Source organism: Quercus suber, unplaced genomic scaffold, assembly GCF_002906115.3.
Source record: "Quercus suber isolate HL8 unplaced genomic scaffold, Cork oak 2.0 scaffold_311, whole genome shotgun sequence".
Lineage (NCBI taxonomy): Eukaryota > Viridiplantae > Streptophyta > Magnoliopsida > Fagales > Fagaceae > Quercus > Quercus suber.
The window spans coordinates 128,106-200,194 of record NW_027069767.1 but is presented as its reverse complement, the minus strand read 5'-3'; the positions used below and the strand labels follow the sequence as shown (position 1 = coordinate 200,194).

The window sequence follows — 72,089 nt, the reverse complement described above, 5'->3', positions numbered from 1 at the left end:
AGAACTTCGTCTTTGATCACAAATTGCTTGAACAGAGTTTTTTCAATGCTTGTGCAACTTGTGTACCATTTGACGGCTCTTAAAATAATCATTTTATATGTCTAGGGTTAGGAGAAAAGAAAGCCCAAAGACATATTCACGGATCCCAAGAAATCAGATCAGAAAATCTGATTTTATAAATCTCGACAGATAGCAAGGTGTCGAGGAGCTATCGAGAAGGTGTTGAGCTTTAATGAATTTCCACATCAGCTAGTTTTTCTTGGACAGACTTGATGACTTCAACACTTGATCTTGAAACCTTCTTTCTTGAAGTATTAAAAACACCTAGAACTACCCAATTACAAGTAGAGTGCGTTTTGTCAAAGGATTAGCCAATTTACATAAACAAATGACATATGTTCTTAACAAGTGAAAACACATATGTCCTAACAATTGTTTTGTCGTGTTTTCTTCAAAAATACTAGTGAACATGTTAATGATGCCTTGCCTAATAATTGAGCTAAATTGGGATATTGATGATGAATCACCACATGTCATTTATCCATGATTACTATCAAGCTAGAGTGGTTAACTTCTTATTCATGATCTATTAGTCAATGTTATACCAGATGAGGTTAAAGAATCTTTTCACTATTAGTTTTCTAGATTTATCTCATAGCCTTGGAGCCAGAAGTCAATACATATGAAAGCTCTTCATCTGATTTAAGGGATATTGTGTCTTGTTGGTGATTGTGTCACCTACTAAAATCATCTATGGAAAAACTATTCATGAAGCTCACAACAAACGTGTTGAATTTTGAGCCCCAAAAAACGTGTTAATATATGAATATATGTATTATATGTCGAAATAATATTAATGGGTTATTCATGGGACTTACTAATTATTAATATAGTTTTGATTTATACATATATCATTTTAATTAAGCCATGATTTGCACGAGCATAATACGTGCTTATACAAAGTGTTAATATATGCATATATGTATTATATGTCGTAATAATATTAATGAGTTTTATCACGTGGCTTACAAATTATTAATATAGTTTTGATTTTTATATATATCTTTTTAATTAAGTCATGCATCACACACGCATAATACTAGTTTGTTCAATTTTTAAATTGTTTGAGAGGTAACATTGTTTTGTCGTGTTTTATTTAAAAATACTAGTGAACGTGTTAATGATGCCTTGCCTAATAATTAAGCTGAATTGGGCTATTGATGATAAACCACCACACATCATTTATCCATGATTACTATCAAGCTAGAGTGGTGAACTTCTTATTCATGATCTATTAGTCAATGTTATACCCGATGAGGTTAAAGAATCTTTTCACTATTAGTTTTCTAGATTTATCTCACAGCCTTGGAGCCAGAAGTCAATACATATGAAAGCTCTTCATCTGATTTAAGGGATATTGTGTCTTGTTGGTGATTGTGTCACGTACTAAAATCATCTATGGAAAAACTATTCATGAAGCTCACAATAAACGTGTTGAATTTTGAGCCCCAAAAAAAGTGTTAATATATGAATATATGTATTATATGTCGAAATAATATTAATGGGTTAATCATGGGACTTACTAATTATTAATATAGTTTTGATTTATACATATATCTTTTTAATTAAGCCATGATTTGCATGAGCATAATACGTGCTTATACAAAGTGTTAATATATGCATATATGTATTATATGTCGTAATAATATTAATGAGTTTTATCACGTGGCTTACTAATTATTAATATAGTTTTGATTTTTACATATATCTTTTTAATTAAGTCATGCATCGCACACGCATAATACTGGTTTGTTTAATTTTTAAATTGTTTGAGAGGTAACATTGTTTTGTCGTGTTTTATTCAAAAATACTAGTGAACGTGTTAATGATGCCTTGCCTAATAATTAAGCTGAATTGGGCTATTGATGATAAACCACCACACATCATTTATCCATGATTACTATCAAGCTAGAGTGGTGAACTTCTTATTCATGATCTATTAGTCAATGTTATACCCGATGAGGTTAAAGAATCTTTTCACTATAAGTTTTCTAGATTTATCTCATAGCCTTGGAGCCAGAAGTCAATACATATGAAAGCTCTTCATCTGATTTAAGGGATATTGTGTCTTGTTGGTGATTGTGTCACGTACTAAAATCATCTATGGAAAAACTATTCATGAAGCTCACAATAAACGTGTTGAATTTTGAGCCCCAAAAAAAGTGTTAATATATGAATATATGTATTATATGTCGAAATAATATTAATGGGTTTAATCATGGGACTTACTAATTATTAATATAGTTTTGATTTATACATATATCTTTTTAATTAAGCCATGATTTGCACGAGCATAATACGTGTTTATGCAAAGTGTTAATATATGCATATATGTATTATATGTTGTAATAATATTAATGAGTTTTATCACGTGACTTACTAATTATTAACATAGTTTTGATTTTTACATATATCTTTTTAATTAAGCCATGCATCACACATGCATAATACTAGTTTGTTCAATTTTTAAATTGTTTGAGAGGTAACATTGTTTTGTCGTGTTTTATTCAAAAATACTAGTGAACGTGTTAATGATGCCTTGCCTAATAATTAAGCTGAATTGGGCTATTGATGATAAACCACCACACATCATTTATCCATGATTACTATCAAGCTAGAGTGGTGAACTTCTTATTCATGATCTATTAGTCAATGTTATACCCGATGAGGTTAAAGAATCTTTTCACAATGGGGGTGTTTGGTTCCCTTGATGTTACATCACATTATAATGCTAGATTCTTGTGATCTTACATTATGGAATATCAATTTAAAATACAACATTACTATATTTAGTTGGTTAATTACATTGCCACTATAATGTTAGAATGCTATTACAATATTATAATGAATTTCCAGAATTGCTCATTTAAAATAATTAAATAAAAAATTATTTTTAATAAAAATTCATAAAATAATTGAACAAATTTGATTCCTTCACCTTCTCATTAACCAAACAACTCAAATTTTCAAAATATATATATATCTCACAAATTTTCTTTTCAATTCTACTTTCTTGGACTTTCTCACCAATTTAACAATCAAACTCCACCATATCACAACCAAATAGAAGATCAAGATTTTCTAGAAGAAAAACTCCATAGAAACAAATCAAAAATTTACCCAAAAAAAAAAAAAAAAAACTTCTACAGTTTCTCTTGCTTGGAATTTCTCACCAACCAAACAACACATTAAGATTTTCAAGAAGAAAAACTCCATACGAAATCAAGTAGAGAATATATCCTTCAATGGAACGAGGCTCTCTCTCCTCAAACCCTAGCTTCCTTAGAGCCCACATCATTAAACCTAGGGCAATCGGTGCATTTGGTTCAGGGACTCTAACTATTGATTTTGGCTTCAAACCCCAAGGAAAATAGGAGACGACAACGTTGTCTTTGTTGTTCGTTGCTCCAAAGAAGTCTTCGTCGTTGTTGTCTTCATCGACGCTGCCTCCTCTAGTAAAGTCTTCGTCTTCATTAGCTAGGGCTTAATGCAAAGAGAGAGAGAGAGACGGGTAGAAATTGATTTGAAGAGAGAGAGAGAGAGAGAGAGAGAGAGAGAGAGAGAGAGAGGAAGCTAGAGTTTGAAAATATATATGGGCAATTTTGTAAATAAAATTTATTAGAATGTACAATTTTGTCATTTCATTAAATTATTGTCTCCCACCCATAAGTAATGTAAGATCATCCCCATTTAAGAGGGTGGTGTGATTAAGGTGATATGATATATTTTGTAATCTTACATTACCTTAATATGAGAAAAAATTAAGTGAACCAAACATCTTAATGTCACATTATCATAATATGCATCACATCAAGGACACATGATGGCAAATCAAATGCCCCCAATTTGTTTTTTAGATCTATCTCATAGCCTTGGAACCAGAAGTTAATACATATGAAAGCTCCCGTAATTTTTTTTTTCATCTGATTTAAGTGACATTGTGTCTTTTTGGTGGTTGTGTCACATACTAAAATCATCAATGGAAAAACTACGAGTTCACAAAGCTCATAATAATAGACGTGTTGATTTTTGAACCAAAAAAAAGAGAAGATGTTGAATCTTCCAAATCATATCCTGCAAAAAGTTTAATCAATAGGGATTTCTTTGACAAGTAAAGAGGTTAAATGATCTTTAATGGCCCCAGTCGAAGTTCCAATACCATCTCCATGTTGGAAGATGCACTTAGCAGTTCGGGCCATGTTTAGTGACATAGTTACTATTGATCTTGGCAACGAATTTTTGGCACTCTCTTTGTTCAGTTTTTTTCATGAAGAACTAATTAATTCCTTTATGCAATGTTTTGCTTGAACTTCGGATATGCCTTCCCGTACTATGTAGCACAGGGTAGATTTTGCCACATCACCTCTCTTGCTCTCAGCCTTTAGATAAAAGAAAAGAAACAGAGAATTAATTCTTAATGTGGTAAAAACTAAATAATATTTGATGACTAGATTGAATTGCAAATATTTGTATCAAGCAAGCATACCTCGTAAGTTCCTAAATCATCACTAAGTCGAGTTATGAGAGATGACCAATGTATTAGCTCTGATCCATTCTTGAAACAATCAAGTGAAGTTTTTGTTAAGGTGCACCCACGCTGAATATAGGGATGAAACATGGCTGCAGGACCACCCACTGAAATACAAGCATTTTCTAGGTAATTTATCCACTATAAAACCACCGTGCTTCTACTAGGTATGATCTACAGAGATTTGCCCACTGTGATTGAAAATAATGCATGCCAATCAATCTCCGTACCATGGAAATATCTACTAATTTTCTCAAATTTTTTTTTGATGCCTAGAACTTCATGGTTCAACAGACACTTCCTCATATTTGCAGCAAAAATGTCAAGGGTTTAAATCTCCATTTTTCAACTATAAAATTATCATAATTCTTTATTTTTATTTTTTATTTTTTATATTAATGCTTCAATGACAATTGGACACATTAAAAAGTTGTGAAAAATATTATGAAAATTTTTGTATCCTCTCTCCAGTTAAAGTTTCAAAGTATTCTAGAATTAGCTTACCTCTTCGATAACATAGGGGAAGGTATTCAAGCCATGATCTTTGCTCACATCACCAACAATTTCATTAACAAACTTATGCATGGCATCATAGCAAATCTGCATGTTCTCGGGTAGGTCCACCATTATGGTCATTTCCCATCTGCAAAAAGAAATAAGAAAAGTAGAAGACAATGATTAAGAAAAAGAAAATGAAGGAAAAATTTTTATCATCAAAGTGATGGTTTCCACAAGATAAAATATATCATCCTTGATAAATATGTTTTTATTTTACCTATTCACAGCTTCAGTGAAGCATTCAAGCTCATCGAGTGATCCATATATATCATACATATCATCAATAGCTGTTAATATGCATATAAATTTGGTGAGGCTTGTCCTGCACTGGGAGAATTGCGGCTCAGAAACGATCCCCATTGCCCAAAAATAATTTTCCATCAACCAGTCCCTTGAAAAAGTTAGCTTTTCTGTCAAACCCAAGTCTCTCCACCAACTAATGCATCAATTTTCAAACGTTATAATTTGATTGCAGGTTTTCCATTGAAGATTATGGATGAAAGTAATCGCTACCTTTGTTACTCCTTAATTTCTCGCTGGTGTACGGATTGCACTAAATTGTAATCCAACTTAGCCAGCTCGAGTAAAGTCAAGTTCCTTTTATTGTCCTTTTGATAGACATCAATGAAGTTCCGAGCTTCAACTCTGGGCACCCTCCAATGTAGGGGTATTTCCAGTGACTGTTTTACTTGCTTTGCTGAATTACTGTCCAATTTTCCCATTAATGAATTCAGGTTTTTCATGCTAAAATCCCTGGCTTCTTCCAATATATTTTCTCCATGCATTCCAAGGTGTGAGGCTTCATACAAACTCAAAAGTCCCTCCACATCCTTGCTTAAGCTGGCAACGAATCTCCCATCTCTGCTTTTGAATTTCTTAAACACATCTGTGGACCACGAATTGTCAAACAAAAAGAAAAGAAAATATATACACATGGACAAAGTTTCTCTTCAAATCAAACTCCCACTAAAAGATTAACATGATTATATATTTTGAAAATTTAACGGTTGAATTACATGTTTTTTATATTCTTAATATGCATGTCAAATTTCGTTCAAATTGAATATTAATTACTATTCAATCCATAAATGTATTTTTTTTTTTATAAATAATTTAAGACTACAAAAATTTGAAATTTAAATATTTGAATGATGACATAACTATTGATTTTTAATCTTCTTAAAATTTTGTAAGTATGATGGATATAATAAGATAATGCAATCTAACGATAGATTTGTCAAAATTCACATCTAATAAAAAGACATAAAGGAAATTTGAATAATTTTCTTCAGACTAATTTGGAGAGAAAACTTAATTTGTCTTATAACGGTGAGGTAACTATTTACGCTATCACCTGAGCTAATTGGGAAACCATGCTCTCTCAAAATTCGAAATTGCAATGCTGTTGTGTAAAGATCGCTAGTGACATTAGGATTTTGAATACCAATAACATCTTTTATCTCTTTTTCAAAGTGGTATGCCACTCCTAATCGCTGCATTGAATCTATAAGCTTCAGTAAAACACTAGAGTCTTTTGGGGATGTCAGCAAAGTTTTAACGTCTTCCTTCAACCCCTCAAGTCGAGTGGCATGGATCTCATACTGCAACACAACCAAATATTCATATAGTAAAGATAAATAATTAATGTGTCAATATAATATAGATGGGGATAATAAGTGGACTTATACCGAGTAGGGAGTGGTAAAGGACTCAATGAGTTTGTGGTCCCAAATATTTGGGTGATAATTAGCTGATCTTCTTGAATTCAATTGTGTGTCATTGAACTTTGAGACGATCATGAAGAAGGGTAAAACTGATAGGCCTTGCTTGTATAGTTTTGTATGCTTCCTTGTTACTGCAAGTGCACTTCTTTCATAATTTAATGTAGTGAGGCATGAGGGAGTGGAGTAAGAAATTGCTAGTTCCATCAGGAGAGTGTGGCTTACTTGAACAAATTGATTTAGGTTGGATTGAGTTTGAAGCTTAGAAAAGTCAGGAAGAGCATCCCCTTATATAGACCAGAAGTGAAGCAGCGGGCCTAGTTTTTACTAATAATCATTGTACTATATGATATCATTAATTAAAATATGGCTCTAATACCATTAACTACCCAGGAGAGAGCACAACAGTAATATAGAAGCATAAAAAATGATAAAATAGACGATAAAGAAGAAAATAGCAAAATAGATATATTCAAAAATAAGTTAAAACAGAGTATGGAATATGAAAACAGAAACTAGTAAAATCTTACTTGAATAAAACTTCTGTCTTTGATAAAACTTGAAAACAAACTGTCTTTGATACAAGCTTGAAAATAAAACACTTTCTGAAGAGTTACAAGATTACAAAGTAAAATCTGTAAAGGGTTACAAGATTATCTGTCTGGAAGGGAAGGGTTGGAAGATTACAAGAGAAAGTATTACAAAAGTCTTTCTAAGGGAAAGAGAGAGCTATCTTGGACCTAAGCTTTTAACTTGGAAATTGGGACCTTCAAATTGGAACCTTAATTCTGGACCTTAAAATTGGAACCTTACTTCTGTCTTTGGAGTCTATCTTTTCATAGATGAAATAAATCATAGTAAGTCTTCAAAAGTACCTGAGTTAGGTAAAGTGAATCTAAGTTAATCTATCGGTGGAATCTTGAATAGTAACTTAAAATCTGTTCTGTCTTTTTTTGAACTCCTTTTGCGCATGCTAATGAATAGTAGCATTTGTCTATCTGTCAGGAGGCATGCTAGTGAATAATGATTTGTCTGGTGTGTCTAGTGAATAGTGATCTGTCTTCATTTTTTATCTGGGAAAACCATTCTATCTGTCTTGTCAATCTGTATCCATGTAGTTATCGTAATCTAGCGGATCGGAGTTGTCCTCATACTGCTCATGCTCATGGAGCACTCCGTAATCATTACATAAAGCACAATATGAAATAAGAAGGAAAACAAGAACATGATCCTTGCTTGTCATCAATCTGGGATCTTTAACAATCCTTCTTTTCCCAATAAGCCTCATTGCTGAGGGTCTTGGACCATACACTGCTATTCTATCTATGTAGCCATATAAGTGGAAACCTCTGTCTAATTCTTTCTGTACTTCATAAATCTTATTACACATAAAATTAGACCATTCTTGAGCCAGAGCACCTGGATCATCGAGTGATAAATAAGTGTCTCTTGTACCAGTTGTATTCAGGGATACAACCCCAATCATGGATAAGAACCAGAATATGTGCTGGCTAAGCTTCCATATAATAGCTAGTGTCCCAAACAGGAAGAGTACTCCAGATTTCCATCTTCATATAATTAAGTCCTCCAATTTGTGCGGCTGCTTCCTGGATAACTTTGGGGAATAAACTAATCTGAATTGCAGAGGTTATAATTAATTTGCTAATAAACCCTGCTTCTAGCATTTCAGATAACAATAAAGGATCACAGATTACTGGATCCTCTGTCTCTGTGTTGATAAGTAATCCCAGGTAGGGATTATATCTGTCTCCTATTCTTTCATAAACTCTGTCTGAATTTCCAAAGCTCTCATACCATGTAGCTTTATGAGATAACCATGTATCACCTGGCATGTCTTTTGTTCTGATAAATGCTGTAGAAACTAAAACCTTAGAAAGATACATCCATTTGTCATAAGAACTAGTTAAAGCTGTATGGGTTAATATTTTCTGTTGGATTTCAGGGAATAAACTTCTGATGGCAAGCCTCGTTTTTTGCTGAATCTTAGGGTGGAGCTTTGAAAAGCTTGTTGCCATAAGATAGCTTTTTAGAGACTGTGATTTTGTCTTTGTGGAGCTTGAATCTCCATCCTCTTTGCTAGGGAGTTGACAACCGAGTGCTTCAATAAATGCACTGGTGCTAACAATATGTAATTCCAAAGCCTAAAGGGTCTTTAAGAATAAGGGTTTCTGTTTGAGGGTAAAAGTTGCCTATAAATTATCAAGAAGTAGTTTAATATGAAGAGGGAGGTCTGTAAATTCTCTGTCCTGAAACATGAGATTAGTGCGGAGCACTTTTTGCAGAGTTACACTATTTTCATCACATGAATACATTGCTTCTGCTTGCAACGTATCCTGAAGGGATATTGTCTCTAATGAGACGCCTTCCTGCCCATCTGTAATCCTTACCGAAGGCTTTCGGAAATGTTTGGGCACTGCTAGTGCTTTGCCCTTTCCTTTCATGTCTGCCTGGGAGGTTCTTTTACTCATATTAGTCTACAAATGGGGTTGGGGAAAAAGATTATGTCTTGAAATATTATTTTGAGAATAAACATTTTCATGTAAGGCTTCTTTCAAACTCATTTTTAAAATCCTTTCACTAATGTCTTTCTGTGAAATCTCTTTAAAATGCTTTATAAAATCATTTTTAAAATTTAAAGTATATATAATAAAACAAACTTTTCTTTATACACTTTTGTGCTCTCGCTGAGTAGTGGTACGACATATCAATGAATATGATAGATAGTAGAAAAGATGGCTTAATAGATAATTTAAAAGCAACTAACAGAGCTATATCTATAATATATAAAGACAAAGAAAAGGACAAACTAAAGAAAGAAACTAGTCTTAAAGGAATTATGCATGAAGAAAATGAAAGACAAAAGATTGGCAACATGAAAGATAGCTTGGTTCAGGAAAGAACAACACGTATAGAAGATAAAGGAATGAATCCTATAAGATACTATAGACATAATGGATGAAGACAAAGGAATGGTAAGGAAAGGCATAGTAAAAGAAATGTTAGATAAAATTGAAAAACAAAATGATGAAAAGATGGCAGTTAGACATAGGAAACTAGATATAAAGGATAAGATAGAAAAAGTCAATAATGGTTGGAAAACTAATAATAATAGTCCAAAAGAAGTGGTGGAAAAGCAAAAAGAAGAAGCTAGCTCAGTACAAATTATATGTAAGTAGCTAGAAATAGAAAGAGACATAGAAAGACAAAATAGCCTAATAGATGATATTAGACTAAAAGAAAGAGAAATAGTCAACAAAGGTAGGAAAAATAAAAATAATAGTTTAAAAGAGGCAATTGATGAAAGACTAAAATTAATTGAGAAATCTATGGCAGATAACAGCTTGGCAGAATTAATTAAAAAGATATAAATTTTAAATACACCCTTAGATATAGACAGGAAAAAAGAAATAGTAGTTTTAAATACTACTGAGGTATTAGATAATGAGAATACTGACAGACATGTTAGACATATTATTTGTCATAAAGGTAAAGAATATGGACACACTAAAAAATAATGTGCTAGAAAGAATAAAATTACTAAACAAATTAGTAAATTAGAATTTGAAGACGACATACCAAATGAATTAATGGAAATATTTAATGTTAGCCAAAAAGAGATAGATCAAGTTAAGAAAAAGAAAGAACTAAAATCAACCAACCCAATTAAAGTCAATAAAAGAAAAAGAAAACAAAAAGACATAGTAATGAAACTAATAGAAAATCTACCTAACCACTTAAACGACAAAAGAGATTATTTACTAAAGTTGAAAGATTCGATAGATATACCTATTACTTGTATTAAGTGTAAAAAAGAAGGACATCATGTTACGGAATGTGGAAAGAAAGAAAAATCTAAAGATAAGAAAGAAAAGATAAAAATAAAACAAGATGCCGTAAATACAAAACCTGTAACTTTACAAGACTTAATGACAGAAGCAAAAATACTATAACAAGAAATTAAAGAATTAAAGAAGATAACTCTACAGACATAGATGAACAAAATATTGCAGAAATAACAAATTTAAAAGAAAGTTCTAAACCCATGATAGACCTACCTTTAGAAAAAAGATGATGACAATAGACAGAATTTCTTTAGTTTAATTGACAGATTAATTTTTCAGAAAAGGGATACAGAAATTATTTTAACTAATAAAGAGTTTTCTTTGATAGAAATCACATTAACAGGCTCAGGTACTCGCAACATGAGTTGTATACAAGAAAGATTAATTCAGGCCACTAGATTAATTAATCATAAATTACCTAATGTATATAAAGATATATGTGTTGAAACTATTAAAAAAGGAATTAAAGCTAATGTAACTAACGTACCTTTTAATTTTATCTTACCCTTTATCCCAAAAGAAATTGATTTCCCCTATAAGGTCACTATCTTATATAATACTAATAAAAAAAGAATCTATGAAACTAAAAGAAGTTTGTCATTTTTGGAGACAGAAATATCACTTGTTCACCAGCTGACAGATAAGGACATAAAAAAGGCTAAATAGGACATAGAGACAGAGATTCGTTCTTATTTCCCCGTTGCTCTTTTGTATAAATATATAATCCAAACAATAGTTCAAACACTTTTGAAAAAGGATTCAATATAGAAGATAGAACTATGCTTACAAGTCAATATGATTGGACTGAACGAACTGAAAGTTTGACAGATGTATCAAACAAAATTATGATAGATGACATTCTTGCACCCTTTGTAGTAATCTTAAATACTCATATGGCAGATGCTTTAATAAAAGAAGCCTTGACAGATTCTTTTAATTGTGATAATTTCTTGAATAAAGACAAATTTAATTTCTTAATAGAATCTCTGACAGATTTTCCCCAGACTATTATAGCAGTTGATAAAAGACTTTATGGAGAAGCATTATTTCACATATTTTCACAGAATGAGATATATAGTAACACATATAAAATGAATAGAATCATGATAGACTTTGTAAAGTTTGAAAGAAGCCTTACATGAAAATGTTTATTCTCAAAATAATATTTCAAAACATAATCTTTTTCCCCAACCCCATTTGCAGACTAATATGAGTAAAAGAACCCCCAAGGCAGACATGAAAGGAAAGGGCAAAGCACTAGCAGTGCCCAAACATTTCCGAAAGCCTTTAGTAAAAATTACAGATGGGCAAGAAGGCATCTCGTTAGAGACAATATCCCTTCAGGATACGTTGCAAGCAGAAGCAATGTATTCATGTGGTGAAAATAGTGTAACTCTGCAAAAAGTGCTCCGCACTGATCTCATGTTTCAGGATGGAGAATTTACAAACCTCCCTCTTCATATTAAACTACTTCTTGATAATTTACAAGCAGCTTTTACCCTTTACAGATTTTACTTTGTAATCTTGTAACTCTTCAGACAGTGTTTATTTTCAAGCTTGTAAAAAAGATAGTTTGTTTTCAAGTTTTATCAAAGATAGAAGTTTTATTCGAGTAAGATTTTACTAGTTTTTTTTTTTTTTTTTCATATTCCATACTCTGTTTTAACTTATTTTTGAATATATCTATTTTGCTATTTTCTTCTTTATCATCTATTTTATCATTGTTTATGCTTCTATATTACTGCTGTGCTCTCCTTGAAACTCATATCAAATTTGAAAGAAATAACCAAGCATATTAGTTACCATGTAAATCTTTAAAAATAGATATTTCACAAGGGATAAACAAAAAGAGAATCAAAAGAGATTAAGATGAAATCAATAACCTGAATCAAAAATCAGTTTTACTTTGACTAATTGATTAGAAATATATTTCTCTTTCATTTTCATCACAAACACAATTTTAGGAAAATCAGACCCGTCTTCAATTTTCATGCTATTTTGACTACTAAGCCTCAACAATTGTTCCTTCTAAAGTATACCAAGGATTAATATAATAAATGCTCCTTAGTTTGATACTCTATCTTTATGCTTAGCTTAAATTTATAAATTTTTTTTCTTCTAAATAAATGTTATGATATATGGTTTTAGGCCCTAGTAGCCACAAGCATAAATCACATAGAGAAACCAAAATGATGACCTAGGAAAACCAATGAAATAAACTGTTTCATAGTAAAAACCTTGGGGGATTTATCTGTCAATCCTTAAGAGAGCAAATCCATTAGAATAGAATAGAAGTTTATATAAAAGATTTAACCCTAAATCTAATGCTATCTCATGTAGTACTAATGTAACCATACATAGCTTCGAGGTCCACAAACTTTTCTATTCTAATTTGTTACACAAGAACTCCCAATTAGTGACTCCGAGATCCACTCTCAAATATTTGTCCTAGTAACTATATTTGTAAACTGGATACAGTGTTGATTGCTTAAAATTACACCATTATCTTAGTTTTGGTAGGAATATCACATCAATTTTATGTTTAATTATGCGTAAATATGTGAGTTTGAAAGATTTCTCTAAAAGATACCCATTACGTGTATTTTCTCTTGTAGGAGATTAAAAGTTTAAAACTATTCAACTGATCATGCAAACATGCAACCAAGAGAATCCAAGGGTCAAAATCAATTGGGGCATGGTTTTTGAAGTATTAAATATGTCAAAAACTTGTGAGAATAAAAAAGGGAAGAAAGACATTCGTTCAAGCCAAAATTGGAAAAATTATGTTATAGAAACATCCTACACTGTTTCAGTATTTTTCCCATAAATTCTTGCACAGAAAATATCGTTTTGAAGGTCGAAAGTGGGTTGGAAACTAATAGTGGATAAAATTCCAAAAATCAAGGGATTCACATCCTAATTTTAAGGGAGTTTCTCTTTTTCTTTAGGAAGAGGCTGAGGTTATAGAGGATGAAAAGCCCTAGAACGTTTTTCATTTTTTGTTTTATTTATTTTAGATGTTTAGCATTGTTTTTATGGATTTATTTTACATAACTATGTGTACGAAATCATGTGTTTTTAGGATTATCTATGTGCTTTCTATGGATTGATACTTGAATTTTGAGATTGATTTACTATTTGGAATCATTGCATGTTGAAAAGGTTTTAAGATTTAATATGATTATATATATATATATATATATATTTATATAATGCTTGAATTCCATGATAGGTTACGATTTGAGAATATATTGAATACTTAATCTCCCTTGTAACATGTCAATTGAATTATTTGCTCAATCACTCGTACTCAAATTATTTTAAACTTTCTTTGTGTACTTTATTGTTTTATCTTCTGATTAGGTGAGTTGGTTCTCAACCCTAATTGAGTTAAAAATAATCCAAGTTCACATGAAAAAATATTAGGTGGGTCCTTGAATTCTTGGTGTTTTTCTCCATTAATTTCTCTTAAATTTATTTTGCTGTTTCAATTGTAGTTCAATATTATCTTGCTCTATCTTTGCGTGGAAAAACAAACAAACAATTACGTTTATTTTCTGCTTAATAATAGAGGTTTTTTTTTTTTTTTTTTACATTAATGTCAATTATTCCCTATGAATTAACCTCAAACTCACCGATATATTATACTTGTGAAAAATTTGCACTTGGTTGGCATTATTTTAATCACAACATATAGCGACTTTACTTAATCATTGGATCTTTAGTATGCATGTAGGTCTCAGGTTCATGCATTAAGAGAGCTTGTAAAATTATAAATTTGTGTAGAAAGGACAAAGTTTGGCTACACAATTGGTTATAGCCAATGGGTACAACTCTACTCAATATCTTTTTATTGGATATGAATTTTGATAGATCCATCACTGCATTGGATTTTCTTCTTGTATACTCTATGCTTGCAAAATTTCCAATAGATTAAAGATTAATAGCTATGTCATCAATCAAATGTTTAAATTTCAAGATTTTGTAATCTAAAATAATGCATAAGAAATAATTTTATGGATCGAATAGTAAACAACATATAATTAGTACAAAATTTGATATACGTGTAAATGACATAAAGAACATGCAATTTATTGGTTAAAATTTTAATATATATATATATATATATATACTTATATATAGCAATGTCAATTTATTTAGTGAGAGTTGTAGCCACAACTAGGGGTGGCAATTTTTATTCATATCCATGAACCCGCCCATTACCCACCTTATTTGGATAAGTCTTAACCCAATCCATTTGAGTATTTGGGTTAAATAGATAAAGATCCATTTAGTTATTTAATTAGATGGGTCTAAATGGATAAATCCACTAATACCCACTAAACCCATCTAAAATTTAAAATTAAATAAACCCATTAATATCCATTAAACCCTTCTAAAATCTAAAACCTAAGACCTCAATCTCACTCTCCCTCAAATTTTCTCACTAACCAAACACTTTCCCAAACACTTTAACCTCTAAATTTCTAAGCCCAAACACTTTCCCTCAGTTTTGAAGAAGAAGAAGAACCCTAACACGCCATTGACTTGGGTATCAATATCGAAAGGGATCACCCCCTTGGCCAAATCTTCAAGCAAGTAAAACACGTCGTGAATGACCTCCAACCCGTTGAGATAAAAAAATAAACCATCGTCAAAAGAAGAAAAACAAACTAACAAACATGGAAGACCCAAACAGAGCTGAAGCCGAACGCTTACTCGGAATCTCCGAGAAGCTCCTCCAAACCCGAGATCTCGCCAGTTCACGCGACTTCACGATCTTAGCCCAAGAAACCGAGCCTCTCTTGGACGGCTTTGATCAGATCTTGGCCGTCACCAATGTCCTCTTGGCTACCGAGAAGCGCATGAACAACCACCACGACTGGTACTTGATTCTCTAGCTCGATCGCCGATCGGATGATCAAGAACTCATCAAGAAACAATACCGCAGGCTCACGCTGCTCCTCCACCTAGACAAGAACAAGTTCCCTCTCGCAGATCAAGCTTTCAAACTCGTCGCCGACGCTTGGGTCGTCCTAAATGACACGGCGAAGAACCTTTAGTGTTTTTTTTTTTTTTTTTTTTGAAGTTGACAACTTTAACTTTTTCTGTTTCTTTCTCTGATGGTTTGTTTGGTTTCTAAGGAATGAATTTTGTGAAGGGAAATTGAAAGGAAAGAACAGGAAAAGTGATTTTTGATCTTTTTAATTTTTGTTTTTAAAGTTTTTAACAAGTTATTTATTTATTTGGATCCTATTGGGTTAAATGGGTGGGTTACTAATTAAATGGGTTGGGCGGGTAATGGATAATTAATTTACATATAAATGAGTCATAAATGGATAAATGCATAATTATCTACCCAACCCACATTTATGATCCAATCCGCCTATTTGCCACCCCTAGCCACAACCAAGTTTGTAGCCAAACTTTGTTTTTGTACAAATACACAGCTCTCTCATGTGTGTAAAAAAAAAAAAGTGATCTACCGATTGCTTATTTAGTGTACTTAAGATGCACATAACCCTTCCCCCTCAAAAAAAAAAAAAAAAAAATGCACATAACCCTAGATCCAATGGTTGAGGAAAATATCACAGATCTAATTTGCTCCATTCTCAATCGGTCAAGATGTGCAGTTCAATCGATTGAGTCAAGTGACTCTTGACCTGTCTAGCTTCAATTGAGAACCAATGTAGTAGCAGTTCTCTTTTGGCATTCTAGAATATTCCACTATTTGAACCTTGATTTGTCTTGATCAAATTCTTAATCTGATATTAATTTAATTGATGGGCGAAATGGCACTATACCACATTTTCAAAATTTTCAGCAAAATAGCATTGTTTTGAAACTATTTGGCAAAATACCACTCTTTTGGAACTTGATATTGTGAAAATCGAGTTCTATGTAGAACTCAATATTACCAATATTGAATTCGATGAATGTTTTTCCATGGTGGCAGGTGTTGACGTGGCTTTCGGAATCAAAAATGCCATGTGAAACTCGATATTAGAAAAATTGAGTTATGTACAATTTTTTTTAAAAAAAGTAAAACTCGCTGTTACTAGTATTGAGTTCTTTGCAAATCTTAAGAAAAAAAAAAGTGGAACTCGATATTTGTAATATCAAGTTCCATGTAAAAAAAAAAAAAAATGAAATTAACATCCCAAATAGTTTTGTTCTACCTAAAAGAGCTGTGTGAAAACAGCTTGGCAATATGACAGTAGAGATTTTTACAGAAGTTTTGTTTGACTTGAGGATTCATAGTTTGATTCCTATCATCTCCATGGTAAGTTTGCCGATGATTGTCAAGTCCTCTTTGATATTGGAGATGATGTGAGACCAATCATTGGCTCTTTACTGTGTGAAGATTGATGAGGCATTTGCAAAATAGCCATACAAACACAAACCATACACAAAAATGGCAACAAACTTGATTAAATGCAAGTTAGAACAAAAACCAAGTTAACAACTCTTAAGAACAAAGAAAAAGAACATAAACAAGAACACAAAGACAAGATAACAATGCACCAAGGGTGGTAGGGTTGTGCACCAAGTGTGTGTGTGCAATGCATGATCATGGCATGGACAAGCATACATGGGGAAAAGTGTGTAAAACACACAAACAAAGATAGAAACATGTTACATTTAAGTAAACATGGCAATCCCTAAAGTTTGGTACTCACCGGAGTCCAAACGAGTGCAAAAATGCCTAATGAGCATTTTATCAAACACCTAATATGCACAAAGTAACCCTATATGATAACCAATGCATAACCATATGAAAATATGCCTCAAATACATGTTAAAATGCCACATGGGGCCAACACAAACAACACCAACACAAATGGGACTAAGCCCAATAATCAAAATTGAAAAAAATTTGCATAAATTAAGTTCTCCCAACCCAACACAAAAATAAACCCCAACCCTAGGTTTTAAGAAATCTAAGAGAAAATCAAAGTAATAGATAAATAAAAGGTGTTAGAAAATAACTTTGAGGAGTTTTAGAGATGAAATCCAAGGAAGATTGGTTGAGATTTGAAGAGAAAATTAAATTTTATGGCTGTGAGTTGCGAGGAGCAAAAAGACAAAGTTTTTGAAAACTGACATTTCAAGCTCTTTAAGAATTGTCTTTTTGCGCATTTCATGTGTCATTGACTCGTGAGCCTACTTGTGAAATATGCAAATGCATAGGGCAGAGTTTTGTAGGTCAGGGCTGAGTCGTGAAGCACTCGTGAGGGAGTCGTGAAACTCTCTACCCGAAATTTTTAAGAAATTGAATTTCCTAAAAACTTCTCGCGACTTGGATCCACTCATGAAAGGAGTCACGAAATGGCCAAACACATAGTTTTTCAATACAAAAATTTTGACATTTTGAGAAAAACTTTCAAAATATAAGTGACAAAAATCATTTCCAAAATCAAATAAAATACTCAAAAAATCTTTTTGGGTTTGATCATCAAGCAACTGAGCACACACATCACATTTAAACACGTACAATCACACAAATGAAATAGATATTCATTGAACATTAGACTTGTGTGTTGTGTGTGAGTATCAAGTGTGAATTAGTCCATAGTCTAGTATGAAACTTCAATAATCAATTCAATATAATCATACACAAATAGCACGAAGTCAAGTGACCTATCTCACTAGTAGAAATGAACATATATGACTCCTCACCAAAGTGTTTACATAGATTGAAAGCTTTTCATTTGTCTTCCATTTTTCATAATTTTACCAATACAACTCAATTTTTGAGCATCGATGCCATGGAATTTTTTATATTTCTTTGAAGAATAAGCCTTTAGCTTTGGCATCATACAATTTGAATACATTTTGCTCCACCTTTTTCTAGTCTAACTAGTTTTCGAAGCAAGGCTTTTTTAGCTCTTTCTCCTTTTAGAGATTGACGTTTAAAGAGCTTTTCGACATAAAATGTAAATGTGAGGAGATACGCATGTATTAAGGTGAAACAAGAATATTGACTAGACATTCATGACAAGCTTGAAGATCTATATACAACAATCAAACATAGATTTCCAGATTTCACTCACATTCAATATAGTGCATACATAACAAGCCAAAATCGTAAATATACTATGCAATTAGTACAAAGGTACTGGGCCAAACTCACATGTCATATGACACAACACTAGCGATTAAACTTTTTGGGATTTTTCACTTTTTATGTGATTTTGGATATTTTACTCACACAAAACAAAAGCAATAAAGTAAGATCAACAATTAAACAATTTTTTAAACAAAAAGCAATAAAAGAAACATGCTAGAGAAGAAGCATTGTAAAAAGAATAGTGCACATGGTATTATGCATGATACTAAGACCATAAAACATTGGAAGAATTAATGCATGGACATAGTAGATGAATCATGCATGAGTACCCTTTCTTCACCCGCACCGCACGGGTGTTTTGGGTGAAATCCTTGGAATGAGGGGTACTACCAATATAACTCTCAAACCTTGGGGTGAAGCTACCTAGGCATAATGAGATGTTCTTAAGCATTTTCATGATATCTCCAATGAGTTGACCACCATTTTCTTTCTTAGCTTGCTTTCCTCTTGACATTCTTATTTCATTTCCTTGAGCATGTCGAGAATTAGACCTTTTGAGAGCATGAAGCTTGGTCTTGTGTGCCCATGAATACCACAATGATGACAGAAATGCTTCACTTGAGGTCCCCTTTGACTCCTAGTCAGTGACTTTCCTTTTGCCTTTGATTTTGACTCAATGTCGTTCTCAACGATATGGATCTCAATCTTGGGCTTTTCCACAACCTTTGCTGATACAAACTTCATCTCCTTTCTTTATTCTTACTTGAACTTCCTTCACCGGTGTAACATAATCTGGTTTTGTTTGTAAAGACCTTTTGAAATGAAAGAACATTATCAAGCTTCTTGGTTTTGATGTGCTCTACTTTCACATTAGCTTGAATCACTTCTAGTTCGAGGAATTTGATCTTTAAGTAAGTATTCAGTAGTTGCTCTTTCAAATTCTTGACTTCACATTTGGCATCCCTGAGTTGTACAAGAGTGAATTTATGGTTGTTAAGGACATATTTTATGTAATTGGGAAATCCTTTGACAAAATGCACATTACATGTAATTGGGTAGATCTAGGATGAGTTTAGTACTTCAAGAAACAAGAGTTCAAGTCAAGTATTAAAACCATGAAAATTGGACCAAGAAACAAGTGAAGAAAATCTGTTCATTAAAGCTTGACAGATACCTCGACAGAAATAGTATCTATCGAGATTTAAGAACGAAACTCGACAAAAATTGAATCTGTCGAGATCTACGAAATTAGAATTTCCATATCTGATTTTTGGCCCTAGCTAACATGTATGTGTATGGTTTCTTTTCTCACAATCCTAAACATATATAAGGCTTATTTTAAAGGCCGTTATACATGGAGAACATATGCAAAAAGTGACCTAGTGCCTTATTCTCTCTGCAAGAAGTTACTGCGTCTTTTGCACCTTAGGGTTTTGTAACCAAGTACTTCTTGATCTTCATTGTTGAGGATGTGAAGAAATTTGCAGCCAACAACATCTTCAAGTTGCTGGTGATAGTCAAGTATTGGGATCCGTGCAAAAGGGTGGCGTTCATATATTGAAGAATTTAGAGGTTTTGAAGTGGTAGAAGGTTTCTGCTGTAAGAATGGTTGTCAAAATCGGGATTCTACATAGGATTGCAGGAGGTAGGTAGGATCGTGGATCGTAGGATCAGATTGTGGATCGTAGGATCAGATTTTGGATCGTAAGATCCTACATATTTTCATATTTGAAGCAAAAAACTCATTGATAGTGATTTTGTATATTTGGTGTTGGATTATGAATCTTTCATAAAAAAGTAAAGATTTTGATCGTATGATGTAATTTGCATGTCCTATATCACTACGTCTATACTAATGAAACAAATATATTTAAGTTTTAACGCAATGTATTTAAAAAGTTCAATGAATGTTTAATTAGAAACCAAGTACCAAAATACTAGCACACTTTTTCCTTCAGCAGCAACTCTTGGACCCTTATCATCACCTAACATTGATAACCAAATGATACAATAGTGTCACACATTCACACTACACTGTGACTATTATTTATTTTTTCTTTTAAATCTATAAAGGAAGGCATTAGAATTATTACTTCATTATCTTCATCAAAATCTGTACCATCATCTTCTGGACGACACCCTTTGCTAACCACTTGTCATCCGAAGATAAGTTCTTCAAACCAATTTCTTCTTTTGCACTTAATGGTTTATATATTTTCTCTTTTATCTTCAAGTTTTACATAACGAATACCAACTCATTCATTTTTTTTAAAAACAATTTTCTCCTTTTTGAGTATACTTAAAGTTGTGCCCATTTTAATAAAGAACTCTCAATTGGGGGATAATATACCAAAGTCATTTGGTCTTACTATTCCAAATGTACTCCAATTACTTTCACAACCTAAAGAGCTATATGTTAATTTCAATGTTCTTAAAGCAAAAAATTTCAATTCAAGAAAGTCTCCATATAAGTCCCACCACTTAGTTGATACATTTATGAAATACAATGTCTTAGTCTTGAGATTACAAATTACAACTTATAAAGATCAACTTAAAAAAAAAAAAAATTATTTATACGTTTTGGTAGGATCAGTAAGATCCCATACGATCCTACGATCCTACACAATCCTACATGCGATCCTACAATATTTACGATCCTTGTGCGATTCTAAACGTTTTGGTGAGGTAGGATCGTAAAGTCGCGCGATCCTACAATCCAGATCTTGATTTTGACAACCATGGCTATAAGTTCATCTACAAAGATTGTAGAGTCTAGGGACAAAAGTTTTGTACTAGATTTGAAATTTCTTTTTACTGCTTTTCAGGAAGGTTTTCCCCCAAGTTTTTTACTGTGAAACTAGATTGTTTCATTGGTTTTCCTGGGTCATCATATCTTGTCTTATTTACGATTCCGCTATGCATGATATTGACATGATATTGATGTTTGTTTTTTTTTAACAAGGTTTATTTATAATAAATCTAATTAACAACTTGGGTTTAAAACTTGTTAATTTTATCAACTAGGGTCTAAATTTCCCAACAATGGTCTTCTTCAATTCTCTTCATCTTCTTGACCATACTCTTAGCAACTTTGGCATATTTGCCACAATCCTCAAGCAATGCATCATAAACAACTTGAAGTTTCCTATCACCTTCATCAAGGTATACTTCCTCATCATCCGAACTTCATCTTCTTCAACATCGGTGTGCTCACTGAGTTCCTCATTCAATTCCCTCAATTCTTCTTTTGAATAAACCAAGGTATTGCCATAGGCGTAGAGTAGTTACCATCACCATCACATCCATCTTCAGAATCTGAGCTTGAGCTCTCTAAATCACTAAGGGTGGTTGTTAGCACCTTACCCTTCCCTCTCAAATAGTTTGAGCACTCCTTCTTCAAATGCCCATGCCCATTGCATTCATAGCAAACAATGCCTTGGGGTGGTGATGACTCACTTACATCCTTCTTCTTGAAGTCTTTCTTGTCATTCTTGAAGGATGAAAATTTCCTTTGCCAAGTGACTTCCCATTGTTTTTCATCTTCATAAATTTATGGAAGTTCTTTGCAAGATAAGTCACCTCTTTCTCAACATCATCCTTATTCGAGGATTCACCAGTTCTCTCATTTATAGTTTTGAGAGCAAGCGATTTGCTAGACTTGTGAGAAGGCAAGCCGAGCTCATAAGTTTAAAGAGAACCGACAAGTGCTTGAATCTTGATCTCATCCAAGTATACTCTCTTCAATGGCGGTGACTTTGGCTTAAAAGCTTTTGGGTAAGGATCTTAGGACTTTCTTTACTACTTTGGCATCCTCAATCTTTTCTCCAAGATTAAGCTTGGCAATAACAATCTCATTAAGTCTACCATAGAATGAGTCGAACGGCTCATCTTCACTTCCTTAAACCAGGTAGTGAGCATTTGCAATTTGCTGTCATTGACCTTCTTGGTTCCCTCATAGGTGGTCTCGAGAATTTTCCACACCTTTTGAGCGGTCTTCACATGAGAGATCCTGTGAAATTCATCTATTGAAACACCAGAGAAAATTGCATTTAAAGCTTTGCTATTGGCATTTGCCAAAGCAAGGGCAGCCTTGTCCCACTCTACCTTAGGTGTTGTTGGTCTCATCCAACCATTCTCAACGGAGTCCCAAATGGCCTTATCAATGGCACATAGAAAAGCACGCATATGTACTTTCCAAAATACATAGTTACTCCTATTAAAGAAAGTAGGTGTGTTGAGGGATTGAGATCTATCCATCTCAAATGGGGTCTAGGATCACTCAAGGATAATGAAATCCAAAAAGTGTACCCGCTCTGATACCAATTGAAAGCTTAAATAGCGTAAAACATTATAGCTTGTTTAGACCCCTAATTTTAAAAACATGGCTTAATTTCTTTTACTCTAACTTATCTAAGTGCGGAACAAGAGTAAATAATATGCGATAATCGGAACTACTCTCTCAGCCATAACCACAAGTAAGAAACAATAAATATAAAGCTTAAAGAGTAAGGGAAGAGAGATGCAAACACAAGATAACATCAAGACATGTTATTGAAGAGGAAACCGAAGTACTCGGTGAAAAACCTCTCTACAGCCCTCCAAGCCAAAATCGATCCATTAGTGAATAAAGTTGGAGTACACGAATATCAAAAAGACCCTCTAAGCCTAATCTACCCAATGTACTTGAACCCTCCAAGTTCCAGCTAACAACGGGCTTTACGAAGCCATGTCTTCACTAGTTATCTAGATTTTGCAATTAGCTCCAAATTGCATCCGCCAATCAATGGCTTCTTCCAATGCTTCCTATATGCACCAAAACCTTTCTCAACACTCAAATTGGGTGAGGTAAGTGTATGGGCTAAGAACCTCTCAAGGATGTGTAGATAGAGAGGTAGGAGTAGAGGAAAACTTTAGAGAAATGGTGTAGATGATTGTGGGTATACAATCTCTAACTCTCAAGTGTGTAGCTAGGGTTTTCTTTCTCAAAAGTTCCTTGGAAAAACTCCTTAAATTTCGTGGGTAATGAAGGCTTATATATGATTGGTACAGGTATGAGACAAACACACTTTAAAAAGCTCTAGGTAGTGAGTTTCGCAGGTCACTCGCTATTTGACCTGAGTCGCGAAGTAACTCGTGAAATCTAGCTTGGTATGAGACTCTTCAAATTCCAGCATGTGCTTCTCACGTGGCCTTTCGCGAGTTGGCACTTGCGAGCCAGTCGTGAGTTAGTCATGAAATCTCCTTCTTCACAGATCTTTACCAAACTCTCACACACAACCCTTACATTAAATCTCACAAAAAATATAGGGAAATGATTGAACAAAAATACAATCAAATTTGACATGGAATTAAAGCCAACATAAAAACATAGTTGTTAATCACAACTTTACACCTAACATTATTGGTATTAGTATGTTTTCTTCCCTCTTAAATTGTAACTTTTTTTTTCAGGTGATCATAACTTTAAGCAAAGTGAAAATTTAAAATTTTTGTTTAACTAATCTGTGCATCGCATGGATTAGCGATTAGTGTGTGTGTGTGTGTGTGTCTCTCTCTCTCTCTCTCTCTCTCTCTCTTTATATATATATATATATATAATCATAGGTGAGACTCTTTTTAATTGTTAATAAATCCTACAGTATATGCCTAATGTGGGACTCAACATACTCAAAAAATATTTAATCAATCTAGGGCATCACAGTTCATGTTTTGCTCCTATAATTAAGTTCGGGGCATGGCATATGATCTACATTTTTGTATAATTTTCAAATTGTTTGAGACGTAACATTTATTTAATATATTTTGTTCACAAAAATACTAGTAAGCATGTTAGTAATACCTTGCCTAATAATTGAGTAGAATTTGGCTAGAGCGGTGAAATTGTTCATGATCTGCAAGCCAATGCCAATGTGATAGACTATGACAGAGGTTAAAGAATCTTTAAACATTAGTTTTCCCGATCTGTCTTATAGCCTTGGAACAAGAAGTCACATAGTGCCACCTACTAAAATCTTCCAATGGAAAAACTATAGCCCATGAAGCCTACAAGAGATACGCATGTTGGATCTTCATAATCAAATCGTACTACAAGTTTCTTCAATAGGGATTGCTTTAACAATTAAGGAGGTTAAATGGTCTTTAATGGCTCCAGTCGATGTTCCGATTCCATCTCCATGTTGGTAGATGCACTGAGCAGTTCGGGCCATGTTTAGTGACATATTTACCATTGATCTTGGCAACGAATTTTTGGCACTCTCTTTGTTCAATTTTTTCCATGAATAGTTGATTAATTCCTTTACGCACTGTTTTGCTTGTGCTTCGGTTATGCCTTCTCGTACCATGTAGCAATGGATGGATTTTGCCACATCACCTCTCTTGCTCTCAGCCTTTGGATAAAAGAAACAGAGAATTAGTACATTAATACTTATTATGCTAAAAATTAAATAGTAATATTTGACTAGCTTAAATTGCAAATATTTGTACCAAGCATACCTCTGAAGTCCCTAAATCATCACTAAGTCGAGTAATGATTGATGACCAATATATTATCTCTGTGCCATTCTTGAAACAATCAATAGAATTTTTTGTTAAGGTGCAACCAAGCAGAATATAGGCATGAAACATGGCTGCAGGACCACCCACTGAAACACAAGAATTTTCCAGGTACTCGCCCACTGTAGGGATGTATCCATTGTAAAACCACTTTGCTTCTGCTAAATGTGATCTGCAAAGAGTTGCCCACTGCAATAAAAATAATGCACGCCAATCAGACATTAATTATGAGAAATGTGTTTTTTTTTTTCAATGGTAGAGTTACAACATAGGGCCAAACCGCATTGATCATACCCACACAATGGCTTTTAAGGATTAACGTAATTTTTTAACCCTTTTTTTTAGTTAGATAGAGGGGACTTCGTTGTTTTACATAATAATAAATATAGTGAGACAAAAAAATTTCTAACTTGTGTCACACCTCACAATAGTTGATGCAATCTAATTTGATTAAGGTATAAAAAGAGAGTTAGTAATTGACTCATGAAAATGATATTATTCCAATCAATCTTTAAAATAGGAGAAAAATTGAGATTTTAAAAAATTGTACACAAAAATTAAAAATTTAGCTTATAAATTGATGTCAAACTCACCTAAATCTCACCAAATCTCACAACTATAAAAACCTCTCTCTAAAATCATCTCTCTTTGTTAAGAAAAAGGATGAGAAGAAGATTACCAAGAGTGTTTCAGGTTCAAGGAAGGCAAGGCTGAACAAAAGCAAGAACTTGAAGAAGGATCAAAACGGCACGAAGACAGTAAGGCTGAAGTTCAAGAAGGGCCAAAACGACATAAAAGGGCTTGAAGGAAGAGTGACGTCATTTAATGAAATGGCAAAGTTTTGGATTGAACAATTATAGAAGCTACTTGTAGTTTTGAAAGCTTGAGTGAGGCATGTGAGTGTCACGTGAGTGTAAATGTATTCATTCAGTTAGGATTAGGACACTTGTCATAATTTTGTTGGTTGCGTATTTCACGGTTAGTTAGTTAGTTTCCTGCCTTTTTCTCTTGTAGTTAGTTACTCTGTTTTCGTTGTATATAAACGCAGAGTGTGTATTTTGGTAGCAGTTGTATTCATTTTCTCAGATTGAGCAATGAAAGCATTTTTCTCTCATCTTGAATTCCCTTAGTTTCTCTAGAATCTTCTTTCAATTTCTAGTTTTAATACTCTTCAATACCCAGATTTGATTTTCTTATAATTTTGATCATATTCTTCACCAACTAACAAACTTCCCTTGCTTCTTCATGGTGTCTCTCTGTCTTCAGCTATAAATTAATGAGCAACCTTTTGATAAGTATCTATTTAGACAGATGATTTTCTTTTTTTCTTTTTCTTTTTTTCCTACTTTCTTCTTCTTCTTTTCCCCCCTTTGTTTTGATCAAACTATATTTCAAATTTAGTTATTTTTCTCTGCAGGAAAAGTTAATAACTAGGCCAAAACAACATTAAAGTCATTTTTATGATCACTTCAAGTGACAATTCTTGGGTTTTAAGTTGATCTCGCTGCTTGAAAAGATGAGTCCCATGTTTTAATATTTAATTGGAACTCGACTCTTGAAAAGACAAAGATCCAGGTAGACCAAAAATTTTAAAATGGCGGCATCAACTTCAGTTAGTTGAACGCGTGCTTAAAGAACCCATCTCTTTAAGAGATGAGTAGGGACTAGTCTCTTGAAGAAAATCCACATAGGTTATTTCCTTAAATAAGTGTTAGACAGTGCTATTTTACTTAGTATTTTTTTTTTACTTGTATTATTAAGATTATTAAGAAAAACAATGTCCAAACATTTCTCTTCAATTAAAATTTCAAAGTATTGAGAACTGGGCTTTGATAGTCTCACGCTCCCCTTATACACTATTTGTACCCAACATGTGTCAACATATGTTAAACGTGGACAATCTTAACAGACGTGAATTTCTAGTGTTTAAGTGTGGACATTATCGGTCTTTTTGTGAACAATTTATTTCCGGTAACTTATCATATATATATATAAAGCAAAAATTATATGAAAATCCAGTTAAATCTCAAATTAGATTATAATTTTATGTCATGTGTTGCATCTAATTTTCTTAATTTTAATGCAACTATTTACTATACTACAAAAATCGAGGTGTCAATTTAATTTCTTAATTTTTTATGCTAAATGAGTTAGAGTTTCAATTTGGTTTACTCCCCGCTTAAAAGGTGGGTTTTATAGCCCCTAATGAGGAAGTGCCACATCAGCAATTTAGAGAAAACCAAATACACCCCACCACACAAAATCATAAACCACTAAAAACTCCAGACTATAGAGTCCTCTCTCTCTCTCTCTCTCTCTCTCTCAACTTCATTTTCCTTCCATGGCCGCCACCAATCTCTACCCTTTCTCATCCTCTCTCTCAAAACCCAGCCCTCTCCCAATAACTCACCACAAACCCACCTCTCTCTCTCCCTTCCAAAATCCTTAAAAGCCCTTCATGTCATAGTCAAGAGGCTGTCAACACCTCTAACGCCTCTGGCGACATTGTCGAAATCGAAGAAATCCGCTGAAGCTGGTGTAAAATCTTCAACAAATTTCTCTTTACTCATTTTACAAATCTGATGTAAGTAGTTTCATATTCTTGCAAAACCCATTTACACCCTTCATCTTTACTGTTCAAAGAGTAGTAACAAGTACAACTTCAACAAATTCATCTCTAGCTACACTAACTGTAAACTGAAGAGTGCTTCATTCACCCAAAAAACAAAAAACCCAGAAAAGAGGAGCTTCAAGTAAATCTAAAAACAAAGTGTTGGTTTGTTAAAATTGAACGGTTTTGGGAAATGGGTTTTGATAAAGGAAGAAAATTACAGGAATAGATGACTCCTTAATGCTATGTTTGGAAGTTTTGAGAGAAAGGAGAGTAGAGGGGAGTAGAGAGAAGGAGAGTAGTGGAGAGGAGAGTAGAGGGGAATGGTTATCCTCCACCTTGTTTGGATGTTTTTAAAATTAAGTAAGGGGGAGGGGAATAATTAGTCTTTTCATTTGTAATTTTGTTAATATGGTAAGGATAAATTTGATAATTCATTTGGTCAAGCATTTCTATGCTCCACTCTCCTTCCAAATCTCTCCAATTTAGGGGAATTAAAAATGAGAGGTTGGAAGTAGTTCAAACCCCTCCTAGTCCCTCCAAATCCCTCTCCCTCATTCCTTAAAAAACATCCAAAAAAGGTATTTAAATCACTCTCCCTCCTTCTACTCTACTCTCTTTCCTTCCCCTAACATCCAAACATAGCATAGGTCTGGTAGTGTTGCCAGAAGATTCCTAGCTCAACGGCATCAATGGCTTCTTGAATCGGTGGCATGCAGGGAGGAAGCCTGGGATTTTGAGAATTTGATTTTCTAAAGATAGTATTCAAAAAGAGGGTTGATTGTGTGTGGTAGTGTTAATCTTTTATTTGTAAAAATTTGACGTGGCAAACTACAATTGAATGGTGTAATCTGATTTGAATTTATTCTCAATGAGTTATTATGTGAGAAAATCATAGAATCAAAATTAATTAACCTTAATAAAATTACCTTCATTGATTCATTTTTCTTATATTATTATTATTATTATTATTATTATTATTATAGTAATTGAATAAATTAAAATTGTTTCATGAATAACAATTTAAATGATTTTTTTTCATTTGTTTCAAATAAACTTATATTTATTTTATTATTAGTAATTTTATATTTCCAAATATACAAACACCATATATGAATTTGATAAAATTTTAATACTTTTTTTTTTTTTGAGAAGTTATGCTTATTTGTAAATGTAACTCATCTATATACATGAGATTATAAGCTAGTTTGTATAACGTGAGACAAAAATAAAAAAATAAAAAAATAAAAAATAAAAACTAGTTTATTTGCAAAAAATTAAAAGTTAAAATATAACTAAACTAAAAAAAACAAAACAAAAAAATGCTGTACTAAAACTAGCCCATAATTTGTACAGAGTGTACATATCAAAGGAGTGTAAGAGAACGTGAAACAATAGTTTTTTCCTTGTAGAATTAGCTTACCTCTTCAATAAGATAGGTCAGAATATTCAAGCCATGATCTTTGATGACATCACCAGCCATTTCATTAGCTAAGTTAAGAATAGCAACATAGCAAATCTTCATGTATTCGGGTAGGTCCTCCATTGCCTTCATTTCCCACCTGCGAAAAATATAATAAAGGAGAAAAAAACACAGATAAAAGGAACAATGTTTATCATCAAAGTGACAGTTAGGAAATTCTGAAAAGATAAAAAAAATGGGTGATGATTAGGAAAAGATAAAATAAAGTAGTATCCTTGATGATCATGTTTCTATGATACCGTTTCACTGCATCGGTGAAGCATTCAAGCTCATCTAGCAATCCATATACATCATACATGTCATCAATAACTAGTAATATGCATACAAATTTGGTGAGGCCTATCCTGCACTTGGAGAACTGGGGCTCAAAAATGATACCCACAGCCCACATATAATTCTCCATCACTCGGTCCCTTGAAAAAGTCAGCTTATCTTTAAAACCCAAGTCTCTCCACCACCTGATGAATCAAATTTGAAACATGTTAATCTTATTGCAAGTTTCCATTAAAGCATTTATATATGAAGCAAAGTAAGCCCGACCTTTCTAACTCCTTGAGTTCTTGTTGATACACGGATTGCACTAAATTGTAATCCAACTTAGCCAGCTCAAGTAAGGTCAAGTTCTTTGTATTGTCCTTTTGATAGACATCAATAAATTTCCGAGCTTCAACTCTAGGCATCCTCCAATATAAGGGGATTTCCAGTGACTGTTTCACTTTCTTAGCTGAATTACTGTCCAATTTTTCCATTAATAAGTTCAGGTTTTTGATACTAAAATCCCTGGCTTCTTCCAATATATTTTCTCCATGCATTCTAAGGTGCGAGGCTTCATACAAACTCAAAAGTCCCTCCACATCCCTGCTTAAGCTGTCTATGAATCTCCCATCTCTGCTTCTGAATTTCTCAAACACATCTGTTTCCCACCATCATGCACCCAGAAATGAATTGTTTAAAGTCCCTTCAAACAAAATCAAGATACACACATATATTAAAGACCTTTCCTTCTTCATGATCCCCAAAGTGATGAGTAATAGATTACTTTTGGCATTTGGCACTTGGATTGTTTTGTTCTTCGTTCTTGTCTTTTTTTTTTTTTTTTTTGAAAAAATCAAATACCCTTGAATTTTTAATTTAATTTCTTTAAATCAAATTTAATGATTTTATTTTATTTTATCATTTTTGTCTTTCCATGTTGAATGTTTTCTTGATCAAATCACTCCAAATATATATATATTTTTTTAACCTACTATATTAGTATTTTTTGTCCGTTTGGTTAGATGAAAACGGGAGATGGAAAATGGATGTAGAAAAATGAGGTCGTGTGGTCTTTTACAGCTTGACCCACCAAAATCCATCATTCCAAATTAGGAGGAAAAGTGGAAGAAAAAATTTATAAGACATTAAATTTACGTTTTATCTATTTTAATTATAATCTTTATATCCCTTCTTGTTGTGATAAGGGTATAACAATAAATTTATTTAGATTATATTTATATCTTTTTATTTTTCTATCCTCAATCAAAGTAACCAAAAATATATGAGAGAAAACTGAAATATTTTTTGTCATCTACTTTTCTATCCTCTAACTTATCATGCAATTTTTTTTAGCCAACAAGGCTAATAAAGAGAACCTCAAATCAAATAAAAAGGAACTAGTGTTTTTATAAGAGTACCATAGTAATTGACTTTTGAGCATTTGTGCTTAGAAATATATAATCTTGTTAAAATAAAAAATAAAAAATAATAAAAATGAATCTTAGTAGAGATGTAAAGTATGGAAGTTAGATTGTATCAAATATATAAATTTTTATAATTATTTTAATGATTCTTTAACACTCGTTCCGTTTCACAATGCCTTCTCACTGATTTAGTTAAGATTCCAAATTTAAGAACCCTGCATATATGGTTAGATTCTAGGAGAAAGCACATTATGTCTAAGGGGAGCAATAGTCCCCCTAGAATTTTCTTTCAAAACAAAAATTATATTTGTGTATTTAATATCTAAATATTTCAAACTTTAGATTACAAAATTTATGACCTAAAACTGATATTAAAAAAAAAAAAAAACTAAAAACACATAGGCAAAATTTCCATTTTGGTCTTTACATTTTGGAGACACTTTCAATTTAGTTTTCACTTTTTCCAAACAGTCAATTTGGTCTTTTTTTTTTTTTTTTTAACTTGTTGTCAAGTTAGTACCTACCAATAACTTATGAAAAAATGCTTACGTGACAAATGATTTGCTTTATTGACACACTTAAAGCTTATGTGGCAAAAACATAATATAAAATTTTATTTGACAATTTAAAAAATGCAACATTAGAATTTAAATGAAAAAATATCAATTTCTCAATTTTAAAGAAAGGAAAAAAAGAATTTAAAATATGAAAGAGAAATTATGGGAAAGAGAGTTTCTCATTTCTCATATCTTCCTCTCTACAACATTTTCCATAGATCGATTATTATTGGTAACAAATACACTGATAAATTAAGTATCTTGGTCTCAATCTTCCTCTCTCGTTTAACTTGCTCTCAATTTTCTTCTCTCATTTCTCATATCTTCATTTCCAGAACATGTTTATTTCCTTTCTCTCTGTGATATCAAATTTGAAATTTAAATTTGAAGAAGTAAAATTGATCTTCTTCGACACCATAGCCACTCTGACACAATCACTCTTGCCCCAACCAACCATGTGCAATGGGGGCTCTGCGGCTAACAAAGGATGCTACAGAGGCTCGGGGGTTGCTACAATTGCACAAGGCAACAGTGATGCAAGGTTGGGTCCTTGCCTGTTGGGCTTGAGATGAGGAGATGTGGATTAGAGGGTAATTGGATCAGTTTTTTTTTTTTTTTTTTTGGGAGCTAGTGGCCATGGATAGGGGCTATAGTGGATTTGGGTTTAGTGGTGGTGCTGGAATTGAAAGTCAGCGTTGGGGTTGTGATGAATTTGGGTTTAGCTTGAACTTGGGGATTTTGGCTAAAATTTGTGGAATTAATTTGATCTTTTTTTATTGTTAAAGTAAGATTCGTTGTAGTTCAAAGTCAAATCGAAGGTTAGAAACAAATTTTTTTTTTTTGATGTGAACTACGACAATTGTATTAAGAAGAAGAAAATAGTACATCAGAGGACACTAAATGCTCCACAAAAGGAGGACAAGTGCCTAACCACATGACAGACTCAGGTAAGGATTTTAGCATGCTGGGCTAACCCATGTGCTACTTTATTGCCACACAACAGAAAAAGAGCAATGTGTATATATATATATATATGTGTGTGTGTGTGTGTTAATCTACTGTTGTTGAACTAGATTATATTTGGTTACCAAGAAATTTCAAAAAATAAATAAAAGCGAAATTATGTTTGGTTAAAAAAAAAATTGTAGGAAAATTAAAAGAAAAAAAAAAGAAATGGAAAAAAAATGGTAAAGAAAAGAAAATATTTTTAAAATCTGATGTGACATTAGTTTTTGCCATTTTTGCTAATGTGTCTACTAAAATTTACACACGTCAACTTCTCATTTAATATGTTAATATTAGGCATGCCAACAATGCAAATTGTTGGCCAAATAGGCATTTCTTGTTAGTGAGTAGATGGTAGGGCCTAACTTGACAGCAAATTAAAAATAATAGGACCAAATTAATTGCTTGGAAAAAGTGAGAACCAAATTGAAAGTGAACCCAAAATGGTAATTTCCCCAAAAATAAAGTGGTGACTTGAACCATAAGTGTTTGGTATTACAATTTACTTCTTTGATGTTTAGAATCCAATGTTAGAGTGTTAACATTGATGGTGCTAAAAAGCCAAATTGTTATTTTTAGCACCACAAACCACAAAAACTAAGCTACATCAATGGTGTTATTGTTAAAAAATTTAACAAAATTACTATAGTAGACTATCATCTTTCATAGACTACTGTAGCAACAAAGTTGTAAAATATATATATATATATATATATATATATATATTCGGTGTGTTCCTTTCTTTTATTATTATACATTTTCTCTCTCTCTTCTTTGACTGATCCTCTCATCTTCACTGTCACCCCAATCTCTCCTCTCTCCTCTCTTCTCTCTCCAGTGGTTTTGGCAGTGGGTGTCAATCCGATGGTTTGTGATGGTGGATGGTAGTGGGTGGTTCTTAGCTTTTTTTCTTTTCTTTTCTTTTCTTTTTGGGGGGTTTTTTTTGCTTTTTTTTTTTTTTTTTCTTCCATGATGGTTTCTTCTTCGTTGGTTTTGTGGTGGTGGTGCCATGATGGTGGCTATGGGTTGAAGAGAGGGAGAAGATAGAGAGAGGGAGAAGAAGAGAGGGTCGTGGGTTTGGCTAGTGGCTAAGGGAGGGAGAAGATAGTGAGACAGAGAAGAGAGAGAGAAAATAATAAATAAATGAATAGTATTTAGTTGTGTTGTGAAAAATAAGAGTATTGATGTATGGTGAGTTGTGAAATGGTAAGTTAATTAAAATAAATAAGGTGGCTTTTTTAGGTACTGAAAACTAATTTCTTTAGCTCCATTAATACTAATACTCTTAGAAATTTGCCACTTTGAATTTTGAGTCATGTCACTCTATCCATGTCCATTTAAAGGATTGTTGTATGCTTTTTATTTTTATTTTCAAATTTTATCTCTTTTTCTTTTTTCTACTTAGTAACACTAATTGATTTTTTTTAGTACCAAAAAAAAAAAAAAAAATTGGCCCTTTAGTGATAAATACTTTGATATTCAATTTTCTAAGGTTTTTATAATTTACCCAAAAATATTCATGTTTTGGCCCCAACAAATCCTCACTCCTTATTCCCTAGTTACATGAATGACGGTATGTAATATCACCTGAGCTAACTGGGAAACCTCGTTCTCTTAGAATCCGAAAATGCAATGCGGCTGTGTAAAGATCGCTAGTAACATCTGGACGTTGAAATTTCAAAACCTCTTCTATCTCTTGCTCAAAGTGGTAAGCCACTCCTAGCCGCTGCATTGAATCTATAAGCCTCAGTAAGACGCTTTGGTCTTTTGTGGAATTCAACAAAGTTTTAACGTCTTTCTTCAACCCCTCAAGCCGAGTGGCATGGATCTCATACTGCAACACAACACAACCAAATATTCACTATAGTAAATATAAATAATTAGTGCATATATGTGTCATAATAAATGTGGAAAAGTGTTGTATAGTAAGTGGACTTACCGAGAAGGGAGTGGTAAAGGACTCAATGAGTTTCTGATCCCAAATACTTGGGTGATAATTAGCTGATCGTCGTTGGTTCACTTGTGTTTCATTGAACTTTGCTGAGACGATAATGAAGGAGGGTAATACCGATAGGCATTGCTTGCCTCTTTTCGTATGTTTCCTTGTTAGTGCAGTTGCATTTCTTTGGTGATTTAATGTAGCAAGACATGAGGGAAAGGAATGAGGAATTCGTACTTCCATCAAGAAGACTCAAGAGGGTGCTGCTTTTTTTCTTTTTTGGGGGGCAAGAGAGGGCTTTGCTTCCTTGAAATTGAACAGATGATAGATTATATAAAGAAAACTTCAGGAGAGCACCTTTTATATAAAGACAGGTTTTTTTTTTTTTTTGGTACTAGGTGTCCAGGACTTTGTCCCAACTAATTTTGGGAGTGCTCCTGCCTTAAACGAGTTAGGTAACTACTTAAAGCCCCTAAATTGAAAAAAGCTTTTGAATTTTAACCAATTAGGTTAGTTTTTTATTAAAAAAACCAAAAAGATTAATTCTATAAAATCTATTCAAAGAACTAAAAACAAAAAACAAAAAGGTTAATTCTATAAAATGTATTAATTAAACTCCAAATTATACCCAATGCACAAGGAAAAAAAATGTCAAAGAAGGGAAAATGGGGAAAGAAGGCCTTCATTTAGGAGTAATAAATTATACCGAAAAGATTAACATATACTAAAAAAAATTATAAAAAATTGAAAATATTATTTGTCTCTGTGACCTCTTTCTATACTCCCAAAAAAAAAACCTCAACCCTATATCGTCGGAACAAATTGCTTTTTCTTTTAATCTTTCTTTGTATTTATTGATTCTGCTATGCATCGGATTCTCTGTTCCAGCCATTCTCTTCAGGTTTGAGGTTTGCCTTGAAAAAATTTATCACTGTTGTGTTTGTTACTTTAATTTTAACTTGTTTGATTTTTTCTATTTGTGTTGGCGTTGCATTGCCTTGACTAGTTTTGGTGTTTCAGCTTTGCTGGTGTTGTATTGCATTTTACATTTATGTGGCAATAGGGACCGAAATATGTGGATCCACACAAACCACGCCCACTTCCTTTTATTTATTTATTTATTTTGGTTCAAGTGAAATATGTGGCTGTTTATAATGCATCTCTCTCTCTCTCTCAAATAATATGATACCCATTACCCACTTACTTCGTTGATAGTACTGTGAGAGATTGTGCCCCTGGACCATTTGAATTCATTGTTTAGACCAAACTCACGTTGGAGTCATGTCAGTGTCTCTCATAATAGAGGTGCAATTGATTATACATTTCCCCTTAGATCAAATGTTTTACAAAGAATTCACCATTTATTTAATTCTTAGAAATATAAGAAACCAAAATTGAAAAATTAATCATTTTATTAATTGAGAATATTGTACATCAATTTTGAACATAATTAAAATTTACATGGCTTTGATCCTAAATACAATCTAGGAAAACTTAATGGCTTTGTTTTCTAGTTACATTATAAGAATTGAAAATTACATGGATAAGAACTAATCTAAAACCCTTCATCTAAGTTTAGAGACTAGGTTACAAGATAAGAAGGTGTTAGGCATCACCTTGGCAATGAAACCGGTCTTTTAGACTATGATAACCAATGATCAAATGTGTGTGATCATTGCCCAGTGTTAGGGTAGACTACTTGCTTGAATGCGTGTGATCAAATGTGTGTGAATGTGATAAATTCTAAATCCATTTATTCATCCTCACATTTCGATTGAAAAATAAATTATAGTGAATGTGTATGAATGGTGACATCCTAGATTCAAGCATTTGAGAATATTATGGAATTAATATGTTTTTCATATTTCAGATATCAATATCAAAGCTAGTGTTATATATGAACATGTAAAAAACAACCAAAAACAAGTTAAGAACATATATGAACAACATTCAAGCATATTCAAGGAATTTAAATAGCCTGCTTTGATCCTAAATTAATATCATAATCATTAAAAAAAAAAAAGTTCATGGATTAGATAACACCTACATGCAATATCCATACGATGAGAGAAGAGACTTTTTATGGTGGTCCTAAGGAGGAGGGAGTGCTCACTCAATACCTTGGGTCTAAGAGAACTTGACCTTTTATCTATTTTCAAAGTTACGTTTTGGTTCCTGATTAAAACTCAAAAATGTGGGCTAATTAAATTGGAATTTTGAATTGTGACTATTTTTATTTAATATTTACATATTTTTTTATTTCATATTTTTTGGATTTATATTTGTCAATTCCTTTCTCTACAAAGATGAGGTGGGTTCTTTCAAAATCCTTGAGAGCTCTTTCTCTCTCTGTAAATGGCAAACAAGAAATTAGGGTTTCTTGACTATAAAAGAAGAGGATTATGGGGGCATAAAGGGAGGGGAGGCATGTACTACTACAGAAAGAAGGAGCACCAAATGGTAAGACCTTTATTTTATTCTGCACTTTTATTTAATTGCTTTTTTGAAATTTAATAATTTGTTTAATTATTATCATTGAAATTACTTTTTTACCCCAACAATAACAACCCGTAACAACCTGCTGTATAGGAAATGTTGTGGACATAGCATTTCTCTATTTACCATAAAGATTAACATAGATTAAAAAAACATTATAAAAATAGAAAATTTTATTGCTCTTTGTGACCTCTCTCTACCAAAAAAAAAAAAAAAAATCAAAACATTAAGTCCCCCACCAAAAAAAAAAAAAAAAATTGTCCCCAAGACAAAGACTTAGTCATTAAGGTTTTTTTTTTTTTTTTTTTTTTAATTTTTTTTTTTATTGTTGTTAGGGAATGTAAGATGTTCTTTTCTCGATCAATGAATATTCTTCTTTTGTCTCCATTGTCTTCATTACATATACTGTCAGGTTTACTGTCATTGCAGATAATCTTCAATTGTTGCTACTTTACCTTGAGCAGAGTTAATAACAATAATCTGCTAATGATGCAAGTAATTCAACTAAATACTAACAAAAGCTGGTTCTTATAAAAATTAATAATAAACTTAGCAAATAATGAAAGGGGAAGATGCTTTTTTACATTTTTCAACAATCAATGAATCATTAAGGACCTTATCTTATATGGAGTTATTAATCTAAGGATTAGGTTATCATTTTAGACACATTTTGGTACTGAGTGGGATATAGACACAGATTATTGGATGATAATCTTACCCAAGTACTTGGTCCGAATGACCTTATATGAATTGGGCTCTGTCTAACATTTACAAAGAATGCCACTGAGTGTTAATTTCACCCAAGTGTGTGGTCCGAAAGGTCTAACATGATTTAGGATCTGTTGAAACTCTTATAAAGAATGCCAGTGTATTAATTTCCAAAAAGCATATGGTCCAAGGACTTCAGGCACGACTGAGTTTAAGTTTAAACACTTATATAAATTATAATGGGGTGTTAACCAACTCATATCATCTGGTCCGAGGACTTCAGGCACGACTGAGTTTAAGTTTAAACACTTATATAAATTGTAATAGAGTATTAACCAACTCATATCATTTGGTCCGAGGAATTCAGGCATGACTGAGTTTAAGTTTAAACACTTATATAAGTTGTAATGGACAGAAAATATACAACCTTTATGTAATAGATAAACATATTGATAGAGAAAAAACTTGTTAATAATAATACCTTTTAAAGCCCCTGAAGTAATACGATACGGTCCTTCCCAATTGGGTACTAATTTTTCCTATGCTAGGTTCTTTGAAGCGCCCATAACTTTTCTTAACACTAGATCACCAGGCATTAATGGTCTCAACTTCACGTTAGCATCATAACCCTGTTTAAGCTTATGTTGATAATATGCTAAATGGACCATTGCATTTTCCCTCCTCTCTTCAATCAGGTCCAAATTCTTCTTTAGTTGCCCAATATTGCTACTCGGATTGAAAGAACTGGTTCTCAACGTTGGGAAACCAGTCTCCAAAGGGATAACAGCCTCAGCTCCATAAGTCATTAAGAAGAGAGTCTTTCCAGTAGACCTACGAGGCGTAGTCCTATACGTACAGAGAAAATGTGGCAGTTCTTACACTCATTTGTCCTTCGCATTATCTAGCATTTTCTTTAATCCATTTACTATGACCTTGTTAATAATCTCTGCTTGTCCATTCCCTTGGGGATAAGTAGGGGTAGAATATCTATTCGTGATCCCCAATTTGCAGCAATAACTTCTGAACACTTTGCTATCAAACTGAAGGCCATTATTCGAGATAAGGGTATGAGGAATCCCAAATCGAGTGACAATGTTCCTCCAGAAAAATCTCTTAGCATCCACATCTCTGATGTTTGCTAAAGGTTCAGTTTTGACCCATTTGGTAAAATAGTCTGTGCCGACCAGCAGATATCTCTTGTTTCCTACTACTTTGGAGAATGGACCCACAATGTTTAAGCCCTATTGAGCGAATGGCCATAGGCTGGACAATGGATTAAGGATTCCCCCCGGTTGGTGTATGTTTGGTGCAAACCATTAGCACTGATCCCATTTTTTCACATATTCGTGGGCCTCCCTTTGCATACTTGGCCACCAATAACCTTGGGTGATGGCTCTATGTGCCAAGGATTTATCTCCAGTATGGCTTCCGTAAATTCCTTCATGTAGCTCCTTGAGGAGTGATTTAGTTGTCTCAGGATGTACACACAATAAATATGGTCCTAAAAAGGAACGTTTGTATAATTTCTGGTTCTTGGACAGCCAAAACCAAGTAGCCTTTCTCCGTACTTTGTCAACTTCTGACTTTTCTTCAGGCAGAGTATCTTCCTTCAAGAATTGAATTATAGGGTCCATCTAATTAGGCCCTGCTCTGATCTGGTGGACTTGGACTGTCTCTCTTCTCATCTCCACAGGTTTGTACAAATCCTCTACGAGGATAACCCGAGGCAGATTCTATGCCAAGGTGGTCGTAAGTGTGGCTAGGGAATCAGCATGTGTGTTTCCACTTTTGGGGATGTGCAGCAAGTTGAAAGATTCAAACTCTGATTGCAGGCATCTAACTTGACTCAAGTACCCCTACATTCTTTCATCTTTCGCCTCGAATTCTCCTTTTACTTGGTTGACGACTAACCTTGAGTCCAAGAACATCTCCACTGCCTTTCCACCCATTTTTTGAACCATGGTTATTCCCATCAGTAGAGCTTCATATTCGGCTTCATTATTTGTAGCCGAGAAGTCTAGCCTCAATGACTTTTCAATGGTGATTTTCTCAGGGGATACTAGCACTAACCTCACTCCAGAGCCCTTATGATTCGCTGCACCATCCATGTACACTTCCCAGGATAAGGGACCTCGTTGGGAAATCATGCCAACCGATTTTTCATCCATGGTCCGTGCCATCGTTATTTCTTCTAAATAGGGTTCAGTAAACTCGGCCACCAGATCCGCAAGGACCTAGCCCTTGATGGAGGTGCACGACATGTATTTGATGTCAAAAGCTCCTAAAACCGTGCCCCATTTAGCGATCCTTCTAGTGTAATCAGCACTTTGTAGTATAGCTTTAAGTGGAAGCTGGGTGAGGATGACGACTGTATGTGCTTGGAAGTAATGGGGCAATTTTTGTGTGCCATGTACTATTGCTAAGATGGCTTTCTCCAGTGGAAGATAGCGAACCTTGGCCTCATGCAGCGACTTGCTCACATAATAAATTGGTCGTTGTACACCGCGATCAACTCCTATCAATACCAAACTTACAGCGTAAGGGGTCACAACGATGTAAGCAAATTGGACTTCATCTGATTCGGGACTAGACATGATAGGTGGCCAAGCGAGATATTCTTTAAGTTGTTGGAAAGTTAAGGCACATTCTTCAGTCTATTCAAACCTTTTCCACTTGTTGATCAACAAAAAAGAAAGGTCTGCATCTATTTGCTGATCGAGAGATAAATCGATTCAAGGTAGCGGCCATTCCAGTCAGTTTCTGAACTTCTTTAGGATTCTGAGGTGGTTGCAAATTGCTAATAGCCTTTATCTGGTTGGGGCTGACCTCAATCCCCCTGTGAGTTACCATATAGCCCAAGAATTTGCCTAATCCCATGCCGAACGAGCACTTGGAAGCATTTAGACACAGCTTATATTTTCTAAGAACTTCAAAGATGTTTCCAAGGTCTTCCACATGCTCAGAAACTATCTTACTTTTCACTACTATGTCATCGATGTAGACTTTAATATTCTTACCTAACTGTGGCTTAAACATCCTCGTTATCATTCTTTGGTAGGTAGATTCCGCATTTTTCAAACCAAATGGCATCACCTTGTAGTGGTAGTTTTCAATAGAGGTTACAAAAGCAGTCTTCTCCTGATCATCTAGCGCTAATGGTATTTGGTGATACCCTTGAAAGGCGTCCAGGAAGCTCATCTGACGATGGCCTACAGTTGCATTCACTAACTGATCTATTTTAGGCATAGGGAATGGATCTTTCGGGCAAGCCTTATTCAAGTCTGTGAAATCTACGCACACTCGCTACTTCCCACTCTTCTTTTTCACCAATACAGCATTAGCTAACCATTCAGGATAAAAAAACTTTCTTAATAGCTCCAACCTACTTGAGCTTCATTACTTCCTCTCGTACTACGTTAGAGTGTTCCTTAGATAGGCGTTGAGGAGGCTATTTCTTAGGGGTAACCAATGGGTTGACATTCAAACGGTGACAAATGAATTCTAGATCCACTCTTGGGACTTTGTAAGCATTTCAGGCAAACATATCTACATTTCTCTTAAGAAATTCTAGTAACACCTCTCTCTCTTGAATGGGTATTTGAGACCCAACCTGAAAGAAATTTTCAGGATCATCGCTAATAACAACTTATTAAATCTTCGCATTTCGCCCTCTCAGCTGAGTCATCGATGGGCAAAGTCAAAGATTTTAACTGCTATAAATCCTTTCTAGCAGAAGTCGAGGACTCAGTCTCAGGTTTATGTTGGATGGCAGCCACTAAGCACTGTTTAGCCACAGATTGATCTCCCAAAACCTCCTTAACTTGGCCTTCAGATGGATATTTAACCTTCTGGTGTAGAGTAAAAGAAACAGCCCCTAGTGTATGAAGCCAGGGTCTCGCTATAATTGCTATGTAGGGTGAGTATGCGTCCACAACAATGAAATCAACCTTTACTACTTTTGGACTAGTTTGCACATGTAGTCAGATTTGGCCCTTTGAGATGACGACCTTCCTATCGAAACACACCAGGGGAGAGCTATAGAGCGTTAAGTCCTCGGGTTTTAAATTCAGCCCTTTGTATAAGTCATGATACATTATCTCGGCCTCACTGCCTTGGTCTACCATCACCCTCTTCACATCATATCCCCCAATCCTGAGGGTAACCACCAGGGCATAATCGTAGGGCTATATGGTTCCAATTTTATCCTCATCTGAGAAGCCTAAAACAGGTTGAATTTCCATTCTACTTCTCTTCATATCTTGATTAGCGTCCTCCGCGAATAGCCGAGCCACAGACATTACTCTAGAAGGACAGGATCCAGTTCTCCCTGGTGTAGCGAAGATGACATTTATTGTTCTCAGGGGGGTTTGGAAAAATCAATTTTATGATATTTTGAGCTTGCCTGGCCGTTCGGACCATTGGAATGGTGTAAAAGTTGTTTTAATTTACCCTCATGAACAAGTTGGTCTAGGTGATCCCACAGACTCCTACAATCCTTTGTAATGTGTCCATGATCTTAATGGTATTGGCAATATAGGTTGTGATTGCGCCTTTTAGGGTTTCCCACTATTTTATTTGGCCGTTTAAAGAATGGCTCGTTCTTGATCTTCTCCAGAACTTGATGCACCGGCTTTTGGGACACGACATTGACTGCTTGAAGATTCGCTGATCCTGATTGCCCAACAAAATCCCTACATGGTTTGTTATTACTATACCGATCCGACCTAAAATCCCTTCTCTCTTGAGGGATAACCTTATCCTTTCCTTTCCCTTGCTGCTGATTTTCTTCAACTCTTTTATACTTATCAATTCGATTCATGAGCTGACGCACGTTAGTAACGGGCTTACCAGTCAAGGATTTTCTTAAACTGTGTTCAGCTGGAAGGCCGAGCTTAAAAGTACTGATGGCCATGTCATCGAAATCATCTTCAATCTTGTTGAACATTTCCCAATATCTGTCGGAGTATGTTTTAAGATTCTCCCCCTTTTGCATACTCAAGGATAGGAGGGAAGCCAACGACTGAGGAACTCTTTTGCAAGTCACGAACCGAGAGCCAAATGCTTGAGTAAGCTCATGAAAGGAGTTTACGGACTCTACCTTTAGGTCATCAAACCATCTTATCGTGATGGGTCCGAGACTGGATGGAAAGACTTTGCACATCAAGGCCTCGTCCTTAGAGTGGACAGCCATTCTCTGGTTGAAATGGATCACATGCTCAACAGGATCTATTCGTCCATTGTAAATGGTGAATGTTGACTGATGAAAATGCCGAGGAAGTCTTGCCCCCTCAATCTTATGCGTGAAAGGTGACTTAGAGATTTGGTTTAAGGCTCTACTCATAGCATCGTTTAATACGCCCCTATGTGGCGGGCTTCTAAACCACCACTCATGATGGTGCTCATCTTCGTAGGAGAAGGATTCACTGGGTGGAGTTTGAGACCTCCGCCTGTAATTAATGTCCTTTTTGTCATCAGAAGACATGACAGAGTTTGGAGAAGCTTGTCTCTTCCTTGCATGGCATAACTTTCTTTTTAACTAATCGATCTCCAATTGCATGATCTTGTTGTTCTTTGCATTGGAGATATGGCTTCCACCTCGAGGTTGGCTCCTATTTGTATGTGCAGGGTGGACACTTCTTTTGCGATCACCTCTCTACTCGAGGTTAAAAAAGGGTCACCATGTTGAGATTGATTCTCTCGACTCTGTTTGTTGTGGACTCGGTTCTGCCATAATTGACTGTTGCTTTCACTCTAACACAAGCTCTTCCCACAGACAGCGCCAATTGTAGGGTCACAATTTGTAGCCCACGCCTTGAAGATATGGGATATAGGCCTAATGAGTCCAGTACAATAAATTTGTAGAGAGTGGGTGAAAGAGCTAGGCTTTTAGTGGATTAGACAATGGCCAGTAAGGATTTCAAAGATGAACAAGCATGAAACACATGTAAAACTCAATGAACTGGTTGTCCGAGGAGGTGGATTATAAAAATAAACCAATAGAACTGAATGCTAATACATATTTGAATACTACAGTTGTTCTTTTTTGATTTTTTCTGATTAACCTCTCATGGGAGGTTTTTTACATTATATAGTTCCTTTCAGACCATCCTGGTCGTACACTTGTGAATCATCTAAGCTTTCACTTGAGTGCATATCTCATCAGACATCTTCTTTGGCTTTCTGTGAATGGTGGTAGCTGAGACTACAATATTCAGGAGTCCTCTCCACAAAAATGCGGCCAAAAAAGTTGCTGCAGTGCATTTAATGTGGCGGTAGCAGCTTTTCTTTTAGATATTTCTGAGCTCCTATCGCCTTTGTATGTGCCTGAGGTTCATCCTTATTGTTAGAACTTCTTGGAAGGTGACCTAAATTGCTCAAATACAGGTTTGATCAATATTCATCGTATCCGAGAAGAAGCTACTCCTCAGACTATATTCCTCCATTCTTTCCTTATGTGATTCTCAACTTTGGAGCCTTTCCCAATCATTTACTCCTCCTCGGACATGTCCACGTCCTTGGATAAGGCCCAAGGCTCAATATACAAATTTGGGCTCTTACCCCCACACTAAGAATCTAATATTAATGAACTATAAAATAAAAAATAAAAACCAATCATATAACAAAGATCACCACACATTTTATCTTATTAAAAATTAGAAAATAATTATCATGACTAGTATTAAATTTACTAAAGAGTTTTAATATGTGACTAATTACGTTTACTTAAAAAAAATTTGACTAATTATTTATATTTTTATAATAAAAATTGTGTTAAATTTAAATGTATTCATAAGTATGCATGTATTACATGTTGTTTTTTTTTTTAATAATTTGATTAATTATTTATATTTTTATGATAAAAATTATGTTTAATTTTAAATGCATTTATGCGTTTATATGAGTTACATACTAGTTTAAACATAATGCATAAAACAAAATAAATCATCCAAGATCAGGGAATCTATTTAAACATAATTTACTAATCATCCATCAATAAATATGCTTCTCCACATACCTCAAGCAATTTTAGGTATTTTTCACACATAAAAAAACTACAAATTGCATCTATTATTTGACATGTAGTCAAATCAATTAAAAAATATATTATTGTCAAAACTAATATTATTAGACAAAGAGATTATGTTCGCATGTACAATATTAATTGATTTAATATAAAAGCATGATAACTTACAAATTAATACCCACAAGAATTAAGTCTTTCACCTAGAGAGTTTGTCGTAATATCCTCCCTACAAAAATGAATCCGCGTCAGCGATAGGTCATTGATGAAGCTCAGTGTGAAGCTTGCGGTCGGGGGGAAGAATCTAGTGGCCATGCATTCTGGGAGTGTGTGAAAGCATAGGAAGTGTGGAGTTTATCCAATATTGTGTTTGAGACACAAGGAATCCATTATCAAGAATTTGTGGATCTGGTATGGTATTTGATTTTCGTCCAACACAGTGGAGATGATTTTTATAGTAGCTTGGTGCATGTGGTTCAATAGGAATGTAGTCCAACATGGGAGTGTTCGTCAATCGACAATAGTGGTGGTGCAAAAAGCTCGGACTTTGCTTGCTAAATTTCAGGGAGCAAACCATGTTATTGATTCACCGAGAATGGAGATGAATGATTCATGGACATTACCAATAGCCCCAAATTACAAGGTAAACGTGGATGGCATAGTTTTCAGTCATATTCAGGGGTTTGGGGTCGAGGTGGTGATTCGTGATCATGAAGGAAGGGTTGCAATAGCAATGAGCAAGAAACTTCTTCAACCTTTGGGTCCACTAGAGATTGAGGCGAAAGCTATATATGGAAATTGGAGTGTCATTTGTGTGGGATACCGGTATAAGGGATGGGGTAGTTGAAAGTGATTCCAAGATTGTAGTTGACACTATTGGAATTATGTACTCCTCCTATGGTTGTCTCAAATGTTCTGAATGGTATTGCATACAAACTACATGGTTTTAGATCAGTTCACGTGTCTCATTTGAAGCGTCAAGGTAATAAACGTGCACATCTTTTCGCAAAGTTTGCCAAAGAAATAGATAATATTGATAACTATGTAACATTGATAGAGGAAAATCATTCGTTGATTGAGTCAACTATTGCTTATGATGTATTGAATTTATCTTCTTCTTAATAAAGTTATAAGTTTCTCATAAAAAAAAAAAAAAAAACCCACAAGAATATCAAATTTGGGCCAAAATACCAAAATAGTTTTAAAACTTAAATATGAAACAATATAAATTCAAGAATTAAATTTCTTGAATAATTTTATAACACAACTCAAAAAAAAAAAAAAATACAATTAAAAAAAAAGTGACACTTGAAAAATCCCAAATGCAGACATTCCTCCAATTGATTCTGAAACATAGCACACTAAACGTGTCATACACAACTTAGAAAATAAATCGTGGAAGAATTTGTTTTCTAGGAGATATATAAGTAGTTAGATTGATTAATAAAAAAAAGTTCAATGCACAAAAGGAGTGGTAAAATATAAAACAAAAACTTTTTATATTATTAGTACCACTAAAAATTACTATTGATAAGCCATAAATCACCAAGTAATCATTATCAATAAGTTTTCTTTTCCGGTTTGAGAAGATGTGGATGGATAAGTTTGAATGTGAAGCTGAGCAAAAACCTGAAATTTAAAAAAAAAAAATTTAAAATAAGAGGTGTAAAGAGTTGTAGCAAAGCAAATTTTGGAAGTGTGAAGGTAAGGGAACTATGGAAACTAGCAGAGGCCAAATCTATTAGGGGGTTGAACCATGGCCAAGTCAACCAACTTTGGTGTGAAGGAACAAATTTTTTTTCCAAACTAGTGTGGAAGGAAATCCTTCAAACTCCTCGTATATTTTTATATTGAGTGTGAATTTTGAAAATCTTATTGTTAGATTACATTTTCTTATTATTTCATTAAGATCAATTGTTATGTCAACAAACAAATGTTAAAATTTTAAGTTTTTGTAATCTAAATTATTGATTGAATAGTAAATCACATCTAATTTGAATGAAATTTGATATGTATGTTAATAACATAAGGAACATGAAAATCTCACCGTGGTTAGATTTTCAAAATTTACACCTAAAAAAGAAATATATAAGAAGTTTGAAAAGTTTCTCTCTAAGAAGGATAGATGTGGTGACAATGATCTAGAACCCTTTGGCTTCAAGGGAGATAGAAATGCAAAGTTTCTTGATGGAAGGGCTACATAAAGTAAACAAGGAGATCTCATCCATGGAGTGAGGGATGATAATGGAGTGTGGAAGAAAATGAAGAGGAGGTTACTAAGCTAATTATAAACTGCTATGAAAGTGTTATACCTAGTGCCCCCCTAACAAAAAGGAGATTTAGTTTTTAGGGGCAACAATATATACACCCTACGTGAGAAACCCTAACCATTGTTAAACACATTTGTGAGATTTAGTGTTTGTTTGGAAACAATTTGTTTAATATTTGTTAAAATTATGCTAAAGTAAACTTGTATTTTGAAAATGTGAGGGGAAAAAAAAAGAGTGAGCTTTTAAAAAATTGTACATAAAAGTTAAAAAGAAAAGCACTAGTTTATAAGTTACTCCCAAACACACACTAAGTTTAGTCTCCCTTGGGCATTATTATATTTAGATTATTTTTTAGGATTTCTATATTTAAAGGATTGGAGTGCAAGTTTCTTGATCTTAGATTTATTATTTATGTATTATCTCTTTATCAGGTTGTAGACTAGAAAGGCTAGGGGAGAAGGTTGCCTGACTAGGGTTTATATTCCCAAAAAAAAGAAAAAGAAAAAGAAAAAAGACTTGAGATTTAAAGGGAAGTTTTTAGTTCTTATAAGCGTGTGAAGTAAGTAACCTTTCTTCTAATTGGTTATATTTTGCTTATACTACTATATTTTAGTTTTTTTTTTTTTTTTTTTTTTTTAACAATTATGATAATTTCAATTGTTTTAGCTACAATGAAATAAAATTTCAAGGTAATCAAAGATTAATAACTATGTCATCAATTTATTGTTTAAATTCGAGTTTTGTAGTTTAGAATAATGCATAAAATATGAGTTTATGAATCGAATGGGAAATAATATCCAATTGACATAAAAATTGGCATGAATGTTAAGAACATATAGAACATGTAATTCAATAGTAAGATTTTCAAAATATGAATTCTGTAAATGATTTTGGACAATCTTGTTATACATTGGCAAGAAGAGTTTCATTTGAATTTGATACCCAATCACAAGGATATAGTGTGACCATAGTCACATTAGATTGCAAATAATATGAATTTTTTTAATATGTTAACTATTTTAATTCCAAGGATCTTCTTATGTTTTTGGAACCCACTGTAAATTATATGTTAGGATTATGATTACTTATTGAGTTGTGAAACACAACCCTTTTTTCCGCTAGTTTCAAATTATGAAGAATAACAAATTTTAGGACTTTTACTAAAGTTGTGGGCATGAAAGGAGTTTACAAATTTTGAGATAAGTTGGACTTGTAATAATCTGTATTTCTATTTGTTGAGTAACATTAGGGTATATGAGGTTTGGATTTTCTTCTTATTAGTACTTTGGAGATCTTTAATTTGACAACCGACAACTGAATTATTAAAAATAAATATTAGTCTTTAAGAAGACCTTGCACGCTTGTAGGGTAAGTGAGAACTTTATAAGTGTGTGGCCGTTGTTATGTGTCTAACTTAATGGTTGGGTTCAGGGTGTCACACAAAGTTTTTTTTGACTCATCACAACCAAATCATTCGGATTGGACAATAAAGTGGTAACTGAAGACAAGAATGCCTGACTCTCAAAGGAGTTCACCGCCTCAGATGGTGTCAACCGTGGTGGCCTACTTTTTGGAATCTCCACCGATTAGAAAATACAAGGTTTTAACAATAGTGGTGCTTACTGCAGCCAATGTCGATTCGCAACTCAATATGCAAGCTATTGATACACTCATTAATCAGACAGCGTCACTAAGTTGAAATGGGGAAAGCTCTAGCAGAAAGGAAGGCAATGCATTTCATATCATCAGTGATGCACAACAGGATACAAAAGGTCTTCGGTGGTAATGTTTTAAGCACACAGAAGGCAGGGAAATGTCATGGCTTATGCATTGGCAAGGAAAACTATAGATAAGGGCGGACCTAAGATTTGCAGCTAGGGGCCGAAATATAAGGAAAAAAAAAATCCATATAGTATTTACAAATTATCAACCAAGATAAATACAAACAATTATTGTTTCTTAATACATTAAGATGAAATTATCTACCAACAACAGAAAAACATAAAATAATATTGTTTCTTAAAAAAAAATATTATTTTCACAAACACAAACCAGAAATTACTTTTGCTGTTTTAATATAATATTTGAAATGTCTCGTACAGTAGTGTTTTTTATACTTGGTGTTCTAAATACTAAATATTTAACATTTAGAAAACCTGATATTAGTATTCTAACACTAGGCTGACTAGGATTTTTTATTTTAAAGTTTTGTTTTTGTTAAGTTTTTGAATTGAGTAATTGTTAGTTGGGCTAGACTAATTAAAAAGAAGGGAGTCTAAGTTTTTGGAAGAGAGGTGCGGCTTTAAGAAAATATATATATACATATATATATATATAACCAACAATTTTTTTTTCTTTGGCCCAAGGTGGCCTAAATTTTTTTATTCTTTTTATTCTTTGGGCCAGGAGGGGCCGAGCCCCTTGGGCCCCCCCGGTTCCGTCCCTGGCTATAGAGAGTGACCTGTTTGTAACTTGGGCTTGAACATGTATTTTTTAAAGATTTGAAGAAATAAGAAGCTCTAATGACCTTTTCTCTCAAAAAATGAACTTATTCAGTTGTACCTAATAACTGATATAATTATGATATACTAATATCAAATTCATCCTAAGTTCAGGCATTATATCTAGGTAGGATCAACTTGCCCCACTTTAATGGCAATTAGAGTTCTTAAAAATTTCCTTAATTATTTAAAAAATCTGAAATTAATGGTGGGATTGTATACAATTAATCCATGTTCACCATAATTACAATATTCAAGTACACGGGGATATTGTTTATTGGCCTATTAGTGTTGACTTTCTTGAAAAATTCATGCCTTAATCTCTACAATCATGTGCCCGGGAGAGAGAGAGGTCTGGGACAACTTACCAATGGAGGTTTCTGAGGGGCCACTCGTACAAATGTGTTACACAATTTTTTTTTTTGTTTGAAGGGATCTTTTTTCACCTCTTGATGCTGTTTTCAAAAGACCGTGGAGTACATCGATAATATTCTCCAACACTTCTTGCTTTTCTAGAACAACATCCCATTTCATATTGAATGCAACATTGAAATAAGAAAGGAAGCCTTTCACGTTTAGTGAAATGAATAATCGTGATTGGTTAACTGGAGAATGAAATTTAACGAGGATAAGAATAACTAGCACCATCATCCCTAATAAAAGTTCTCTCATAAATGTCCTATTTATTTATTTTGTCTCAAAATATTGTTTTTCTTATTTCAAAGTTCAAGTCAGAATGATAATTAAAACTTCAACCTTGTTCTTATTGAATGATTAAAGAAGTTTGAAAATCACAATTTAATTTATAAATTGATTAAATCTTAAAATACTTTTTCTCAAATAATTGTTGTCTAAGAATTGTGACTTTTGGAAGTATTGGAAAATTTTAAATTAAGAGTGATATAGTTTAAGTAATGTTTTTCGCAAGGGCCATTATATTTTAATACAAATTTTATTTTAAAATTGTAATTTTTCACAACTTCTGAGGTTTATGTATAAGACACAACTGAAAATCTGGTGTTTAGAGAGAACTTATAGAAAAGAAAATTTCTTTGAATTCTGATGAGATAAAAATTTTGGAACCAATAGAATGACTCAAATCCACCGTGACAAAATTAATAAACTAACATAAATGATTCAATACTTAAGTAAGGAAAATTCTATATATGCTAAAACACTTTTCTAACCAGAGTTATACCTAATTTGATAGTTACTTAAAATGATCATGCTTGATAGAATAAGAAGGATTGAAAATCAAGTGAATTTATTAAAACAATATATAAAATTAAGCATTGGTTTGAAAATTATGTAATACCCCACAAATTTTAACATAGTGATTATTATTCTATTGATTTTTTATTCCACACATCATAAAAATAATATTAAAATTTTATAGAAAAGAATTCTAATTTTTTTTTATTAGAGGCTTGGTGCATCTTTGCATAGAAATTGAAAGAAATATATATATATATATATACACACACACTAGTCGCTAACCCGTGCGATGCTCGGGATAGTTAAATAAAATTGGGTTAAAAATGAAGGAAAATAAATAATTTAGTTCAAAATAAAGGTTCAACTAAAAAATTGGTAAAAAATACAATTAATTTTTATTTCTTTGACATTGAACCTAAAAACAAAACCGTACATATGTGAGGACAATGAAAATGATATCAAATATTATCATGATGAATGAATTGAAAATTTACAACTACATTAAATTTAAAGAACAAAGACATCTATTTCACAGTATTATATTAAATGATTAAAGCCCTTAAAATGAGTGAGGAAGACACAAACTTTTGTAGACCAAGAATCAAGAGTAATTGGTAGAATTGTAAAGTAACACTTTCTTTCATATGCAAATATATCATCCAAAGTACAAAGTGTCTAATGGAACCATAGAACATGAAAATATACGCTCACTAAGATACAAATAGCTTAATTAAATTTATGACTAATCAACAATAGCATGGTGTGGAAATTGTTTACCAAAAAAAAATAAATAAATAAATAAGGAGTAGCTAATGATCAAACATATGTATCTAACAATTCTAACCATAAAGCAACTACAACATGAGAATTTGGTTCAAAGTATTAAAACAATAACTAAATTTACAAAATTCCCTATATATATTTATAGTGATGGTGTGATGCCCACAACAGTGATAGGGCACCAACAGTGATAGGGCCTCACCTATTCCACATGTGCTCGCTGTCCAGTGGAGGTCTTCCAAGAATTTCATATACATTTGTAACACTAACAAAGAGCCTTGTGTCCACCTATGATAACCCACCAAGTTGTCTTCAACTTCCAAAAAGGAAAAGTGCTAGCTCTCTATAAACTATTGTTCTTTTGGGAAAAGATGAACAGATGAAAATCAATAAACTTACTATTATGTATTGAACACTATTTTACAACTAAAATCTCATCCTACTCTTAATAAGATTCTTCTTTGTTTTTTTTTTTTCTTTCCTTGAATGCTCAAGCTCTCCAAGTGCCATCAGTAGTTGGAAGAATTGAAGTTTGAGCTTCATAGTCTTAGTGATATAAAAGCTTTTGCCAAATCAAACAAATGTTAGACATTTGGTGAGAATTTATAATTCCATTTAGTTTTGGTGAGAATCTGTATCTTCCCAAGCAACATTGTAATAGTTGCACAATATGAGAAATATGAGAAAACAAGTGCAAGCATATTGTTGATGACTCTACACTATATCCCAAAGGATCTCTCTTGGATTGCTTCATTCTTCTCTTAGGCACTACTACTAAAGCTCCCCCATCATAACCTTCTTTCCTTACAAAACTTCACAGACAAAAGCAAAATTCCAGAATTTTCATTTCCTACTTTTTCAGCACCCAATTAGACTAACTAATAGATAATTTGAAATTGCTATCAGACATTGACGATGATACTTGATAATAAAAAAAAAGGTTGGGAAGTAAGAGATCAACATATTTGATAATAGCAATCAACACTTACCAATTATAATTCATCACCACTGATATCACAGGACACACAAAACTAATATAGAATTCACGACAATTGAAGATAAGCCAAAGACAACAAATATAGAAACCACTACTATGAATAGCAGTTTTGAACCTTCTGTGCTAACCGTACACTGCCACCAACAAAGCAAAGGGAAATTATCAGAATCCTTTTGGTCTAGAAATTATTTTGGAAAAAAAATCATGCTCTCAAAACCTTCAGGTGCTTAGAATATTAATCTCTCCAAGAATATGGAAATAGCAATTAGGCACTCACCTAGAGTAACTGGGTCATGTTCAACCTCTTTATTAGTAGTTGCCCGCTCCAAATGCTCAAGAGCATTTGCAACTAAAAAAACCCAACAACAATTGCAGCCTTTTCCCATTTCTTATATAAATTAAGTGTGGTTGGTTTGATTAGAGAAAAACACACCTAGGTACTTCCTGTTTTGCCCTTCACCAAGCACCTTATTTCCATCCCTCTTCCTTTAAAAAATAAAAAAGAAAAAAAAAAAAAGAAAAAAAAGCATGAATAACATTCTCTACCGAGGGTTTCAATTACAAAATCTCATCAAGATTTACAAAAAAATAGAAACATAAAAGACAAAATTAAACATAAAAAAAAAAATAAAAAAATAAAAAATAGAGCATAAACAAATCAGAAATTTAAAGCATGAAATCAACTACCAAATATGAATTCACAAAGGAACCCAAATAATATAAAATAAGATAAAATTATTGAACATCATGAAAGCTATGATGACTTGAGAACAATGCACAACCCACAAATGCATATAGGACGTGACAATCGTTACAGGGTTTTTGAGCTAACCATAACCTTACTCTCAAAACAAACTTAAAAATTTTTCGCTAATGTCCACATCGTAGTAAAATAACACAAAACCTTTAAAACTCAAAACCACTGTCACATTCACTTCACAATTAAAAAAACATTCTAGTTGACCATGAATTAGCCGTTTATGAAAACAATGTTAGGATTAGTGCCATTAAATCCTATTGTATGATGCTATGTATAACATTATGTATGACTTAATGCTGTAATTAATAAATTTGTTTTATTATTATCCAAAATAATGATAACATGAATATTTGGACATTATCATATAGTGCATGAGATGCATAGTATGTGATTTAGTCACAGAAGATATAAGTCACAAGTTCTTTATAAACTCAGAATTTTAGTTCGTAGTCGATGATGAAATTGGGCATTTCATCTACGAAGACTATAACATATCAACTAAGATGATTTGTCTTGATAATGGAAGTGGAGACTTCTAGTTGATATGTTAATATGTTTTAAGAGTTAAGACATATTGAACTGAACCACTATGAGATTTATTATTCTCCTAACGACTGTCAAATGAATAATAAATCTCACGACTTCTATTTACGTGAACTCTTAATCCTGAGAGAATAATGGGCCTGATCATGAAGTGTAGGTTGCTTTGATATATTAGGAGTGAAATCTAAAGTCACGATCAAAACCTCAGTATGTTGGGTAGCCACATTTAGTGTTGATGGAACATATATTCTCAAGATGGAATTCATAATCTCTTAACGGAGATATAAAATATTCCCTTGAAATAAGTTTAATAGGTATGGTTATTCAGAGTGTTAGGCCTAATTACTTTAGTAAGGAGTTAGTAAAGTATATATTTATGAAATTGGATTTCATAAATATATGATGAATAACTTAAAGGATTAAACTAGGTACTCAAGGATTAAGATGTAGCAATCTTCAAAGTGACAGTCTATATTTATGACTTTGAATTATTACGAATATTTTATGAAGGGGTTGCATGTATAATAAAGTTTTGGAATATAATTTATTAATAAGGCCTAGAGTGCAATTATATTTATATAGTAGTATTAAATATAATTAATGGTAACTTTGGACTTGTCAAGAGTTGACAGAAAAGCTCAAGGCCCATTGGAGCTAGTGTCTTATTGGTCTCTTTTAGTCCCACTTCAAGCACAATTGGAAAGGCCTAATAGGCCAACCCAATTAGATAATCAGTTAAATATAAAGGGAGAGACATACAAAATTTTTTCATTAGAGAAAGAGAAAAAAAAAAAAAGATGAGAGAGACATCATTGTGAAATGGTGTATATGTGTGAGTGAAACCACTCGATTATTCTCCCTTGGAAATTGATTGAGAGACCACACTTCTTGGGCGTAAAGTAGAATTATAGTGAAGATTAAAATTGTTCCCAAGTACTTGTAATCTTTTGTTTTAAATTTCACTGCACCAAGGTACACTATCTTGTTCTTAAATTCTAAAATTTACATAGTGCATGTTATCAATCATGAATGAAATAGATTCATGTTTCTTGCTTCCGCTGTGTGTTTTGTTTGAGATACAAGACTAGATTTACCAACAAACAATATATGAGGTAGTATAAAATATAATCTGAACATGTAATCGTAAATCCCAGGTAGCCAAAAAAAAAAAAAAAAAAAAAAGCCATGAAACTGGAACACATGAAAGCAAAACCTTTAGAATTGGGAGGCTAAGATCAAAATTGAATATTGCTGCCAAGTATATATAATTAACCACAAATCCACACAAGGCTATAAGGCTAAAATAATTCAATAATCTATAACAGAAAGTTAATTATTCAATCACTAAAATAATATACTTGCATTTCTATTTATAAATATAACCAAATACAGTAAAAACATTGAAACCACATAATCAATATGGCAAATCAATATCTACAGTCCTGTTTCTAATTAAATAAATTTGTTATTTAAATGAAAAAAAAAAAAAAACATTGAAGAAACTTCAAAAATATAATCTACTTAAACAACACACATATAGTGAAGAAAGTGTGTCTTGATACTGCACGTATATATTTAGTGGAGAAGCATATATATTCAGTGGAGGACTACAGTGAAAATACTCGGTCCTTGATAAATATTGAAAAATTAATTAAGGAGAACTTCTAAGAAGATGGCTCTGCAGGAAATATTCACAAAAGTAGTCACATTCTCTATACATATATACCCTAAACACCAAGTTATTTACCCCCAGGTTAGTTGTCGTAACAATGACCTATACCAATACATGCATAAATCATGCTTTCAGTAGCTAATGTGATATTAGAACTAAAATTAAAAGTCATATAAAAGAACTATAGCTTCATGTCAAAGCAATAATCAAGCATAATTTAAGATGAAATAAAAATTGCATCGTAGAAATAACATTAGAAATTATAATACCATCACCTAACTGGGAAGAATTAATTAAAAAAAATGTTTTCTTCTAGTGAAATGATGTCCCTTTCATTTTTCACCCTTTTATGGCAAACGCAATTTTAGAAAAATGAAACTCGCCATCAATAAATTCCCCTTAATCAGATACCCTATCGCATTGCTTAACCTAAATTTAGAAATACCCTTTCCCTAAGTTATCTTGTATTAAAATAACTATCAAGAAACAAAGTTGTCATATTTAGTAAGAATTTTCAATTAAAGAATTTTTTTTAGTGATATAAGTTTCATGAATATTTTAACTTCTGTCCTAAATCCTAAATCCTATGAGCCTATCCAACGTAATTCAAAAAGAGAGGAAAAAAAAAAAAAAATACTGGTGGCATATGTTTTACGAAGGTCTCAATGTCAACAGTGCAAGGTAAATAACAGAAAGATAACAAGAAAAATACCCAAAACCCATTAATCCAAATTCCCACAAGGGGAAAAAAAAAAGTTATTTTAGCAATATAATTGTAAGTCTCATGTTACTGCAGTATTTGAACATGTTAGAAGAGAGTTCACTATTCTAATATGTTTTGACATTTGTAACATGGTAGTACTCAGTGGTTGATCTTTTGTCTCAATGTGTGTTGTGTAAGGGTTTGAAATTTTGAAGAAAGGACACCATACAATTCAGTGTGATCCAAAATCTACCAATTTAAAAGGGCAATTGATGAAAGAAACAAACATACTCCAACACATCACGTTTGAAAATAATAATTATAACAAAGTAATGCAAATTCAGAACCAATAACCCAAAACCAAATAAAAAAAATAAAAAAATCTTCGACCTCTAGAGGAAGAAGCCCAAGTTTGAAAAACCCCACTAAAGTATTCGATTTGTACCACAATAAGACATAGAAACAATAAATATATCAGTAAGTATATGAAAAATTGACAATCACAATCAAATTCAAAAATCAAATGAAAAGGACATGTCAATCTCACTGTCTATAGGACTATTTCTGTAAAGAAAAATGCATGTTTTAGTTTAATGTGTAGTATTAGAGAAACAAAAAAGAAAAACAATCTTGACACTATTCGAGGACCTTAAACAATCATAAATTATAAACATTCTCTATTAACAGAAAGAATTTTTCTTTCAAAAAATCACATGCCCAAACCTAAGCCTAAATTAAAACAAATTTAGATAAAAAAAAACTATAGTAAACTCCAGCAACCTGAAAATGAAACAAACCCCAGCAGCAACCTAAAAACTCAAATAAACCCCTAGCAATCGCCAGAACCAAGGCCAACAAATAGACATGCTAACTATAAGCAATTGACTCCTTGAGAAATATGTCAGAGTTCCAAAGATTGGTCATTTGGTTGCATTCAGATAAAAAAAAAAAAATAATAATGGAAAAGAGAAGAGCAAACAATCTGTGTAAGAGTATAAAACTAAAAGAGAAGAAAAAGAATCTATCCAATACTAGAACAATCTCATATACAAAACGTTCGACTCCATGCTTCATTTGGTTGTGTCAGATCAACAATTAATACAATAATCTCTTGAATCTAGTTATGTGATGTATTTGAAAAATGAAAAAAAAAAAAAAAAAAAAAAAAAATATGCACTATTAAGTTCATTCCACTTTTGTTGTTTGAATTTAATTAAGAAATTGATTGGGCTTTTTTTTTTGGGCTCAATTACATTCATTGCCACTTTTATGTTTGTGTTTTCAAAGGAATAAAGTATTCAATCATAGACCCACTTCTCCTCATTTCGTCTTCTCCTCATTGAACTGTGTACTCCTCAACCAGAAAAATATATAGAATTCCCTAGGATGGGATTGATTAGAATTTTTAAACCTCAATGATCTTATAAATCCTTACAAACTACCAAACTAATCTCTTAGAATTAGACATGGAAAACGGGCGAGTTAGGTCGGGTTAATTAGGTTGCGAGTTGTTGATACCCATTTTTGCAAATTTGCATCTAGAATCCCATGAGGAGGAAAGCCCTAAGAGATGGGTTAAAGTATGAGCAAAAAGATAGTAATCGGGCCATATTCTAAAAGGCCCAAAGAGAAGAGAATGCATAAATAAAGTCCAATTGATGACCTAAAGATGAAGAGTATTTTGAGAATGAAATAGGTCCGAATAAGTGAGGCCCAACAAAATTAAAGAAAGAGAAAAGAAAGCAGAAGGGTCAACAGATCCAACCCAATGTAGTGAATAATTGAAGAGAAAAAAGTAAAAGGGTCAACAGGCCTAATCCAATATAGTGAATAAATGAAGAGAACAGAAAGTAAAATGGTCAACAAACCCAACCCAACCTAATGTAGTGAATAAATGGGTTAGCAAGCCCAATCCAATACATGGTAGAAAACCCATAATGCCCTTGTATAAGGGGATAAGGATGAATTTCTAATTTTGTGGAAGTAAAGCAAGGTGAAACCGTGCAAAGCCATAGCAGCAGGAACACATGAAGAAACTAGACAAATCCACAGCGGCAGGAATCGCAAAAAGAAACAAGACAAAGCCAAGGCAGCAAAAACACATGAAGAGGAAACAAGACAAAATCAAAGGTAGCAGAAATACGTGAAGGAGAAACAAGACAAAATCAAAGGTATTGGGAAGTGCGTGAAGAGAAACAAGACGAAATCAAAAACCACAGAAAACACATGAAGATGAAGAAGCCAAAGAACAAGAAGTGGAGCAACTAGAGCCCCATTGACCTGCAACGTAGCTAATGCAAAGGAGTCAAGGTCCACAGTTGAAGAGGAATAAAGGGTGTGGTTTGGTGGAGGGGGAAAAGCCCTAGTTTTGGTATCCTACTAAGACCATTTTTGGGAGATGCTTTGTTGGGAAAGTATACTTACCAAAATGGGTAGGAAATTGGTGGGAACCATTTGATGCATGTTAGAGAGTGAGGACAAGAGAGATTAATGAGGGTTTGCCGTTATGGGAAAGAGAGAGATGAGGCTATTGTGGCCGAATTGGCTTTTGCCTGCCAGTGGCTAGAAGATAGTGGTAGTGAACCAACCTGTAAATGACCAGAATGTGCTAAGTGCTTGCAACAGACAAAATGGTTGGTGGAAATTAAGGGCAGAAAAGGGAAACCACCTAAGATTGACCTTAGGTATGAAAGGAACAATTCCTATGAATATGGGGACATCAATCAACGATGGCAACAAGAATGGGAGAACAACAATGAAAAGGATGAGAGAATGGGAGGAACACAAGAACAACAAGAGCCTAGTAACCTAGGAAGTTAGAAACAGTGAGTTGAAAGTGAAAGGAGAGAGAAAGAGGAAAAGAAAGTGAAATGTAAAAGAGAATTGAGAATTGAGAAAGTAGAGTATACATGGCAGATGTAACATGCATCACTAGGCAACCTTTTCCGTCACTTATACAAACCCATACTGTCTTCTCAATCAAGAGGGTAACTATTCTGACACATTCTCCAAACTACATAACTTCATGGCCTTGTAAGTAATAAGGTTAAGTAAGTTGGAGTTTGAGCTCTTTTTAGTATATATCTTGCAGAGAACCCTTTTACTGTTGTTATTATGTATGTTGTTATTATTATTTATTTCTGCTGCTAACATTCTTAGACTAATAGTTATTCTATTGTTATCATATGAATATATATTTCTCTTTCTTTGGACTGTTTGGTCTTATGCACAGACTGGTTCCAAGAGAATCCCACAGAGATAGCTAGGCCCAACTTCCCTACCCTCTGCAGAAAACCTTACCCAATAGCGCAAAAAGGCACCCACAAGGGTCAAACAAGTTGTGGGTAAAAAAGAGTCATTTTAAGCGGGTTAAAAAACGAGTCGGGTCAATTAGGTTGCAGGTTAGGTCGGGTTGACCGGTATTTTTCACATGAATTTTTTTAAAGAAAACAACATATATTTGCCATTTGGAAAGTCATATAGCAAATTACTTGATGTAAAATGTATTACTTTAAACTCCCCACTTATATCAATAATGAGCTTAGTTAAACAAATTAATACTTGTTCAATTATTTTAAAATTATACAAATCCCAACATTACTAACCAAAACAAAATAGCACAAAGGATAAGTAAAACAAATACACAAGTTTCATTTCTACACAATATCAACATCTCAATACATATAACAAAATTACAAATATCTTATTGGATACATAGAACAAACTTACAAATGCCTTAATGGATATATAATTTGACAAAGAATAAAAGCATATAAGAAATTTATAATCTTGAAAACTAATTTTATAATCTATTATCAATTGTGGTTGGCATTCTCTTTCAATTTGAGAATATATATTAAAGTTTGATTGTTTACTTATTAATTTATACATAGTCTCTTTTATGAATATCATGTCATTGTTAAGCAATACACACTCTATGAAATATCATAATTTATTTTGAAATTCCGTTTATTTTAGATATGAATTGTTAAAAAATAGGTCTAAGCATTCATAATTTATGCTTCATTGATACTTTGGTTTCAATCTTTTCACATTAAGGAATGATTTTCATTCATGTCTATAATTTTAAATATAAGTTTTTAACTCTACTGTAACCAGAACATCTTGGCATATACTTTGTTATTTGATATCAAAATTTTTACTCATTACGTATTGCCTCAACCATTCATCTTTCAATTCATTTGCATGCAGTTATGTAAAGGCCTCAATTGTTTTCTTAATCATCACAACAAACAATTAAATCAATATTGTCTTAATTTAATTTAATTTTTTTTACCAAAAAAAAAGTTTTAAAAAATGGTTCGGGTCATGGGTTGGATTGACCCTCAAAAAAAAAAAAAAAAAAAAAAAAAAACAGATTGGGTCACGAGTCAACTTGCTTTTGCTTCGGGTCAAAAAATTCAGGTTTGGTCGGGTCGGGTCAAGAAATTCTGACACGTTTTGCTATGTCTACTTGGAATTGATTGTTCAATGCTAGCCAATTCAATATATCTTTTTTTTCATTTGTCACATTAATTATAATAGTGCGTTTAGAGCCGCACGAATTTATTTATTTTTAGATGTGAGTGGTTTCCTCGCCTCTCATGCACTGTAAATGACCCAAAATACTGATTAGAAATTTAAAACATAGGACTTCAAGAATTTCATAAGGTCTTAGATGTGTGTAGTCTCCTCACCTCACACACTTATGTAATATCTTAAATTTCGTGAGGTTTTAGAAATCAATAGACCTTAATTTAGGTCCCTTCGAGTATTTGATCGGAGGTTTAAAGTAAACTAACCCCTTGGGATTAGATTAGTAGCCCTTAGGAGTTCAAAAGGATACATGTCTAAGTATATCTCCAAATTTTCTCAAAAGAAATACCCTCAAAAACAAAATTTTATAAAAAATAAAAACTATTAAAAAAATACCAAAAAAAGAAAAAAAGAACAATTCAACTGACCATAACAACCGTATTAAATGCGGAATGGAGCAGCAAACGCCACGTCGCGTGCTATGAAGCCATGAGAGTATCCTCTTCCGTAGCTTCTTCTTCTTCTTCTGCATATTTCCTGAAAGCCTCTTACTCTCATTGTTTTCGGAAGCAGTTCAGAGCTTCTTTAGCTACCAACAAAATCTCGGATCCATCCACCATGGAGAAACACTCACAAGGTAGTGAGTAACTTGTCAAATTAGTTTTCATTCAAACCATTTCTGATTCCTTTTTTGGGTTTCTTTCTTTATTTTGAAACTTGCTTTCTTTCTTCTTCATTTTTTGCCTTTGTAAATATGGATTTTTTGACTGTTCATATGCTTTAATTGTGGGGTTTTGAAACAATACAGATCAGATAGATGAAGTGTGTTCCAAGGAAGCATGCGACTTCAAGTCAAGAAAAAACAATTCTGATGCTATCATTCCTCACATTCTGCACCTGTGAGTTTCTCTCTTTCTCTCTCTGACACATACACACACGACCAAGTTTAAACTTTAGATTGCTAAAATTATCTGGGACTTGTTATGTTACCCAAGAACAGCTTGAATATATACAGAGAGTTGAGTTCAAGACACACTTGTAACTTTAAGTTATGTACATCATCTAATAACATTTTATTAAATTAAAATTTTGAAAATCCCACAATTAGATTACTTAATCTCTATGTTCTTAACATGTTTGTAAAATTTCAAGATGAACAAGTGTTAATAATTGTATTATTTAAATTTCAAGTTTTGAATTTAAAAATTATGCACAAAAGATGAGATTTTAGATTAAAGAGTAAACAACATCGATTGGCACGGAATTTGGCATGTAGAGATTAAAAAGTTATTAGGTGGTATAATATTTCTTAAAACTACACTAAGTGTGACTTGAACCTGAAACATATACATTACAATGTGTTTACTGTGCTCTCCTGCACTTCGTTCTTTCTCTCTTGCATAGTGGAGCAATTTATTGTGAAGTCCCAACGCTAATGGATCAGTGTAGTAATTAATATGTTGGTCTAAATAAAAAACGGTTTTCATTTAAAAAAATAAATAAAAGAAGGGTTGTCAAGGTGTGGCTACAATTAAGCAATCAATTCGTTATTCAGGTTGGAGTTGAATCATGTTGGGCAGGTTGATGGTTTTAGTTTCCCATTTGGGCTTCGCAAGCCAACACATTTAGAACGCATTGCACTATGATTTTAGTGCTAACAGAATGTTGATGCTAACACCTAAATGTGTTCAATACAATTATAGAAATTTAATGCTTATAGAATGCCCTGATGTTTTCCATTTATAAGCAAATTTTATTTGCTTCAAAACCCATCACTTATGATTTATTTATTTTTTGGTTGGTAAGGTATATGTTCTAAATGGGTCTTGAACACGAAATCTCACTCTCCACTCCATTGTTAGAAGAGGAAAGAAATGTCATTTGTGCTAGAGCTCATTGTCTTCAAAACCCATCACTTATTATTGCACAAGTTTGATGAGAATTTTGCAATTGATTTTTCAGTTATGGATCTTGTGCAACACCTCAGGACTTTGAAATCTACACGCGCAATGCTTCTTTCGAGGATCCACTCATGTGTGCTAATGGGTAGGTATTGGCTTAAATTAGTTTATATTGAAAAGAAATATGAGCTCAATGATTTATACACCAAAACTATGCTATTCAATGGATAGGCATTTCCTCAGGTTAAAAAATTAATGTGCTGAAAATTCAATGGCACCTTTAAGTGTATTTATCAATTCAGCTAGTAATTGTGAAAAATTTCTGAAAGATAGAACAATTTTATAAAAAGATCACCTCCTAGTCAGATTGAAATTAAAGACACCTAAGTCACTGTAGTTGAACCTTTTCCATTTGTGCAATAAGTTTGTTACTCTTCATTTTAATAGATCTGGCCTTTGTTTTCCATCTGGTTCCTTTGAAGTGTCTTTGCTACTGAATAGAATGGTGTGCCATTTTGTTGGAAATTTTGGGGAGCTTTAGGTATTTTTATGTATTGCAATAAAAATATGTTGTCACACTGGTATATTTACTGGAAAATGGCATCTTGAACACTGTGGAATCTGCTTTTCAACATATTTATAGTGCCAGAATTGTTATATTAGTTTTCTTAAATCATTGTGCTGCTGTCATAAGTTTTTTCAGTTTTTGACACTATTTGCACTAGTAGTTTAGTCCCATAAATTAGAACCTTTAATTAAAATGAGGGATGCGGTTAGCTGTTGGTACTATGGAAAGGATCCTTTGTTCTGTTTTCTTGTTTTTTGGAAGACAATTCGGAACATTTTCTTCTTTCAATGCTTGTGTTGGGAAAACAGATGACAGAACATTTTGTTCAAGCAAAATGACTTTCATAGGTTTTCAATACACATTGATATGATTTTGAAATTGTGTCTGTGTCAATCATTACTGCCACCATTGATTTGATGATTTCCACTATGGTGCAACATCTCTAATCATACAACATAGGCCCAATAATTTTCTGTTTTCTGTTGGAGGTGCTATTGCCGATTTTATTTGTGTTTTTATGATGCAGCACTTAGAAGGTGAAACTCTTGAGCTGTTTCTAGTTAGAGGTCATATTACCAGTTGGTGCATGGATCTTGTTTCTAGCAAAAATTTTCTCATCATTTTGCTATCAATATTCTATCAAAGCTAAATGAAAAAATAGATCGCTACTTCCAAATTGTTTGAATAATTTGCTTCTTTGTAAAATTTTCACTTTCAGTCTATTATTGAACTGTTTCTGTAGGAATTGTGTAATAGTTAGAAAACAGATCCCAATCTTTTACCCCCAAATAATTTAAATACATGCATTTAAGATATGAAGGATTCTCATTTTAATATATGGAAAGCCCTTTTTCACTCTTTCACATGCTAAGGGATTAAAAGAATAAGGATTATACTAATTAATTTGCTCCAAAGCTTATACTGTTTCTACTACTAGAATTCAATTCTCTATGATGTTTTGGATATTTATATTTTCTGAAAAAAAGCAAAAGATAATGAGCCATGTCTCAGTTTCCAGTCAATATTTGATGTATTGGTTACCTAAGTAGTTTTAAGAAGAATAAGTTATGGATTTATTAAAATTCTTCTTATTCTTATTGACAAAGACTGAACATTTTCTTGGTATTATTGATTAATCTGATGCTTACTTCCATGACATAGTCTGTCTTACATAATTTATATTTATTGATTTTGCAGGGTGAAGCAGATAAAATCAGCATTCTACTCACTTTCCAAGGTTTGATTTTTATGTCTGTATTGGTTACTGTTTTGCATCTTTTCAAACATCGTGTATTTGAAGCCTATGTTTTCAGCTTAATCAGGATGTTCAATTGTGGAAAATTTTATATTTATAATTGTGGTGATTTTTCAATAGAGAAAACTGTAATAAAGATATATTTGAAATGGAAAACAATAGTATTCCAATACAATTGCTGTTGTTTTGCTTTGTACTTCTGTCTCATGGCCAACATTGGAAGTAGCCCCTTGCCATATGACCATGTCTATTATGTAGATACAACATGCTTAAATAATTGTAGTTGAACATTTTGTTTTTATAGCATTTATTTACAACTATACTTAAAATGCATTTACAGTTTACTAAAACTGCTAGTTTTATATAGTGATAATATGGTTGCTTGAAACATTGTTTGATAATCCAAGCACAGTAGATTCTTAGATGGTGCTCAGTGAATGCCACCGTGTTTGCATATATATGCTGCTACTACAGTTGAAGTAATATGATGTATGGGATGAATGTAAAGTTTATCTCAAGCCTATAGATCGCCATGAAATAGTATTGGTACAAGGGGAAAGTATTAAATTGACAATGAAGTTGTTGACCTTAAACGTGGAGAACAAAAGATACATAATTGAATATTTTACCATCTTCTTGTTCAAATGTAACAGAAGTGAGAATTTTAATATCTTTGATGTTCCTTACAAACTAAATCTTATCTTGTTTTAGCCATTTATTCTTTGGTATTGTCCAATTTTTGACTGATTAGGTTCTTCCCCATGACTTCCAGGTCTTTAGTGAATCAAGAATTGTGGAGTATAACATCAAAGAAAATGTAATTTCACCAAGAAAGCAAGAGGTTAAAAATTTCATTTGCTACTCCCATCAATTTATTTATTTATTTCTAGTTTCTAGTATTCTATTTGGGTTGTCCTTATATATATATATATATATATATTTTAAATCCATCTGTTTAAATACAGATATTAATTGACAACAAGCAACACTACAAGTTTTTGGGGAAAGAGATAGATATCATATCACTCATCAAGTTGTATGTTGTTGATGGGAAAGTTGTTCGCCATGAAGATTGGTATGTGCTTAAGTTCTTCATTGTTGCTGTGTTCTGTTCAGTCACTAGTATATATTGATTTCAAATAACACCCTTAAAACATTAGGTGTATATGAAACACACTCTCCTTGACAGCTAATACTTTTCTGGTCATCCTTTCTCTAACTGTGGTGTAAAGTGATACCCTCTTTTGATGACTTTTCTTGTTTACTTGGAACTCATTTCTGTTATGTAAATTTGGGTCATTTAACAGCAAATAATGGTTCAAACAAAATGGATAGAATGAAGGAAGCCACTAATTAGGGTATTTTTCTATGATCTTTGTTAGACATAAGAGGACTGCACTTGCTACACAATTCAATTCATAGAAATCAGCATGCACGAATTTTATGAGGATCCCTTTTTCTTTTTCTTTTTTTTGGGCCGTGATAGAAAGACATATGTTTTATACCCAAAATCTATGTTAATACATTTGAATTTCTAGCTTTTTTATTTCCTGAATAGAAATTATGATTTAAGTTTCAAACACACGGGTATTTTCCCACCCATGAAGTTGGGTTGCCTGGGAATGAATCTATTCCACATGCTAGTTTTCTATTTGGTATATATGAAAGTATTGTCTGTCTATTCTGATGTCTCTTAAACAACTTGCTGTACTTTATTGAACTTTAAACCAAGCCACTGTGTACCATACCCTGGCTGGTTAATTTTTATAAAATCTGAGAAACAGCAAGTGTTGAAATGTTTTTGAAATTAGGAAGTTTAGCTCTGAGATTCAAATTTATACTATCCACTTAGGTTATAGAATACTAGAATAAGTGGCTAATAAGTTCTAATGTGAAAAATAATACTTGTTGGAATATCTATAAAACTAGAAAGCATGAGATTTCGGTCTGGGTTGTAGTGCAGCTATATAGAGCATGATATAACACTGTGGACAAAGTACTCTATGTCTGGGACTCAAGGTTGTAAAATAAAAAAAGTAAACATTTTTGGCATATATTCTCATTATATCTCCCCAATGGACTTTAATTCAAATGGAACCTCCTTTTTGGTAGAGCAATGTGGCCTTTGAAAATGTTGTTACAGACCCACAAAAAATAAAAATAAATAATAATAATAATAAAATCTTTTCTTACTTTTTAATAATGTTATTTACATTTCTATTGGTCAGATAGCTATGTGAAATTCTGAATAATATGTTCATAGGTGGGACAAGAAGCCTCTTTGGAATAGGGAGACCTCAAAGCTGCCACTTGTTGGTCGAATTGCAGAAGTGACTCGCAAGGGTTCAATGCTGGCAACTCATGCAATTATGAGGTTTGGGAAGGATCCAACCAATTAAACTCACTCTTGAAACCAAAAACAATGGACTATGATCTGCTCCTGCATATGCAAATGGGTCATGGTTGTTGGTTCTTGCTGATACTTCTCTACAAGCCAATTCATTGTGCATTTGGTTTGCAGCTTAGGATAGGCATGCAGGCTTTAATCAAACATAGTTTATTTATATCCACTTGATGACAGATTAGCTTGTGAGTAATTGAACACTTGAGGGTGTTCACTTGTTCGCCACCAAGCTTTCCTTTTTATTACAGTTTGCTGTGTATAGGAATTTGTTAATTTTTGAAAGAATAAATAACTCTGTACCCTCACAAGGCACATTGAAACTATGTAACAATAAATCTATAGTTATCTGTTATGAAGGTAGCTCTTGCATGCGGTGGCCATTTGGCAGAACTGATTAGCATTCTGTGATTTGTTCATCTTTTGTTGCTTGCAAATATTTCGATGACATAAGGTAACCTATAACATAGTTATGATGCACTAATTCAACAGGATAAATGGTTTCTTTTCTTGATATCTCTTTAACTGTTTTTTTTTTTTCCCTCTCAATGTCAGCATATATATCGTTTTATGTTGTACAAGTTTTTAGCATAGCCCTTGATTGTGACCTGAATCAAGGCATCTCAATCGTCTTTGATTTGAGCATAATTAAGGGCATCATAGGTCAACTATCATTGTATTTATACACAATGTACATACATTGGCCATATATAAAATACAGAGATTCTAGTAAGAACTTTATTTTGTACTTTCTTGTCTCTTTTGTTTCTCCATGGTATTAGAGACACTTTCTTGTGGCCTCCAGTAGTCTCCATTTGCATGCACCAAGTCTTCATCTATCTACTGTTTGTGTTCTTTCTCTGCCCAAGCAGCGCATCAAATATTGAGAGAGGAAGTCATTGATGAATGCTTAGTTGGGACTAGTTTAAAAATACTCTCCAACCGAACAGAACAATAGCTGAAACCTATTATTTGCATTAAATATCTACCTAAAGTTGATCAAAGTGCTCTAAATGTTGAGTCAGCTAACTGTGTTTAGAGTGAATTTGAGCAGAATAAGGGCTTGTGATTTCATACCTCTGCTTAAGACCACATTTAAATCTGTATAGGGTTCTTTTTGGAGGTAGGTCTAGATTTCTAGTCGCCATTGAATCCAGGGGTCAAATCAGTTGCTCCATTCTACTCGAGATATTCAAGGTAAAATGGGTGAAGGACAACACCCTATTTCAAACTTACCAAACTACATGACCAATCACCTATTCACCACATTAAATGCAATTGATGGTATTTGTAAATACAAGGGTGAATGAGGGCAGCTGTAATTTGCACGAATGTTGGTGTTTCTAAGATTATGTTTAGACTATTTCATTTGCCTCTCTTCTCCTCTCCCTTCATCCAAACAGGCCCTAACCTCAAAGGAGGGAGTTGTCACATGATGTGACTCACATCCTCTCATGCAAATACTTGGACAAGGATTGGATTGGATTGAAGGTTGTATGCCCTTTAGTACAATAAAGGGCTTGTTTCGATTGATTGTGAGCCTACTGTACCCTAAGCTATTGGGCTTGGGGTCCACTATCCTCACCATAGGCCCAATGCCTTTTATGTCCCATATTAACTTTACCCCACCTCCTCTTTTTGTCAGGTCACCCTATATTCTTGTCTTTAAACTAGTCTTGAGTCTCCACAATGGTGCTAGCTTCTTCCCTCATCAATTGTATATATTATAAATCTGTCTGTTCGTGTCTATCAAATATCATGTGGAGGTGGCGGTTGTGGGATCCAATACCAGGTTTTTTTTTTCAGCTGATGCCACAAACAAATAGAGAGAGACGATTGCAATTATGTGCACTCATCATTATTATGAGTTGGAGATCCGAGAATTCCCTTACTTTCATGTAAAATTCACTTGTACCGTAAGAGCTTTAAAAAGTTGGTGCCTTTATAGGAAACAGTTGTTGCCTGCCTTCTTTTACTAAAGACTGCAAAAGCTTAAGTTATTGAAACTTTGTCCCCATTCCAATTCTTTTGCAATGGCTCTCTCTCTCTCTCTCTCTCTCTCAAATTTGAGCTTTAGAATGAAGCTTGTCTGTCATGGCTGCGAAAGTATTGCATTGCCTTTAAAAGTGTGTACATTTTGAATACTTTGAAGAATTATTGACCCTTCAAATTTCCCTACAAGAGAAGTGAGATCATGCTTTTGAAATTCTCTTTTCCTTTCCCTTTTTTGTATTTTAGATTATGTGCTAGGAGCATTTGTTGAAAGCGGCGAGTCTTCTAAAACAAATTTCCCAGCTTTATCCCCAAAAATCTTTAGCTTGTGGAATAACCTTCACATTTAACACTGCAAAGCAAAGACGCAACACAGTCTAGACACCTTAATGATCATTCTACTTTCCGCTTTTATTACAGTCCTACTATTTTATTACTGTTGTAATAATTTCAGCGTGTAAATCATGCACTATGCAAGTTCTTTGTTTGTTTTGTTTTGTTTTTTTGTTTTTTTGTTTTTGCACTGCTTCATCTTCTTCGTTGTCATCATCATCATCATCATATGAGTATCATTGACACAAGTTTTCACAATAAATTTTTACAAATGTTGGTGTGGCTTGCAAAAATACTATTTTCACAGGGCCTATAACTGAAAATATTTTTATTAGCATCGATCACATTAGACCATCTCAACAATTGTGAAAAAAATTGTGAAAATTTTTATATTATCCTTGTGCAGGTGTGCTTGTGAGTTGTGATCCATTTTATCATGTAAATGGTCTATGGAGTGGCAACAACCAACAAGTGTTCGTTTATTAATGACCGTAAATTAACATGCTCCCTTATTTTCTATGTGATCAGGGCTCCTTTTATGGACAACATTCATTGGGCCTTAAAAGCCCAATAAAATAATTGACGAGACTACCTGTCACTGGATCTTCAAGGCCACAAATTCTTAAGTACTCATTGGGCTCGTCGTGCGTGACCTGGTCTGCCAAATTAAAAGCAAGTTATTAGAACTGTCCCAAGCCCATGAAAACTTCAACGCATATAAGAGGAGGGCATTGGTCTAGCAAGCAGGAGAACAAGTTTTGGGAAAGTGTTAATGAGGCATTCATGCACTTTGAGACATATGTAGCTTGGGTTGACCTAGCCATGTTGAATCAATTATGATTCGGTAAAAAAGGGGAATGTTTTAAATAGGTTGCAAAACATATAACCCTTGGTTTTTTAACCGTCGGGTCAATCTATTATGACTCTGTTATTTCATGTGCGAAAAAAATAAAAAAAGAAACTTGATAATAGTATTTGTCATAATACTCTACTTAACAAAACAAAGAATGAATTATAATTACAATTCTATCGAATTCTACGTGTAAGCACCCCAAACAATGCAGCCTAGTGTGGGCCCATCCTATATATGAACACATGAGTATGTCATTAATTCAAGGTTAGGGAGAAGAGTGGGAGTAGCCACCTAATTTAGATCCAAGAATTGATTTTAGACCCCTATGAAGAAGTCTAACTAACTAAATATGAGTTCGGAGCTAAGGTACTAGTATATGAAGGTATTACATACCTAAGACAGTCCACCAAGTGAATTAGCCTCTTTTTATGTATGTCATAGCCATGTATTAAAAAGGGTTCTCTCGGTGAGATCTTTATTATTTATGTGAGAATTGCAAAAAGTAAAGCTAACAACACACATATCCCAAGCACATTCAATGACATATCAAAATGAAGTGATATAACATGTTCCTAAAACACTCAATCCACATCATAGGCATGTTTCTAACATGTCATTCACATATAGGCATGTCTAACGTATCAATCACACCCTAAGCATGCTTCTAAGTTCTATCATAATGTCAAAAGCAAGAAGTAAAACAAGCTACATATGTTCTCCAAAAATCACAACTCTCACCAGTAAAGATAGGAACCATGTTTTGAGCATATACAGATGAATGTGGTTTCACTAAAACTTAGGACTCATTTGGTAAGAGATTTTTAGTAACGTTATTTAAGTGTTATGGAAATACGTGTGAGTTAAAAAATGTTATGAAAATACGTGTTATGGTATTAAAATACTGAAAACTACTGTTTAAACAACAGTACCAAAAGGGCCCTTACTATCATGGTTTATGGTTCAAGTTTATAGGAAGGGAAATTTAGGAAGAAAAAAGGGATGTCTCTAATATCAAAAGTGCTGAGAGTGCAATGTTGTAATCATGGAAAGATTTAGAAAGGAAAATTTCTAATTTTGGCTAGTATAAATTATAACGACACAATAAAAGTGTTAGCCACATCTGTGTTTATCCCAAAATGATTAGTCAAGTTACAATTGAAATTCCTAGTAATCACTTACATATCTCAATTAATTTGGCTAAATAATACCTTATGTGAGACTCAATATATGCTCATACAATACACTTGTCCAGTTCAATCGACATAATACCTTATATGGATTGAAATATTGAAAAGTTTACCTCACCAATCGGTTACACGAGTTTGTCATGTGCTTTGTGGGTTTCTGCTAGCATTTTTGAAGGCAATTCCACGAAACTCAGCCAGAAGGTACATTTAGTTGTTGGTTTTTTATTATTTATTATTATTATTTTTTAAATGTGAAGGTACATTTAGGTTTTGATGTTGTGGATTCAATATGTTCTCTATTTGAAGCTATGTTAAAAAAAAAGGTTTTAGGTTTTAGATTGGCATTCTATGACAATGTAATTTTGATTGAGTCTATAATGTGTCATTAAGAGTTGAAAATTAGTAAATTACAACTCCAAGATGTAACTCAGAAAAGATAGAAATTGACGTTTTCAACAATTCTTCAATCAATGCTCAATTAATCGAACCAGTGTCTTTGATAGCCTTTCAATCGCAGCTCGATCAATTGAAAGAAGGTTCTTAACAATTCCTCAAAAGCAGCTCGATTGATTGAGAATCATGTATCATGGAATCTAAATTTTTTTTAAGTCTCCTGTTACCTTTGTTTTCTTAACCTACATACAAACGTGTATGAGGCACTTTAAAGCATGTCATTAGTCGACGTTTAGAGAGATTTTGTCATGCACTTCAAATATAGAAAACCTAACCCTAATTTTCATCATCTCGTGAGTTTAGAAAATTCCCAATCA

General features: G+C 33.2%; 3 protein-coding genes and 1 pseudogene across 4 annotated transcripts; 1 reads left to right on the top strand and 3 right to left on the bottom strand.

Annotated features, from left to right (window-relative positions):
• Positions 1-4,055: 4,055 nt before the first annotated feature.
• LOC111983946 (probable terpene synthase 9) lies at positions 4,056-7,219 on the bottom strand (annotated as a pseudogene).
• A 17,656-nt stretch (positions 7,220-24,875) lies between these two features.
• On the bottom strand, positions 24,876-34,870 carry LOC111983948 (probable terpene synthase 9). Its single transcript, XM_024015591.2, has 7 exons — positions 34,628-34,870; positions 34,276-34,522; positions 29,988-30,360; positions 29,687-29,905; positions 29,388-29,526; positions 25,294-25,542; positions 24,876-25,187 (listed from the first exon to the last, which is right to left on the bottom strand). The coding sequence occupies exons 1-7, from the start codon at positions 34,868-34,870 to the stop codon at positions 24,876-24,878; spliced, it is 1,782 nt and encodes a 593-aa protein (XP_023871359.2).
• Positions 34,871-42,347: 7,477 nt separating this feature from the next.
• Positions 42,348-43,313, bottom strand: LOC111993839 (uncharacterized). Its single transcript, XM_065782716.1, has one exon. It carries the CDS (start codon positions 43,311-43,313, stop codon positions 42,348-42,350), a length of 966 nt encoding a protein of 321 aa, XP_065638788.1.
• Positions 43,314-61,288: 17,975 nt separating this feature from the next.
• Positions 61,289-67,347, top strand: LOC111984773 (uncharacterized). 2 transcript variants are annotated; one of them, XM_024016387.2, is made up of 7 exons: positions 61,289-61,469; positions 61,638-61,728; positions 62,792-62,875; positions 64,496-64,535; positions 65,326-65,394; positions 65,519-65,628; positions 66,817-67,347. In XM_024016387.2, exons 1-7 carry the CDS (start codon positions 61,319-61,321, stop codon positions 66,950-66,952), a joined length of 681 nt encoding a protein of 226 aa, XP_023872155.1. In that variant the 5' UTR covers positions 61,289-61,318; the 3' UTR covers positions 66,953-67,347. The 2 variants fall into 2 exon arrangements, with proteins under 2 accessions (XP_023872155.1, XP_023872156.1); XM_024016388.2 differs by having other exon boundaries at positions 61,290-61,466.
• The last annotated feature ends 4,742 nt before the right edge of the window (positions 67,348-72,089 follow it).

Excerpts from the sequence above, each read along its gene's own strand:
- LOC111983948 (XM_024015591.2), bottom strand. The coding sequence starts at position 34,870 with ATGGAAGTACGAATTCCTCATTCCTTTCCCTCATGTCTTGCTACATTA. Across the intron at positions 34,523-34,627 it reads CCTTTACCACTCCCTTCTCG|TATGAGATCCATGCCACTCG; the intron begins GTAAGTCCACTT and ends GTTGTGTTGCAG. Across the intron at positions 25,543-29,387 it reads TGACCTATCTTATTGAAGAG|TGGGCAACTCTTTGCAGATC; the intron begins GTAAGCTAATTC and ends TTTTTATTGCAG.
- LOC111984773 (XM_024016387.2), top strand. The coding sequence starts at position 61,319 with ATGAGAGTATCCTCTTCCGTAGCTTCTTCTTCTTCTTCTGCATATTTC. Across the intron at positions 61,470-61,637 it reads GGAGAAACACTCACAAGGTA|ATCAGATAGATGAAGTGTGT; the intron begins GTGAGTAACTTG and ends GAAACAATACAG. Across the intron at positions 61,729-62,791 it reads ATTCCTCACATTCTGCACCT|TTATGGATCTTGTGCAACAC; the intron begins GTGAGTTTCTCT and ends TTGATTTTTCAG.
- LOC111993839 (XM_065782716.1), bottom strand. The coding sequence starts at position 43,313 with ATGTCTTCTGATGACAAAAAGGACATTAATTACAGGCGGAGGTCTCAA.